This window comes from Vombatus ursinus, unplaced genomic scaffold (genome assembly GCF_900497805.2).
Source record: "Vombatus ursinus unplaced genomic scaffold, bare-nosed wombat genome assembly UNPS02014852.1, whole genome shotgun sequence".
Lineage (NCBI taxonomy): Eukaryota > Metazoa > Chordata > Mammalia > Diprotodontia > Vombatidae > Vombatus > Vombatus ursinus.
The window spans coordinates 6788460-6860548 of record NW_020954630.1 but is presented as its reverse complement, the minus strand read 5'-3'; the positions used below and the strand labels follow the sequence as shown (position 1 = coordinate 6860548).

The 72089-nt window shown below is 38.5% G+C and overlaps 1 protein-coding gene across 1 annotated transcript; it reads left to right on the top strand.

Moving 5' to 3' along the window:
- The first annotated feature begins 19875 nt into the window (after positions 1-19875).
- CNPY1 (canopy FGF signaling regulator 1) lies at positions 19876-69604 on the top strand. The gene is made up of 5 exons (XM_027840969.1): positions 19876-20005; positions 20095-20210; positions 63399-63602; positions 65405-65501; positions 69526-69604. Exons 1-5 carry the CDS (start codon positions 19876-19878, stop codon positions 69564-69566), a joined length of 588 nt encoding a protein of 195 aa, XP_027696770.1. The 3' UTR covers positions 69567-69604.
- Positions 69605-72089: the final 2485 nt, after the last annotated feature.

The window sequence follows — 72089 nt, the reverse complement described above, 5'->3', positions numbered from 1 at the left end:
TGCCAAGTACAGTGGTGCCTTGCCCCTGGCCTTTCTATCCTGACAGCTAAGCTCTCCATTGGAAGAAAGAGACTAACCTGCTTTCCCAAGTAATTAATTTAATTAAAACAGGTGTACAAAGAAATGAAAGAAAACATTATACTTTAATAAATCAGCTATTTCATATGAACAGAGTTAAAAGGGATCTTAGAGATCATCTAATCCAACTGCCTATTTATAAATTAGGAAACTGAGGCCCAGGCAATTGAAGCAATAAAAGTCACATAAGCAATAAGTTCCAGAATTTGAACACAAGTCCTTTGGCTCTAAATCCCATGCTCTTAGCACTATACAAAATTAATTTCATGAGTGTAGATGTCTTCATCATCAGTAAAGAATACTATATCAGACAAAATGTTTAAAACCCACTAGGTTCTATTCATTTTATTAGGCACTGTGGAGGCATGCACAAAACCATAAGCCATGGTTTGGGCCCACAAGAAGTTTACAAACAAGTTAAGGAGTATGGAATCTCACACTTTAGAAGTGTCTCTGAGGTATAAATGAATTCTGCCAGGGCTTAGTGAGGTCTAAGCAGTATCTATGGTATACACACACACACACACACACACACACACACACACATACACACAATATATGTATATATATATATATATACATACACACACACACACATATATATATTATATATATACATACACATATATACATGTAGTGGAAGGGAGGGGAGGCCTGGTTCTGTAATGTTTTTGTAGGACAGAGAAGTAGGTGGAGAATAAGAAGAAAATTTGGATTCTACTTTGTTTTGCAAGGAGAGCGAGTGAATTCTGGTAAAATTCAGCCAGAGACATAAAAAAGATATACAAACCTTGGTCAGGGTTGACTCAAAAGACCAGTCCTGAGGAAGGGGTTTAGAGAGGAGAAGGGAAACTAAAAAAGATGAAGGTCTTATTTCCTTTACCAGGTTTATGTTCAGGATGGTGAGAGGATTGGAGAAGATGGCAAGGCAGGATCAGTTAAGGGAACTGGGGATGTTGGGCAAATGGAAGAGAAAACTTGGGGAAAGGAAGACGTGACTGCTGTCTTTAAGCATCTGAAGAGCTATCTTGTGGAAGGGTCTTGTAGAGGAACAATGAGTGGTGATTATAGAAAGCTAGATTTAGGCTTGATGTAAGGATAAATTTCTTTACAATTAGAGCAGTCCAAAAGTGAAATGAGGGCCCTTAGGAGAAGAGGAAAGATATCTCTCTTTGGATGTCTTCAAGCAGAAGTGACATAATGGGGCATTGGGAGACTGTAAAATGTATTCTTGGTCAGGCACAGATTGAACACAATAGATTCTGAGGTTACTTCCATCTCTGAGGGTCTATGGTCCTGTGGGATTTGTACTGTGTATGTATGGACAAAATTAAAGATTGAGACTTTGGTAAGTTTTTCCTTTGTATTTTTAACCTTTGTATGATTCCCAGTAGTCCTCAGTAATAAAATACAAAGCAAGCATTCCCCACCCTTTATATAGTGTTCTTAAGGGATCAAGGAGGAGAATAAAGTTAAAAAAAGGAAACTAAAAACTTCTTCCCCAGAGGCAGAGCTGAGCCGTGAGGCACCCTAGTCCAGAGACGGTTGTGTCTTTGAGAAAACAGTAGGAGGAGCCAATGAGTTCTTCCTGGGGCTTGCTATTGGAAGAAAAATAGGGACATGGAGCTTGGTTGAGCTATGGTGCCAAAGGGAGATGAGACATATACACAGTATGATTATAAAATAGTGTGCTAGGTATTTAGGCAAACATACCAGAAATATGTTCAGTTCTTAGGCGCCACATTTTAGGAATCGGGAGAATGTCTAGGATGACCAGTAAGGTGAAAAGACTCAAGTCACTTGAGGTTAGTGGGGATGTTTAGCCTCGAGAAGACTCTTGAAGGTGATATCTTCAAACATTTGAAGGTTGTTGGGTCTTGGAGGAAGTTTGTTCTGCGTAGGAAGCAGAGAAGAATGCAATAGTAGAAATTATACAATGGAAAAAGCACTAGTCAAAGCACTTGGGTTCAGATCCTAAACTTTGACAAATCATTTCACTTTCCTGAGTCTCTGTTTCCTCAAATGTAAAATGAAGAGCTTTAGATGGGAAAATTTCAAAATCCCCTTCCATCTCAAAATCTATGATCCTATGATTTACATGAAAAAATGTTATTCCCATACTGCACCCAACTAATGTGGCCTTAATTCCTTCTCCCATCAGGGCTCTACATTAACTGGTCTCTTTATTGTTGTTTGTCCTTCTCTCTTGTAGAGGACCATGACATCAGGAAGGTCTAGTTATTTATTTATCTGTTTAGTCATTCATTCATTTATTTTTTGACCTGCTATATGCCAGGAACCGTGCTAAGTACTTAGATCCAGTGGTCTCTTTAATGACTTCCATCATCTGACAAAGGACCAGCTCTCATTTTCACAGAACTCAGGTTTTAAAATCACAGTTTAACAGAATGGAACAGGATTTGTAAACGTGGATTTATTGAGTGTTTTTTTCCATATTTTTTCTTCCTGGGTATCTGATTTCAGTAGGATTAATTATCCGTAGTCTAATCCAAAAGAGTTAGAACTGCAGCTGTGATTATTTCTAATCTAAACCTCCTCCCTACAAAGAAAGCCACACCCAGATGATCAGTCCAAATTAGCCACACTCAGGGACACAGAGTAAACCAGCTAAGTGACTTAGACAGGAGACAAGGCAGTGGGGAAGAGGATAAGAGTAGGGAAGCTTTGACTTGTCCCACATAATAAAAACTGGTTTCCATGCTACTCACCTTCTGACAGAGATGTGGTGGATGTCTGAGGCAAACCTATTTTGGACACAATGTGGGAATTTGTTTTGCTTGACTATATACATTTGTTACAAGAGTCTTGTTTTTCTTTTTTCCCTCAATTAAAGGAAAATGGAAAGAAGAGGAAATAATTTTTTGTTCACTGAAAATTTTTGATTTAATTTAAAATTGCTTTCATTTGGAAAGCCTTTGAAGTTTGCAAAATGCATTAAATACATTATCTCTTCTGATCCTCACAAGAGTCCTGTGAAGTGAGTACCATGGATATTTTTATCGCCATTTTATAGATGAAAAAATGCAGCTCAAAGAAGGCAAGTCACTTAACATAGTTACCTAGCTAGTGAAAATAGCAAATGCAAGGTTTGAACCAAGGTCTGACTCCAAGTCAAGTGTCTGCCCTTTTCACTCATTATATCACATTGTCTCAGTATTCTTTTCCCTATACCCCACTGTCTTCTACATCTGCCTGCAGTTCCAGAAGGAATTGAAGGATTCATAATATAGTGGAAAGAACCTCAAATTTGGAGACATAGGACCTGAGTTCAAATCCCGTCTTTTCCACATGGATGACCTTCAAAAAATCCTTTCAGTCTCCCCAAACTTCATTCTCTTGATCTGTAAAGGAGGATGGGCTTGATCTAATGACAATAATAGTTAGCATTTATGTAATGCATTATGTTCTGCAAAATGTTTGAATAATAGTAGTACTTACATAGTGCCTTAAGGTTTGCAAGTTCTTTACAAATATTATCTCATTGGATCCTTAAAACACCCCTGGAAGGAAGGTGCTGTTATTATTCCCATTTCGCAGATGAGGAAACAGTAGCAAGTAGAAGTTAATCAATTTGTCCAGGGTCACATAACAACTAAGTGAGGGAGGATTTGTACTGAGTTTCTTGAAATCCAGCATTCTATATACTGCTCCATCCTGCTGCCTTTGTCTCATTTGACTCCTACAACAAATCTGTGAGGTAAATGCTATTATAATCCCCGTGTTAGAGATGAGGATCTGAGAATAAGGGAGATGAAGTCACTTGTCCAGGGTCATACAGCTGGAAAGTATCTCAAACAGAATTTGAATTCAGTTCTTCCCCACTGATTCTATGGTGTCACTTATCTACCTTAAAGGTGGTCTCTAAAGTGCCTTCCAGCGCTAGAGCCTATGATCCAAAATACCTCCTGGATCAACTTATTGCTGCAGTTATTGGCGGAGGAGTCCCTTCCCTTTCAGTGCCTGCCTGTGTGAGGCAGGGCCACTGGTCACCAGAGATCACATAAACTCCTGCTCTTGGCTTTAGATCAATGAGCACTTCCTGTCGTAACCTTGGGTTACTTTTATTGGATTCCTTTCTGGCCCCCACCCCCACTGTCCTTTTGCTTGGCTCATTATTTGGAAATGGGGCAAAGGTGGGGTAGTTCTATGGGGTGGTTCTATTTGGACTGACCACTGTGTTAGTGAATTGTAAACATGCTTTTGCACAACTGAAAAATAATCATTTAGGCAAGTGAATCTCTTTATAAGTTGTGTCTAGTGTTGATCTGCTACTTTGGAAAGATGCCTACAGCATTATAACCATTGCATTCTTTTTTTTCCTCTTCAATATGTCCCAGATTGTTCAATGGAGCAGATTTTTATCTCACTCCACCTCCCTTGCTTTCCCCTCCACCCCCATTGGATTTGTAGAGGGCACTTCTGTGGGGTCTCATTGTTAGCAGACCTTCAAGCATTTGTGGCAGCCATCAGCATAATGGACTACACACACTATTGATTTAATGACAAGTATCACTTCTAGGAATTGATCTAATGTTTTCATTACACTAAAAATGCTTTAACAAGTTCATTCTGAATTAGGCAATGGTAAAGATCTGTTCAGTTCCTGAGCATCTTCTCAATAGGAGAGTCTTTCAGAAACACAAGTGGCTCCATGATTCCTCAGTACCCCGGCTGGTTGTGTTGTAGCCTCTCTTCCTGAAGGTGAACAGACTAGGGTTTGAATCTCTGTTCCCAGGCCTCTTGATTCATCCATGCAAAAGGCATGTTTATTTGTGGATAAAGAGAATCACTCCTTAGAATGAGGTGACTATGGTAAGGGGTATTACAAGGGGTTGCAAATAGGGGACTGAAAGGATCGTAGTTCCCTCAACCAAATTAGGGAAGTTTGAAAGAGGGGTGGGTGAGTTTTGGGGAAAAGAAAAAGAGCAAATAAAGCAACTCCTTAGTATTTATATATAAAATCATCGTTTCTGGTATTAGTTGGTAGAGTTTTCAAACACAGTTCCCAACACTGATAAAATCAGAGATCCTTTCAGTATTTACATCTACTTACTGTTTGAGCTGGGGGAAACTTAACCTCTCAGTGCCTCAGGCACAATCTAGTCTCTAGAACTAGAAGTTATAGACAGGTTGCATATCCCATTCTCTGTCGCTGAAGGAAATTTCCATACTAGCAAAATCACAAATTCTGGAAACATTAGTGTATTGCTCTGAGTGTGGGTATTTTATTCCCCAATTGGATTCCCCTCGAGGAAAGGGACCTTGAATTTTATACCTCTTTCTCCACTGTATATGGTGACCCGCTCTTGTCAACCAGACTGAGCCAGCCTCTAACCTGTGGATGGCTTGACAGCTGAAAGGAGCAGGCTAGAGACAGGAGAGTGAGAAATCAAACAGAAGTTTAATTTCAAAGTGAGGGAAATGGCTTGCAAGCAAGGAGGCAAATTAGACACATGTGCCAGCTCCATACCCCTAGTGGGGAGACCGGTTTTATTGTGGTCAAATCTCAATACTTATACTAGTGGCTACTCAGCAAACTGTAACCCTGACAATGAAGAGTAACAGCAACACTGAGACAAGTTTGATTCAGACAGGACTTTGTGACTGGAACATGGCTGGATATAGCAGGTGCTTGTCCAAGCTCAGGGAGCACTTGGTGCTGGTTAAAGCAGTACGACTGCTATTATACCAAGCTCAGGGAACAGCTTGCTTGCTGGGCCTTAGCTCTGGATAACAGGGTGTCTCCTAATAATTGACACTCCACATAGGGATAGGGACCAGACCTGTGGTTTCATGGATATATGAACTCTCTGGTAACTTCCTCAATCAGGGCAGATTGGCACCTTATCTACAACTTATAGTCCTGGAGAGTTGCATAGAGCACTGAGATATTAATGACTTGCACCCAGTCACAAAGCCATGTGTATATTAGAGGTGAGACTTGAACCCAGGTCTTCCTGGCTTTGAGAGTGGTTCTTTTTCTATTATGCCACACTTCCAGTCAACTTTCACATAGTATTCATTTAATTAATGTGAGGTCATAGATGGAGGAACTTCAAAGACCATGTTAGTCCAAATTCCACATTTTAAAGATAAGGTAACTAAGTCTTCAAAAGGTTAAGTGATTTGTCCAAAGTCACACAAGTAATTAGCAGCAGAAGTGGGATTTGAACCTAGCTCCTCTGACTCCAGAGCCAGTGCTTTTCCCACTGCACCAATTTAATCATTAATTTAGTGATAATTCTATGTTTTTCTAAGTAGAGTGTGGATTATGCTAAAGTGCAAGTCTTGGAAACTTATTTATATTGAAGTAATATCCACTGCAGATTAGAATCTATGTAAAAGAACAGAAACACTTTTTTTTCTAATGGATCCATAGAAATGATGGCATGTTGGGCATGTAGCATACAAGATTTTGGGGGGGGTAGTAAGAGGAGACAGGTGGGGGTAGCTGCCATGATACTTCTGAAACAATGGAGATGGTTCACGGAGTAAAAAGTTCAAGGATTCTTATTGTGCAAGATGGTAAAAACAACTGGTTGTTTTCATGATTTTAGATAAATGCATTGATCAAGTAGACCAGGGATTCCCAACCTATTTTGATTACAACATCCCTTGACTTTCAGTAGACCTTCCCATACCCCCATTCAATATGAAAGGAGATAAATTATAGAGATTACTCTGCCTATACACACAAGAAATTAAATAATGAGATTAATTTTATTATCAAGTATTCCCTATAACTCCTCTATAAACTTCCTGTACTCCCTGCACACACCCTAGGTTGAAACCCTCTGAAATAGACTATGTAGACATAGCCCTTGAATCTTCGCTCCCTCCCCTTTCCTTCTTAATTCCTCCCAACCCACAGAGTTAGTTAAATGGATCCATTTTTTGAGATCAGCTGAAATGAAAGGTCACTAGAAGGATAAACTTCTTTGGTGCCTCAGGAGTTAGGTTGCATGGCAGAGTTTCCAGAAATTCCAGCTGGCAGTAGTAACTTAGCCAAAGCAATTGTCCACAGACTCAAAAAGGTATCAGAAATAGAAGGAAATGACAGGGGAATGTGTCACTGTATGGTGCCAGGGCATATTAGAATGCATGGATTTTGTTTGGGAGTCAATGCTTACACAAAGTGGAGCAGAATGGTCATTAGGGATTGGATAGTTCTCTTCCCTCTTTGTTCTTCCACAAGTGCCCTCTCTCTGCAGATGAAATCAAATGCTGTTCCTTGTAAGAGTAGTTTATGTCACTACTCTTGAAATGCTGGTTTCCTAATGAGCCAACAATAAGTGTTTCACCTCCCGCTGGAATCTGATTAGCTGACTAAATACTTAGGGTTCCACTCAGGCATCCAATGCCATAAGAGCCAGAGGCCTCCCCTCAGGCAGAGGGAGATGATTTTAGTTGGAACAGACTTTAGTATCTTTTGACACTTTATTGGAAAATCATTTTCTTCCCAGAAGGGTGTATGAATCTGCTACACTAGATGGGATTCCCTTCTGAAAGGCAACAAGGGATCCTTGATAGTAATTGTGTTAGACTATAAATGAGGCACCCAGAATCTCCATATAGCAGATGAGGTCATACTCAGATTGTTTTTTTAATCTGATAGTTTTTAATCTGATAGCAAAAACCCTTATGTGTTTTGCTTTTGGGTTTCCATAATCAGTATTTTCATGGGGACTCAGTGAGTCCTTTGTGAGTCACTATGAAACAGTATAAGGCAGGGGTTCTTAACCTTTTTTGTTGTGACCCCTTTGGCAGTTTGACAGTACTTACGGATCTCTTCTAAGAATAATGTTTTTAAATGCAAAAAATAAAATACAAAATATTACAAAAAAACCAATTATATTGAAATACAGTTATCAGAAATATATTTTTAAAAGAAGAAACTAGTTTATAGACTCAGGTTAAGAACTTCTTGTATGAGGTAATCTATCTTGAAAAAAATAAGATCCAATCTTTGCTAATACTCTGAAAATACTTCTTACTATGCATGGGACATTTGCCCTAATACCTGGACGTATATATGAATCCTTCAATTTTCAATTTTATTCCACATATGCTATGAACATACAATTAAAAATTTGAATTTCCTGTATCTTTAGGTGTATAACTTTCAATTCTAGATGGCAAGCATCTAGGGGCCAAGAACCAGCTCTAAATGGCCTATTCTAGTGATTTGTATATGTAAGTATCTAATAAATATATTTTTGTTAAAGAAAATGTTTTTTTGATGTTGTACTGACGGTAATAATCAAGAGGTTGAGCCTGCCTTTCTGCGCAGAGCCAGAGGGCACTGTCCAGCTGCTGAAACTATGCACACTAAATGGGGCAGAGGACAAAGAGTGAATTAATGGATTTAGAGCTGGAAAGGACAGTAGAGATCATAGATCATAGAATCATAGCTTTAGATTTAGAAAGAAATTTAAAGGTAACCTAGAGATCATCTTGTCCACATCCTTCATTTTAGAAAGGAGGGAACTGAGGCCCAGAGAGGTTAATTGATTTTTCCCACTGACACACAAGTAGAAGATCCAAGATTCAAACTTACATCCTTATGGCTCTAAATCTGGTACTTTTCTTGCTACACTTTGATGATATGTACAGCTGGGTGTGGATACCCACCACGAGTAGAAACTGGTTTATAACCACAGCTAGAAAAGCTACTGAAGAGCAGAAAGCAACACTGGTTATATTGATTCTACACTCAAACCTGATTTATTGGGAAGATTCTCAGCTGCGTAACCTGTAAGCAAACTTCTGTTAGAGCCCAGGTCAGTGGAAGTCCTTACCATGCCTTCTTTGGTAGCTAGCTACAGACACTATGAGTATGTCTTTTGAGAAGTAGTGGTTGAAATCTTCTTTTTTCAAGATGTAAAAGAAGATTCCCTCCTCCTCATGAGGAAGGGAAGAAAAAAAGGGGGGCTTAGGAATGTTGTCAGAGTCCAGAAATACAAAGATACAAAAAAAGAGATTGATAATGAAACCCAAATTTGTTCTCACCTCTGCCCTGGCTCTTGCCTGAGCTTTATTGCTCTGGGGATGTTTCTTGTGTTTCCCATTAGAGGATAAGACAAAGAAAGAGTCACATCAATATAGGAGTCTCCTAATATGTTAATCTATTGAATGAGTCATCTTCTCTTCTTATGATTAAAAAATGTTAACACCTAGGAAGCTCAGAATAATAAGAGTTGACAATTAAACAAAATGAGGACTACCTGAACAAAGTATAAACTTAAATAAAATAGAATGTTTGATTCAATGGTTCCTCTAGAGCAAGGGTTATTAACTTGAAGGCTCCCTAAGGGGTCCGCAGATAAGTCTTAAGGAGTCTGTGAACTTGGATGGGAAAAAATTTATTCCTTATTTTCACTGACTTCTAACTGGAATTTGGCATTTCTTTCACTTATTTAAAAATGTTATTCTGATAAAGGATCTGTAGGCTTCTCCAGACTTCTAAAAGGGTCCATTACATAAAAAAGTTAAGAACCCTTGATCAAGGGTTCATAGCATAGTAAATATTTAATAAATGATTGCCTAATTGTATGAATAAAGAGGTTTGGGTTAATTGAGTTTTTTATGAACTCAGTTAACTGGAAAAAAATTGAGGTAATGAGTTCTATTTTAGTTGAGTTTGTGATGCCCACAGAACATCTACTTCAAAATGTCTAACACCTTGTTGTCCTTCCTTTTATTTACAATTGACAAACTGTTTTGTGGGAGCATATTTTGCATGGGTTTCTTTTGGGATCTTCATTCCAATGTGCTTGTTATGTCAAAGGAAAATGGATAAATTTTGATCCATTGGTTAATGTTAACCCTACGAACACCAATTATCATTGCAAAACTCTAAACATAAAAGGCATGGGAAATTAGGTTGAATATATATACTGACCCCAGAACATTCTCTGGAATTGGCTTTCATAAATAAATCTCTGACATCAACTTGTCTTATTGTCTCTATCTCCTAAAAAAAGGGTAGAGAAAGGCTCGGTTCTTCTTAGAAAAAGAGGTAGTTTTCAGCTTTTTGAAGGTTTTTTACATTCTGACTCTTAACCTACCTTTCCAGACTTATTTCACTAGTACCTTTCATGCACTCTATGCTCTAGGCAAATATACTGGTTCCTGTGAGCTATTTCTCCAACATCATTTCATCTACCATCTCTGTATCTTTGTACAGGCTGTCTGCCAAGCTTGGAATGCCTTCCCTCCTTACCTCTGCCTCTTTTCCTCCTGATTTTCTCCAAAGTTCAGCTCAGCTTCACCTTCCTATTTAATGCCTTCCTTCATCCACCCATTAGTGCTCTCACTCTCCTCAATTTTTCTTGTATTTACTCTTCTGAGTTTGTATGTTGTATCCAGCTAGTGGGATATAAGCTCCTAGAAGGCAGCAGCTCTTTCTTTTCTTTGTTTTTTGTCTTTATGTTCATAGGATTATGGTATCATAGGGCCATAGACTACATGGTGGAAGGATCACAGCAGCCATCAATAGTCTAATCCTCTCTTTTTACAAATGAGGAAATTGAGGCCCAGGGGTATAAGTGACTTGTCCAAGATCACAAAAATATTAAGTGTTAAAGGGGATATGAACCCAATTCCTTTGACTTCAGTGTCATTGCTCTTTCTACTGAACCATATCCCTTGCAAGTAGCATTTTCAATTTGAGTAGAACTCAATTAGTTCTAGTTAATTAAGATTTTGCTATTGTGTGGGTCTCTTTTCTTAATTTAAACTTCTCAAACTTACTTTTAATGTATCACTCATATTGTCTTCATCACATTTAGTATGTTTTTAGACATTTTGAAAGGAGGTTTTTTTTACCTTCACTGTGACTTTGTGTATGTTTAAAAATAATTTGGGTTAAAATTCAGTGGGTGGTGACTCATCTTGGACTCAGCTGTGTTCTTTGCACTGTGAAGGCAGAAAAAGTTAATAGAGTTAGACCATTTCTAGAAGAGTCTGGGCTATTGCCAGGTATCTCTCATGCATGAAGTTAAAAAAACAAAATATTTCAAAGGCTCCATTTGCTCCCATTCCAATTGGAAACCAATCTGTTGAGTTCTCCATCTCTTGAGCAGTTTCCATTCCTAGATTCCCCCATACCCAATGCATCTGGCAACATTTGGGTAGTGGCCAATGGTACATCATGGTCACAGAACACTCAGCTGTTAGAACAGTAAGAGGTGAGTCACTCTCAGTAGTGTTCCAACCCAAGCAAAATCAGACACACATAAGGCTACCGTAGCTCATGTTTCAGAAGGAGCTATCCCTAAAGTATGGCCCAAACACTGCTATGGTAGGATGTCCCTACCATAAGGGACACTCTCATGTCACTCTGCTAGCACTGCACTGAGTGAATGGCTCAGAAAAGCAGTGAGAGACAGTGAGAAGTAGGGTAGGAAAAAGAGACAAGGCCCATATAGCTACAGTTACAGAGCAATTTTGCCCAAAGGCAAAACAAATGAGGCATCTTCTCCCTTTTTTATATCATACTTCCCTTCCCAGCTCGGGCACATTCTTCTCTTTGGTAAGCGGTTCTCTTTTTCTTTGTCAGGTGACCATAATGGCTCATTTTTAAGCCCATTTCATCCATATACATTTCCCCCCTAATAAATGGCCTACAATTACATTACTTTTATTTCTTCTCTTTTTCTTTTTTTGCTTCACCTCCAAGCCTAATATTTTTCCATCCTGCTTCTATAACTTTCCTTAGTTAGCGAACTTTGTCAAGTAAATAAACCTCTACAAGGTACCAAAAGTCCTAGAAATAATAACAGCTGGCATTTAAATGGCTTTTTAAAATTTGCAAAGTGTTTTTATATATGTTGTCTCATTTGAGCCTCCCAATAAACATATGGAATAGGTGTTACAGGCATTATTATTCCCATTTTATGGATGGGGAGACTGAGGCTCAGAGGCTCAGATTTGTCCATGGTCACACGGACAGTAAATGGGATTTGAATTGGGATTTGAACCCAGGTCTCTCTGATTCCAGGGCAGAGACTCTCTTCATATTATATTATACTGTATTGCATTGTATTAAATTATGTTATACTGCCTCACCACTTAATAATAAGTTGGTCCTTCAATATAGCTTAATGACAAGGAGATGGTGTTCACTCTGCTTTAGTGTCTAACTTGGAAGGAAATAGCTTAGATACAGGGAGGATCTGACTCAACAGTGAAATGAAATCTCTGAAAAAATGTCCTTCTAAGTGTACATTTTTCTCAATAAAGATTTTTAATCTGTGATCAACTAGTTTCAATACAATAGAGGATGTCAGATTAACATAAAAATGCAGCTGTTATGTTACTGTGTTATTATGTTACTACAATGTGTTACTATTGCTATTGTACCATTTGTAAATTAATGGGATTACTCAATTAGTTTTTCTTAAGTGTCAAATTCTGGTAGATACTCTGAACTGTAATTAAAATGTATTGAGATTAGACTATTCTAGTGTGGACCTAACATCTTTGGCCTTTGACCTCAAATAGCTGAAAATTATGTCTAGCAGCTTCCCCTACCTCAATTCGAGTCAGCAATTCAATGAGTATTTATTAAATACCTACTGTGTGCAAAACACTCCTGAGGGAAATAGAAGGTTTGGATATGACATAGTTCCTTTCCTTATGGAGCCTAAAGTCAAGTAAAGTGAGAAGACACAGAGATAACTATTAGACAACTAGAACACTTATAGCTAGAATACAATATATTATCTAGAACAGGAGTTCTTAACCTGGAGTCTATGATCTTATATTTTAATATTTTGATAACTGTATTTCAATGTAATTGATTTCCTTTGTAATCCATGTATTTTATTTTTATTAATTTTAAAACCTTATTTTTAGAAGGGGCCCACAGGCTTCACCAGACTGCCATAGGAGCCTATAAAAAAAATGAAAGAAAAAAAGAACCTTCAGTTTAGAGAGACAATTTGTCATAGTGGATAGAACTCTGGGTCTGAATCTGACTTCACACACCTGTTCTGTGACTTTTGGCTGATCACTTAATTTCTTGGCACCCGGGTTTTCTCATCTGTAGAATGAGGTAGGGTAATAACAGCACCTATGTAACAGGGCTGTTATGTAGATGGAATGAGATAATGTATGGAAAGTACTTTGCAAACTTTAAAATGTTTCATAAATACCAAGTCATCATTATCATCATCATCATCATCATCATCATCATCACATGCTAAGTGCACCAGAGACACAAGAGATGGTGCTTTGTGAGGTCTGAAAAAGGGAGGATCATTACCAACGTGAAGAGATCAAGGAAGGAGGTAGTATTTGAGTTGGACTTTAAGGAGTGGCTAGGAATTCAACAGCTGAAGACACAGAGAGAGGATGTTATAGGAATAGAGAAAAATTGATCAAAAAGGCACAGCGTTGTGAAAGCACTTATTTGAGGGACAAAACTTAACCCAGGTTGTAGCATAGAATACAAGGAGGGGAGTGATATGAGACAATGCAGTAATGATGGGGTGGTCTCATCAGTTGCCAAGTCCAGTTATTTCTACCTTCTCAACATCTCTTGCATTTGCACAGGTAAGTAGGTGGTAAGTGTACACAGCACCAACCCTGGAGTCAGAAAGACCTGAGTTTCAATCTGACCTCAGACACTAGCTGCATGATCCTGGTCTAAAAGAGGCTAATGATAATTTCCCAAACTTGTAGCCTGGGCAATCTATTTCTAAAAGAGTACTGAACTGAACCAGAAAGCACACAAAGCAAGTGTAAGGTTCGGGGGGAGGGAGTGGTTTGACTGATGGTAGCCAGGAAGAGACAGCTCCAATCTAGAGACAAACACATGGCAGATATTGTCATTATTGACCGTGGAGGCAGTGGCAGCAGAGAAGTGGCTTCTGGTTGGAGCCTAAGCATTGAAGACAGAATTTTTGTGCTTGACAGCTGTAGAGGCAGGGCTGCAGCCTGTGATAGCTGAAAAGGTATAGCTTCAGTAGGTGACAACTGAAGAAGTAAGGAGCTATCCAGGATGTTCCAGCAATAACCCAAAGTGACTAACCTCCAGTGTCCTCAGAGCATGAATATCTTCCTCTTCTAGAGGACATTTTCTTTTTTCCCCACTAGAGAGGCATATGTAGGGAAAATGTTTTGTTTTATTTGTTTGTTTGTTTGATTGTTTCTAGGATCATAGATTTAGTGCTGGAAAGGACCTTCTGGGTCATCAGGTTCAACCCCCCCCCCATTTTATTTATTTTTTTTACATTTATATTAAGCATATATTCACATTAGTCATGATGTATAGAAGAATTAGAACTCATGGGAGGAACCATGAGAAAGAAGAAATAAAACAAAACAACAAAAGAAAAGGAGAGCAAATAGTATGCTTCCCATCTGCATTCCAACTCCATGGTTCTTTTTCTGGATATGAATAGCATTTTCCATCATGAGACTTTTGGAGATGTCTTAGATCCTTGCATTGCTGAGAAGGGCTAAGTCTATCAAAGTTAGTCATTGCACAACATGGCTGTTACTGTGTACAATGTTCTCCTGGTTCTGCTTACTTCACTCAGCATCAGTCCATACAAGTCTTTCCAGGTTTTTCTGAAGTCCGCTTGCTCATCATTTCTTACGGCACAATAGTATTCCATTACATTCATACACCACAACTTGTTCAGCCATTCCCCAACTGACGGGCATCTCCTTAATTTCCAGTTCTTTGCCACCACAAAAAGAGCTGCTATAAATATTTTTGTACATGTGGGTCCTTTTGCCATTTGTATGATTTTTTGGGGGATACAGCCCTAGAAGTGCTATTGCTGAGTCAAAGGGTATGCACATTTTTATAGCCCTTTGGGCATAGTTCCAAATTGTTCTCCAGAATGGTTGGATCAGTTCACAACTCCACCAACAATGCATTAGTGTTCCAATTTTCCCACATCTTCTCCAGCATTTCTCATTTTCCTGTTTTGTCATGTTGGCCAATCTGATAGGTGTGATGCGGTACCTTGGAGTTGTTTTGATTTGCATTTCTCTAATCAATAGTGATTTAGAGCATTTTTTCATATTACTATAGATGGTTTTAATTTCTTCCTCTGAAAACTGCCTGTTCATATCCTTTGACCATTTATCAATTGCAACCCCCTCATTTTACAGAAAAAGAACCTGAAATAATTGGCCCAAGGCCGTAATTGTTGCTCATCCTTCATTCTCTAAGAGGACCAATGACATCATGAGAGTGATGTCTTGACTTACGACTGATTTGCATTTGAGTGAGGCAGAGCTTTACAAAGTTGTTATCCTTGCTCTCTCCTCCATAGTCATCGGAGTCCAGTGTCAAGGCAAAGATCAAAATGGCGGGCGATGGCCCAGGATGAAATGAGTGACCTTTGCCTTTCTAAATTAGGGTCTTTCCCAGGTCTCAGTTTGCCTGAGGCCATGCCCGTTCAATGATTAAGCGCTAGGTAGGCAGGTAGGCAGTGGCTAAACTGGGATTTGAACTTGGGTCCTGACTCCAAAACTCATAATCTTTTCACTGTATCATACCACTTTATTATTTTTCCCTTTTAGTTATGCTTTAGGCATAGGAACTAGACCTGTAATTTAATAGGTGTGGGAGACTCTCAGATGAAGAGACTCTCCCAGTCAAGATCTAACCCTGCTCTACAACTTTTAATAGTGGAGAGTTGCCTAGAGCACTGAAAGGTTAAACGACTTGCCCCAGCTCACATAGGCAGCGTGTGGAAGAGATAGGACTTGTCCCCAGGTCTTCCTGGCTCCAAGGTCTCTATCCACTACATTATGCTGACTCTGCTGTGATTTAAGCACTTTGATGTCAGTCCATTTGATCTGCTTTTTCTCTGAAGGAGGATATACTAGATAGGAACTCAAACCATATATTGTTCCTTAACAATGAACCTCAGTGGTATGAACACCCGACTCCATCTCCCAGCTGCAAGCATTTTCACTGGTTGTCCCTCTGTGCCTGGAATGCTCTTCCTCCTTGTCTCTGCCTCCTCGCTTCCCTCAGTTCCTTTCCGAATAAAATTCTACCTTCCATAGGAAGCCTTTCCCAATCCCCCTTACTTTAAAGCTTTCTCTCTGTTGATTATTTCAAATTTATCCTGTAGATAGCTTGTTTGTACCTAGTTGAATATCTCTTGTTGGATATGTTATAAAGGGAATTCTCGGCCTAGATGATCTCTGAGGTCCCTTCTAACTTTTTTTACTGTGATTCTGTCATCACAGATGATTGAGAGCATATGGTAATCCAAAGCAGACCCAGTCCAATACCTTCAAGAGTTTGTCATTGGTTATTTTTCTGGGTGTATCTGTCTTATCTCTTCAACTAGACCATAAAGTCCTCAAGGGCGGAGGCCATGTCTTACTGCTTCTTGGTGCCCAGTGTCTGGGATAGTGCTTTTCACAGAGGAAGGGCTCAATAAATACTTGTTGATTGGTTGATTACATGCTAGCAAAGGACACTGTTGATGAGGGCATGCATGAAGCAGACACGACAGGCATCTCAATCGTCCATGCCTTTCTCATTCGACTTTTCTCTCACCCTGTTCCCACCCCAACCCCCACCTCACCCCCCCCCCAAAAAAGAGAGGAAAAAAAATGAATTATGAAAGGGCCCAACTGGGAGGAGGGGCCTGCCCTCTGGCAGCGAATGTGACCTGTCAATCTCTCACTACTGTTCCACTCTTGCCAGCTGGTCTAATAAACTCTAAACTCCAGTGATTTAAGTGAAGATTTCAGATTAACATTTAAATTAATGCTGGACTAGGAATCAGGAGAGCCAGGTCGCAGTTGTGACTCTGGAGCTAACTTGTTCTGTGACCTGGGGCAGAAATGTAAAATTATCCTCGCTTCTAACTCATAATGCCTCCCTCCCCTTCTCCATCCTCCAGGAGGCCAGGGATTTGCAGACCTGCTATACCCTAGGCCAACTAAGATCAATCCACCTTTCTGTTCCTGTTATCTCAGAGACTTAAAATCTGGCCGACCCCTGAAAAAGGGCCTGGTTGACCTTCACAAGCGAGGGTATTCTGGTTCATGTTTAACAACTAGATCTCTAGGGAGATTAATCTGAATTATTAACATTTTTCCCCATCACTTTCTTAAAGTCTAGGTAATCAAGTAAACAATAAACAAGCCCTTATTTCTGATGTCACCCAATTTTGAGGCGTAAATGCTCACAATGAAATTTTAATAATCAACTTTCAGGAACAGTTCCATCTGATTCTAGTATACTTCTCTAAGTGAAGAAGTTATTCAGTCATCAGGCCTTGTGATTGTTCCTGCAACTTGAGTCTCTAAAATAAGAGAGGGTGGTCAAAGGGAAAGGTGTCCACTCTGCTTTTCGCTTATTCTTTTCTTTAATGCTGCAGTGAACACAGAATTATACAGTCTTAGAACTAGGATGGACCTCAGTATAAATCTAGTCCAAGCCACACCTGAATGGAAATCCGTCTATACCATCAATGACAAAGGGTCACTCTTCAGCTTATGACTTGAACTCACTGTCAGTCAATCAGTAAGCATTCATTAAGTGGCTTTCTGTGCCAGGCACTGTTCTATGCGCTAGTTCCTGAGGCAGCTCCATCCACTTCTGGGCAATTTTCATTGTTCAGAAATTTTTCCTTCCCTAGAGAGAGCTAAAATTCATCTATTTGCAATTTTCACCTGTTGATCCTTGTTCTGCCCTCCCAGGACCATGTAGGATAAGTATATCATCAATGCCTTTATTTAAGCCATTCCTAAAAATGTGGAACAGAATAGGATGAAGGCCAGAGACCTGTGGAACTCCTCTAGAGACCTCCTTCTGTTGTAACTTCACTGAGATATTGGTTTAGCTCAGACCAAAAAAAAACCACCTGGGGAACCCATGGTTCCTCTGAAGCAGTTGTTGGCTGCCTTTGATCCACATCAATGGTGCTGTAGACACCTCTTTTAATTCAGTCCAGTACAATGAAATTCACCTCATATTGACTGAATACCTACAATGTAAAGGTATCATTAACAGGATAAAAAGATAGATCAATACTCTCAGAGAACTTGTAATCTAGCAAGAGGGATTAGATTGAGGGGACTAAAGGAAGGGGAGATAAACATTTACATCGTGCTTACTATGTGGCAGGAACTGTGCTAAGCGCTTTTTACAAATATTATCTCGTTTGCTCCTCACAACTCCTCAAGGCAGGTGCTAGTATTTTTTATGTTTTACAGCTAAGGAAATTGAGGCAAACAAGTTAAGTGACTTATCCAGGTCACACAGCTAGTAAATGTGAAATTTGAAACTAAATTTGAACTCAGGTCTTCCTGACTCCAAGTCCACCATTCTATCCATTGTGCTACCGGAAACCTCTGAAAAGACAAAGGAAGACAAAGACAATAAAATAACTACAGTAAAAGTCATTTTAAAAAGATACAAAATACACCATGGGAGATCAGAGGAAGGAGGATAACATTAGATTGTAGGGAATCACTGAAATACGTTTAGGGGAGATTGCATTTGTAATGGACCTCGAGGGATGGTCAGGATTTCAACAAAAATATTCTCAGTTAAATGAAGCAAGAGCAAAAATCCAACAACAGGAAAAGCTGCATAATCAGGAAATAATGAATTGTTCAGTTTGGCTTTCTTTTCTAGATCTACTCTTTCCTCTCTGTTTTCTACTCATCAATTAACAACAATTGCTTACATATAGTGCTTTACACATACACTATCTCATTTAATCCTCACTACAGCTCTGGAAGGCAGCCATTATTATTATTATTATTATTATTATCACCATTTTTACAGGTGGATAAACTGCAAACAGAGGTTAAATGACTCACCCAGGGTCACACAGCTAGTCAGTGTTTGAGGCAGGATTTTAACTTAGGCCTCATAAGCTATCCACTATGCTACACTGCCTATCACACTTCTATTCCCCCTTTCCCCATAGTCTCTGCCCATACCTCTGTATTAGTCTGCCAGTCCTAACTACCCATGGGTTTTGCTCAGCCCTGCTTGGTGGTAGGTAGTGGCATTCCGGAAGAATTTGCTGACTGCTGGCCTGGTCCAGTTCTATGATGCAGGAATCTCTCTGGAAGGACTCCTTCTATTACAAAGCTTATCTCGGTGCATTGGTGACAGCACTGGGGGTTCTAGTTCAAGAAATTAACTGTTTGGGAACAGTAGGGAGTAAACAAGTTAGGATATTTTTTAAAATAGGGCTAGAAAGCATGGACAGTCAGAGACTCATTGGCTGAATTTCCGGGGCTGTAGGACAGTCTCCTGAATAGGCCCTAATGGTACTTTCTGCCTCCACCCTTTAGAAGAAAGGCACTGGGGTGAATCTTAGTAAGGGTACAATCAAGGAACAAGAATGCTAAAGCTAAAGTGGCAAGCAATAAAGAAGTTATTACAGTACTTTTGGGTGGTACCAAATAACTGAAAATAAGGTCAGAGTCAAGATTTGTTTTAAAACCTCTTATGATGTTTTTGGCACATATCATATTTCCCCCAGTCATTAGTTTTTTTTTTTTGTTTTGTTTTGTTTTTTTCAGAAAGGATCTCCTTAGCCCCAGTGAAATTCAAAATAAGCAAGTCTTCAGTGGAGATGAGCTGACTCCTTCCACACCCCCTCATTAAAAAAATGGAAGTTTCTTAGACTTGTAGTCCTATACCTGACAGGGCTCCCCAGACAGACTCGGGGTGGGGGAGGGAACTCTTCAGACTCATCATCGTGTTTTGTGGGTGGACAAACAGAAGAGAAAAATAAAATCCTTTTTGGTCCCTGGGGACTACTAGAAATGCTGCAAACCTTAGCTCACCGACAGCTGAACAGTGCAGAAAATGGCTCTCCTTTCCCACCGTTTCTGGAAAGTCCATTTCCCACCCTATGCTACACTCCCTTCCCCGGTGTCAAGCCCCACAAATCGAGCGCTTCCACTTAGCTGTGCTTACCTTTTCCATCCATCCTGCTCTCACTCCCCTCCTCCGTAACTGGCTGTGTTTTCTGTCTTGTTTAGCTTGCAGGGCCTTGATGGATGAGGTAGAGTATGATGTTATGAAAGCACGTCAGAAGAAAGGTGTAAGGGTGAAGTCGTACCGCATAAGGCCTGATGGGACGCAGGAGAGGACCAAGGTAAGGGAGAAATTATATGACAGGACATAATTGCGGATATGGGCAATTACCAGTCATTTATCCAAACAGCGGTTGGTCTTAATCTTCTAACCTTTTTCTTGTTCAGGGTATCAGCCTCTAAATTGCTTCTGAGTCCTCAGGGACCTGAAGTAATTTTTAAGCTTGAAATTGAAGTATCTCTTTCTTGGTACCTAAATTTTGTGCCTCTGTCGCCTTGGCAGGCATTCTGGCACCATTATGCACCAGGATAAGAACAGGCCATCGTGATTCTCGGGCAAGGCCAGTAGGGGGCCAAGCAGGACTTGGCTAAGGGGTCCATGAAGTGAGAAAGGGGAGCTTCTTCGAGGCTCAGCTCTTCCTTCCATTTTCCCCTTGCCTTCTGTGGTGGAGGGCTCTGAGAGACGCGTTTAAAGTGCAGTGCCTTCCTAGGTGAGAACAAGGAAGAGAAAAATAAAGGCTTATCCAGAGCCCTTCTGACCTGCATCTGGTTTCGTATTGAATACGAGAGTTTCCTTCTGTTTTAGGCCTTCCCTTTATAGGAGGCAGTGCTGTTGGAAGGTGAAGGAAGGCCCTACATTAGAAATTAGGAGAAAGAAATGGGGCTCTCCAATGGGTTTTATGGCTACCTAGCTAAGGTTATATTTAAGTCAAGATAAAAAGATATTGCTTGGTTTTCTTTGAAAAAAAAAACTGCTTCTTGAGATGTAGCGTGTGTGTGTATGTTTTGAGGTATCAAAGACCTGTGTGATTTTGTCAATTTCAGGTATTCCCAGTGTGGAAAATCCTTCCACCACAGCAAAATTATATAACTCATCTATAATTTAAAGACTTAGAACTTTGCCTAGGCCACTGAGAGTTTAAACTTACTTGTCCATGGTCACAGAGCTAGAATGTCAATGCAGGACATCAGCCAGATCCACTTGACTCTAAGGCCAATTCTATTTTTACTATCCTTGGCTATAACACTCCCCATAGCCGAAAATAATTAATAGGTACCAATGAATAAATTGATGAGTTCAAGATCATCAAAGGCCATTTAAGTAGTATCAAGGAGAAAGCCCTGGGGCAGCTAGGTGGCATAGTGGATACAGCACCAGACCTGGAGTCAGGAGGATCTGAGTTCAAATCCAGCCTCAGACACTTGACACTTACTAGCTGTGTGACTCTGGGCAAGTCACTTAACCCCATCGCCTAGCAAAAAAAAAAAAGAAAGAAAGAAAAAGAAAGCCCTGGACTAGAATAGGATTGAGTCTTTCCACTCATTAGATCTGTGCCCTTTGACAATCTCTCTGGTCACCAATTTATTCATTTATAAAATCAAGGGATTGGACTAAATCAGAGTATACCAAACTGAAGACTGGGATCTACTAGTAAATCTGAAAATGCTCCCTGTATCATTCCCCAAGTTAGTTTCTGCCACATCCCCTTCTTGGAGGTTTGTAGTCTTGACCTAATATCTTCTCCTCATATCTCAACCATAAACTTACCAGCAGCAATTCTCACCTCCAGCACACATATACATATACACACCATGATCGCAAGGCTTCAGAAAAGAAAAAGGAGAACTTTGTATGGAATGGACTTTGAGGTCCCTTTAAGTTCTAAAATTCTTTGAGAATAAGCAGTAGTTTACATTTCCTTAGCACTCAGTTTCCAAAGAACATTCACGTCAGTAATTTAATTTGATACTCAAAGCAATGATACTTGAGTACCGCAGAGGTGTATTTCCATTTTACTAATAAAATTAAGGATAAGAAAGTACAAGTGACCTGCCCAAGGTCATAAAACTAGTAAATTACAGAAATGGGAACCACTTGTGTCTTCTGTGATCTTTTCACTCTTTCCACAATTTTGTCTCCATCAAGAAGCTATTTACTTAGGGTTTCTGGTAGCTGGTAACTCCTCCATAGTTACCTAAGCTAATTATACAACTTGCCCCCAGTTTATACCAAGGACACTTGGGTCTACTAGGTACTACATGGGATTGGCATGTTCCTAGCCCCATGAAAATCTCTGAACCACTAGCTCTTTGGATGTCCCTGATTGGCAACTGTCAGATCTTTCAACACCATTTCTCTTGTTCACTCAGTATGGTACTTTGTCCAGAGTTCACACTCAATAAATATTTGTTATCTTGTTATTCCAAGGGGCCCACTGAGATAATACCAACCAAACCTTCACTTTCTATATAGCACTTCCCATTTACAAAGTGTTTCACATACAGAAGTAAAGTGGAGTCAGAAGACCTAGGTTCTAGCTTTGCTATTTGCTAATCATATGAACTTGGGCAAGTAAGTAATTTATCTTTATTAAACCTTCAATTTACTCATATGTAAGAAGAGAGGGTTAGATGAGATGATCTTCAAGGTATCTTCTGATCCTAACATTCTATGATTCTTACAAGAACCTGTTCAGCAGGTAATATAAGTATTACTATATCCATTTCATAGATGAGTAAACTAAGGCTCAGTTCTGCCCAGGTGCATTTCTCCTTTAGATACAGAGAGCCCCTAGGAAATGAGATCAATTTTGGGCATTCCTTTAGTTTCTAATCCCTTTCAGAAGGGACATAAAAGGTCTTTCCAAGCATATTACAAATCAAGGTTAGCTCTAACCCAGGACTAATCTTTATTGAAGAACTGGTATGGGCTTGGTTGTGTCAGATTTAGTGCTTTGTAGCTAAGTATGTATCTAATTAGATGTATGTTGGCATACAGAACATACCAAAAAGTCTATTGGCTTTCCTGATTTCAGTGTAACTCAGATGATCATCTTAGTGCTCTCTGGGGTCCCTGTTATGTTACGCCACCTCAATAAACAAAATTGTTCAGAGCTACATGCAAGAAATTAGTGTGAAGGGGCCCCAGAAATAGGTATGCAGCATATGAAAGCGTAGGAGCATTTAAAGTGTGTGGCTGAGCCATCAATTAGCATCGGGACAGCCAGTGATTGCCTGGACTGTTTATGCAAATGGTGAGAGGGATGTGATCAAGAACACAGCTAGAAGGATTAGCTTTGGTAGAGAATAAGGCTACCTCTTCCTCTGAAATATGGAAAGGATCATAGGAACCTGGAAAGGACTTTAGAGATCAGCTAGCTAAAACTTCTCATTTTACAGGTGAGGAACTGATGCCCAGATATGTTGTGATTTGTCTAATGTTATAAAGGTAGTCAGTGGCAGTGTTAGGATTCAAACTCAAGTCTTCTGACCTCAGATACTGGGTACCATACTGCCTATCCAAGGAATAGTAAATGGATGATGGAACCTAAATTTTGGATCATAAGAGAAAGGACTTAAGATAGTTTACAGTTGCAAGGCTTTGATTATCTCTACTAAGTAGGAAGTGAGGTCATCAGCTTTAAGTGTCAGGGTGAGGATGAGACTGGGGGCTGAAGGGGAGAGACAAAGGTTTGGAAGAAAGGATGCAAGCATTTATTAAGCACCTACCATGTTCCAGGCACTGTGTTAAGGGCTCTACAAATATTATCTCCTTTGAACCTCATAACAACCCTGGGCGTTAAGAGCAGTAGCTGTGAGGAATAACATAGAGGCTCAGTGTGCTGAATAGCAAGATTGCCAAATATCGTTGAGGGCCCAGTTGAGCTTATACCATATGAGTTTTTAATGGGTAAACTCAGGACCTATTGCTTCAAAGTGAAACAAGGGCCATTATTTCTCAAAGAATGACTGAATCTTTCCATTAACAACAACTCAGTGTGGTAGAAAACACATTGGATTTGTGGTGACAACACCTGGGTTTGTGAATTCTGACTATACCAGTTACTTGTATAGCTAGAAAAGCAAATAGAGTGCTAAATTTGAATTCAGGAAGGTCTGAGTTCAAACCCAGCCTCAGACACTAGTAGCTACGTGACCCTAGGTAAGTCTTTGTCTGCCTCAATTTCCTCATCTGTAAAATGCAGATAATAATAGCACCTATGTTACATGACAGTTATAGGGATCAAATGAGGTAATATGTGGAAAGTGCTTTACAAATTTTATAGCAACATAGAATACTATTATTTTTATCCTGTTTCATATTCATATACAGTATATCTCTCCCACCATAATATGCAACACTAATAAAGCTAGCATTCTCCCTATACCTGGACACAACATAATGAGCTCCTGTGGTTTTCACTTTGGGCAGGTGTAGGGAAGGTGTGTGTTGAACAAAGGTTAGGGAAGGGGGGAAAGCATCAAGGAGGGAGAGAGCTGAAAGTGGCATTTAAAGTAAAATCAGCTTTTTACATTTTATTATCGTGCTATCAGTAACATAAGTCTTTCCTGATTCCCAGAGTATCTAGTGCAAACTTCTCATACTCTACCAAATCTATACCTTGTGTTTATTTTGGATGTACTTACTTTTGTACATGTCTGCCCCAAGTAGAATGTAAGCCCCTTGAGGGCATGGACTGTCTCATTTTTGTTTTTGTATCACCAGCGCCTAGCATTGTGTCTGTTGTATAGTAGGTGCTTAATAAATGCTTGTTGATTGATTAATAATTATTAAAATAATAGGGATGTATTGATGAATAGCAAGGACTGACACAAGAGGAGAAGGCTTTGATGACTAGAGGAAGGAGTAGGGAAACTAAGAGATGTGAAAGAGAAAACTTTACCAAAGTGAAAATGAGCTATTCTTCATCAAGAACAGATTATGCCAAATTAACTTTGTTTTCTTTCTTTGACAGGGTTGATTAATATACTAGTAAGTGGGAGGAATTCTGTGGCTATAATTCACCTCCATCTTAGAAAAACTTCTGATAAAATATATCATACTATTCTTGCAGAGAAAAATGGAGAGATATGAATTAGATGATAATGTAGTCAGATGACTTAAGAACTGGTTGGATGACTGAATTTAGATTGCAGTTGGCAATGTTTCAATGTGAAAATGTCAAGAGGTCTCCAGTGGAGTACCTTAGGGACCTGTGCTTGACCCTGTGCTCTTAAAATTTTTATCAGTGAGCTGGATGAAGGCATAGAGACTATGCTTATCAACTCTGCAGGAGACCCAAAGCTGGGAGGGATAGCTGAGACCCTGAATGACAGGATCTGAAAGGAACTTGATGGCTAGAGCACTGGGCTGAATCGAATAAAATGAAGCTCAATAGGATAGGGATAAAGTCTTGCACTTGGACGCAAAATTTGGCTTCACGGGTATAAGATGGGGGGAGCATGGATGGATAGCAGTTGTTACGAAGAAGATCTGGGGGTTTTAGTGGACTGAAGGCTTGATAGAAGCCAGCAGGATGATATGGCAGCCAAACAAGCAATGCAGTCTTGGGCTGTATTAAAGGGAATAGGGAGGCGATAGTACCACCATACTCTGCCCAATGTACATTGCAGTCCTCCTCTCCACTAATTCTTCCCCACTTACCCTGTATATATCACATACGTGCCTAGTTGTTTGCAACCCTTCCCCATTAGAATGTGAGCTCCTTAGGGGCAGGTACTCTATTTTTGTCCTTCTCTATATGCTCGGTTCTTAGCACAGTGCACGGCACGCAGTAATCACTTAATAAACGCTTGTTGGCTGATTGGCTGCCCATGCCAGATCTCAAGAATATTTATTCGGTTCTCAGCACCATGGCTTAAGAAAGACACTGATAAGCTACTGTGTCTGTGTGCCTAGGATCCATTTCATATGAGGATTAGTTGGAGGTACTAGGCAAGGTTGACCTGGAAAAGACTTGGGTCTGATATGATAGTTATCTTAAAGTATTTAAGGGATTGTCATGGGAAAGAGTGATTAGACAGATTTTTGGGGTTTTTGTTTTTTGCTTTTTTGGGGTTTTTTTGGCCATAGATGGCAGGACCAGGAGCAAAGGTTAGAATGTGTAATGAGGCCAGTTTAAGCTTTTGGTGGCAGGAAAAGCTTTCTAATAATTTGAGCTGGCCACAAGTGGAATGAGCTGCCTAGAGATATGGTAGATTCCTCCTCCTGAGAAGTCTTCAAAGAGCAGGTAGATAACCCATTGTTGAGCATTCTTTGTAAGGAAGCATTCTGTGCATGTATAGGTTGGACCAGATGGCCACTGAGCTTCCTCCTAACTCTCAAATTCTGTGATTTGGAACTAGAAGTGGCTTCAAGGCCATCTAGTCTTAACCCTAATTTTCTAAGTGGGGAAATCTGAGGCCCAGAGAGGTTGAGTGAAATTTGCCCGAGGTCACAGAGATACTAAATGGTAGAGCCAGGACTTAAATCCACGTTCTATGACTCCACGTTCATTGTTCTTTTCACTGAACAATTCCATTTTCCAAATTCAGGTAGTAATAACAATAATAATAATAATGATAATAATAACAAACAGCAAACATTTATATAGTGAGCAGCTAAGTGGCACAGTGGATAGAGTACTAGGCCTAGAGTCAGGAAGATTCATCTTCCTGAGTTCAAATCCAGCCTCAGACGCTTCCTTTCTGTGTGAACCTGGGCAAGTCACTTCATCCTGTTTGCCTCAGTTTCCTCATCTGTAAAATAAGCTGGAGAAAGAAATGGCAAGCCACACCAGGGTCTCTGCCAAGAAAACCCAAATGGGGTCACAAAGAGGTGGACAGGACTGAACAACAAACAAAACCCAGGCTCAGATCCTCACTCTGTCACTCTCCTTCCTCAGGCCAGCTTCAGTTTCCTCATGGAGGGGAGGGAAGTTGGACAAGGATGATTTAAAAAGTCCTTTCCAGATCTAAGTCAATGAGCCTGTGATTTGGTCTTTAAGAACTGTTGGCCTGTAAAGGGTGGCGATAACCAAGCTGCAGATACTCAGGTTCTTCTCCCCAGCCTGACCCCCAAACCAAACTCTGATTTATCTGAGGTCATGTGGGGTAGTGAATAAAATGCTGGATTTAGGGTTAGGAAGACTAAGCTCAAACCTCACCTCTGACACTTGATAGTGCTGTGATCATCAGCAAGGAATTTAAATTTTCTGAGTCTCAGTTTCCTTGTCTATAAAATAAGGATAACAACACCTGTGTCCAGTTATTTCGATCATGTCCAACTCTTTGCGGCCCCTTTTTGGGCTTTTCTTGACAAAGATACTGGTGTGGTTTGCCATTTCCTTCTCTAGTTCATTTTACAGGTAAGGAAACTGAGGCAAACAGGGTTAAGTGATTTGCCCAGGGTCACACTGCTAGGGCAGTGTCTGAGGCTGGATTTGAACCCAGAAAGATGAGTCTTCCTGACTTCAGGCCCAGTGCTCTATCCAGCTGCTCTGCAGGAGTTACCAATAGGGTTGTTATGAGGCATAAATCGGATCTTTGTAAGAGCTTTATTGACAGCAGTTACTACTTTATAAATGAGTGCAAAAATGTTCCAAAAGTCTTAATGCAGTGTTAAGCTATGAAAGCTTTGACCTATTTTGAGACTTTTGGGATGTCCTGTATGTTAAGTAATACAAATTTTGAATTACTATATCAATGTCAGTTATTATTATTGTTGTTGTTATTTTTATTTTTCTGTAAACTAGTGTATGCTTGGTTAGCAGAATAATTTCAAATTGTGTCATGGAATCAGAGGGCAGGAAGGCATCAGCTAGCCAATCTCCCTGCCTCCAGGTAGATCTGCTCTTAGTTATCTCTAAGAAATCAGCTCTTAACTTGTCCTAGTCTTTCAAAACTTCCACAACCTACTTTGAGAAACTGCTCTGGAATCTTATTCCTCTCAGTGAGAAAGCCGTCTTATGTCTAAACTAAAGCTCACTTGCTGTGATTCATGCACCTGGGTTTGACTGCCTGACCCACATTCTAACACCTCCAACTGGAGATTTGGGGGGTATGCCCAGCATGAGGTCAGGATGGCAAGCTTTAACTTACGTTCTTCCAGGCCATCCTGGAAGTGAGCCAAGCAGTTATTACTGATGTTCCTCACACACAAGCCCATCTTTCTTGGGCCGCATGGTAGGTAGGTGGTAGGTTGCTTGCCTTGATATTCGTTGGAAGAACAAAAGAACGTGGCAGTGAGCTTTGTTTGCTCACAACTAGAATTCTGACAAGCAGCTACAAATGGGTGTGCTCCATTTCCCAGTTGATAATGTTCTTGCCTCTACACGATCAGCCAAAGGTGAAATAGAGCACCCTTCCACAATTTTCTTTTATTTGGTTACTTTGTTCTTAGAGGAAAGGAAGAAAAAAAAAGCAACTCAAGTGACAAACCTGAAGGAAATCTGTTTTCACTGGAGGGGGAGTCAAGACAGAGGACAGAGCTGCCACTGTGTCCTCTGAATAGTCACCCATCTTGGGAGTAATGAACTACGGCCCCCAAAGGGGACATAGGTAGAAGCCTTGACCGAAATAAAGCCACTTTCCTTTTTACAATAAAACAAAAATAACTGCATTTAGACAGCACTTTGTATACATGATTTCATTTGGACCTCGCAACAATCCTTTTGAGATAGATGCTATAGGTATATATTATCCCCGTTTTAAAGATGAACACAGCGAAGGTCAGAGAAGTTACTTCAATTGCCAGTGGTGACATGAGTGTCAGACACAAGATTTGAGCCCATGTCTTCCTGACTTTTAAGTTCAGCGTTTTATCCAGTCCGTAGCACTGCCTTTTGTATACTTTTGTAGTTGTTCAGTCATTTCAATTGTGTCTGATTCTTTGTAACCCCCTTTGGGGTTTTCTTGGCAAAGATACTGGAGTAGTTTGTCATTTCCTTTTCCAGCTCATTTTACAGATGAGGAAACTGAGGCAAATAGATTTAAGTGACTTGCCCAGGGCAACACTGCTAATAAGTGTCTGAGACTGGACTTGAACTCATGATGAGTCTTCCTGGCACCAGGCCCATTGCTCTGTGCATTTAGGCGCCACCTAGCAGTCCTTTTGTACACTACGCTATTAACTATGTTTTATTTGTGCCTGTGCCGCTTATTAACTATGTGACCTTGAGCAAGTTGATTTGCTTCCCTGGTTCTCAGTTTCTTAATCTATAAAATGAGGGATTTGACCTTGCTGACTTCTGATGCTTGTTAAAGTTCTAAATCTGTGTATATATATAATCTGTATTTTAAATTTTAAATCTGTATTTCATATATATATATATAATATATACATATATACACACACACACATGTTTCTCTCACTAAAATATATGGTCTTTGAGAGCAAGAACTGCTGGGAGTTTCTATTTTTTACCTTTCTTTGTATCCTCAATGCTTAGCACAGTGCCTATAACATACATAGTAAGTGCTTAATATATACTTATTGACTCACTCTGTGTAGCTTTCTTTATAGTAATAATAATAGTTAGTATTTATATAGTGCTTTAAGGTGTGCAAAGTGCTTTACAAATATTTTCTCATTCAATCCTCATAATCCTGAGATGTAGGTGCTGCTATTATCCTCCATTTTGCAGATGAGGAAACTGAGACAAACAGAGTGTTAAGTGACTTGCCTAGGTTCACACAGCTAGTAAGTATCTGAAGTCACGTTTGAACTCAGGTCTCTCTGACTCCAGGTCCAGCGCTCTATCCGCTGTGCCACCTAGAAGCTTGCATTTGAGAATGTATGGATTTTGTCTGGACAGGTTAGCTGCGTTGGTTAGAAGAGTATATTGTTGAGGTTAAGATCATATATTCAAGTTCCCAGTTGGACCAGTTGACTTTACACAGAGGTGGGAAAAATAAAAAACACAAAAAAACCTCCATGCCACAACCATAGTCCCAAATATTTACTCCTGGTCCTCCTCATCATTTAAAATATTTCAACCCCCTCAGCTACCAAAGTGATTTCCCTAAAGCTTAGGCAGAACAATGTAGGCCTCCTACTCAATAAACTTTAACGACCAATTATTACTTTTGGGATCAAATAAAACCTTTTTAGTTCAGCATTTAAAGCTGCTCACAACCTGGGCTTTCCTTCCTCACTAGTCTTATACTTCACTGCCTTTCATGTATTGCAGTCCAGCCAGACTGGCCTATTTTCTTTTCCTCACACATGATGCACTATCTCCAGTCTCTGGGTCTGAAGGCCCAGATCTCCTTCCTTACAGAGGCCTTTTGGAATCTTTCATTTCATTCAACTCTCAGCACAGACACCACCTTCTATAAGACCTTTTTTCTGATCCTCCCAGCTCCCAGCTCTTTCCTCATCAAGGTTACCTTCCATCTATGCTGTATCGTGCATGTACCTAGTTAGATACATGTTGTCTCCCCGATTAGAATGTAAGCTCCTTGAGGGCAGGAGCTCTTTTTAAATTTTTTTTTCTTTGTATCGCCAGCACTTAGCACAATGCCTGGCACATAGTAATTACACAAGTAATTAATAAATACTTGTTGATTGGTTGATCATCTTTGTGTACCAAGATTTGTTTAATACAAAAATACCACAAAGACATACAGAGATCTTAAGATATTCTAGAATAATTATAAAAATTCATATTTGTATAGGGCTGGCTTACAGTTTCACAGTTGAAAAGAACCTCACAGGCCATCTATTTTAACCCATACTGAATAGAAATATACTCTCAATTACCCTTACAATTCAGTCAGTCAGTCAGTAAGCATTTATTAAGCCCCTACTATGTGCTAGGCCCTGAGGATTCAAAGAAAAAGTAGAGTCCCTGCCCTCAAGGAACTTACATCCTAATGAGGGAGACAACATGCAAATAACTATGTAGAAACAATCTACATACAAGAAAAGGTAGAAATAATCAATGGAAGGAAGGCACTAATATTGAGAGGCACTGAGAAAGGTATCCTATAGAAGGTGGCATTTTCCTGGGACTTGAAGGAAACCAGGGAAGCCAGGAGGCAGAGATGAGGAGGGAAAGCATTCCAGGCATGGCAGACAACCAGAGAAAATGCCTAGAGATGGAATATCTTTTTTGAAAAGCCACAAGGAGACCGGTGTCATTGGAGAGAAGAGCATGTGCTGGGAGGAGGATAACGGTGGTGGCATAAGGTATAAGAAGACTGGAAAGATGTGTAGTAGAGCTAGGTTATAAATGGCTCATTCAACCTCTGCTTGAATATCTCGAGGCACAGGGATACCCACAAGCTCCATTTTGGAGGAATCCCATTAGGAAATTCTCAAATCAAGTCAAAATCTGGTCCCCACAACTTCCCTCTTAGTGTTTCTAGTTCTGAGGCCTAACAAAAGAAGCCCCTCATCAACCTGAGAATCTTCAGAGACCTGAAGGCAGTTATCAGGTCCCCCTTCAGTCTTCTTTCCTTCAGAGCAATCATAACTTGTTCCTTCAACCAATGCTCATTCACCATTGTGCCTGGTCTTCTTGCTGTCCTATTCGTCTTTCTCTGGGCATGCACTATCCAGCTTACCAACGTCCTTTTTAAAACATTAGGCCCTGAACTGTATACAATACTCCAGATTTATTCCAACCAGGGCGGAATATGAGGAACCATCACTTTCCTCCTTCAAAAGACTATGATTTTATTAATGCAGGTCTAGATTATACTCATTTTATGGCTGCCAAGTCCTGCCATGGACTCAAAGAATTCAAGTTTTTAATCGATGTTGTTTTCAAGATAGCTTGGAATTCTTCAGTGTGGTTGATTTTATATCATTCTAATAGAAACAACGTAAATGGTTAGAAATTTGCATTATGGGTCATCAAAGGAACTATTGTTTTGCATAAACAATTCCTGGTGATGGTGAATTCCCAGGCGGACTTTCCTTTCCTCACTCTTATTATCATTAATATTCCCTTCAGCCTGGGTTTTTTGGTGTTTTGCTGCTCTATGAATGGTGTTAGTTTTTTTTTTTTTACATCAAATTATATTCACTTAACAGCAACATTTTGCTTGATGTTATTTTATGATATGCAGGGCGCTTGTTCTTTGTGACTTTCAAAGATTTATCTTTTCAATAAAGTCAAGAATATGGAGGTTCTTTGGAGGCACACTCATTGAAGTAGAAGGTTCAGAGGGATGTCGTCAAGTAGCGTCTGGGTTGCTGGTGACAGGACTGAAGCTATGCCTGCTGATTGCATTAGATAAGAATGTTCCCACCTGACATTTCCTCTGTGTTGTTACAAAGAGATGTCTGTTCAGCAAAATGTAGTTCCCATTTTGGTGCTGAAGTTCCTTTGTTGTTGTTGTTAACAAATTGGATTAATGGTGATTTATGAAAAAATGCAGTTAGCTAGCCTCATATTGGCCCAGCAAGACTTAGCTACAAAAGAGACCACCATTTGGGACCAAATATCGTTTCAACTTTGGTTTAGATCATTTTTTGTTTTTTTTTTTTAACTGTAACTGTGATTCCAGTGGTAAAATTGTTAAGAAAAAATATATATACATGTACATATACATATAATATTATATCACATATGCACAATATATTATATAGAATGTATACCTCTTATATAATGTGTTATATAATGCATAATATAGTATACATTCTACATAATATATTGTATATTATATTATACATAATATATGTATTAGATGCATATTAATATATGTATATTCTCTCAACCCTCTAAAAATCTCAAGAACCAACCCTCTTGAAAGATATTGATGAAGCCAACAACTGTTGAAATCAGAAAACCATGTCGAGGAGTGGAAGACTGGATCTCAGGTGCCATGATCTACTTGCTTTACATACCATTCCTTTGAATTCTATGACTTTCTTCAGTGTGATGTAATGGAAGAACTTTAGACACAGAGGCAGAAGACTTGTGGCTTCAGTTCCAAGTTCTTAGGCGAGTCTCTTACTTTCTTTGTGTCTTCATCTTTAAAATGGGAACAATAATGTTTACTACCAACCTCGTAGAGCAGCTCTGAGAAAAGCATGACCTAAACACGAGGTCTTACTATTGTGGAGATAAATTACAAATTTCACCTTTTGTCAAATACCTGAAAGGTGTTGAGTACTCCAGAAAACAGGCTCAGATCTACATGGGTTTCCACTTAGTGGTGGAGTCAGGAGTCAAAACCCAGTGTGCTGAGTCTTAATCTGGATACTGGGCTCTCTCTACTATCCCACTGCTGCCTTCTCTATGATGAAGGAGGGAGGGGTACATTATTTCTCTCTAGGTCTCAGTTTTCTCATCTGGAAGTCAGAAGGTTATAGAAGCCCTGAGCCCAGAAGACTCTAATTACACTTATGGGAAAGGAAAGATTCTGAGGTTCTAAGGACTTAGGGGAGTCCACAGTGGGGGATCAGGGACATCCAGAGCCAGCACAGGGGGGGCTGGAAGACAAGTATAGTCTTCTTTATCATTTGAGTTTGGGTTGGCCTGTCTGCCACCTTGGTGTAATAACTCCCCAAGCAGTTCCTTCTTTTGTGTGAGCCAAATCTCACTGATTTGGATTGTGGCTGGATTGCTCTGCTTTGCTGAGGCCAGCAGAGGGACCTTTTCCTCTGGGCTGTCCTTAAATTCACATCCCAGAAGCCTCAACCAAGAGTTAAACAAACTGGAGTTGGGGAGAACTAAGATTGAAGCCCCCACTCCCAATCCTGGAGATTAAAAATGAATATCAACTCCAGGTGACGTGGCAAGGAGTGGAGTGAGCAAAATTAAAAGGGAGGAGAATCTTTTAAAATCATCTTGGGAGGTGTTGAAGCAATGATGAAAAAAATCAAAGCTCTGAAAAGTTTGTTCCTTTAAATGGGGGCCTGAATGAATGACTTTGCCACCAAGAGAAGGTAATTATAAACTGAATTTTTATCCATCAAATAACAAAATTTCTCTAGTCCCAAAGGTGTTACTTATTAGAACAAAGGTCTCCTGATTTGCATTATACATACCATAGGAGGCAGAGTGCAGTTTTTAAACCAGATCTATCAACTCCCTTTTGCCCCTCCATACATTTCAAACAAGTCAGGGACGATCATGGAAGGCTAGTATTTGGGCTGAGACTAAAGGGAATCAATAGATCCTATCGGTAAATGCTCTATTCTTCTTTGCATCACCACTGCACTGATTACCCACCTTTGGGAGCTGTCCATCTCCTTTTCTTCTTTGTTTAATTTTATAAACCTCTCCCACCCCTGAAAAATGTCATTGGGCATTTATTTATTTAATTACTGATGAATGAATGTGAAAGGTCACTACCTCTCAATGATATAGTGGCTGTCAGCTTTTGAATTTGGGAAGACCTGGGGGTCAAGTCCCACTTCTCTGACACATTTCAAATGATCAAATGAGGTATATGGAAAGCACTTAGCACAGTGCTTGGCACATAGTAAGTGCTATAGAAATGCAAACTGTTGTTATTGTTATTGCTATTATTATTATTATTTATTGACTGTGTGAACCTATGCAAATTACTTGACTTCTTAGTGTCCCAGACAAGTCTCTAAGACTATAAATGGCAGAATAGGTGCTGAGTTGTAGATAGAAATTTTCCCCCCTAGGAGTTTCCTATATTAATGAAACCACATACATACGCAAATGAAAGTAAATTAAAATAAATTTTGCTGTAAGGATCTTTTGAAAATAATACAAATAAGCCTCTCTCAACCTGCAGTACACTCTGCATATACCTTTTAAATAATTGAAATCATTCTAGGATTGAAATTCATTATAGTAAAGCAACTGTTTCTCCACAAAGAACATCTATGCATGCATATATACATATAAACACACACAGGCTATCCTAAAAGTCTTAGTGAAGTTTTAAACTTTAATAATTTTCAAAGTATAAATACTACAAACTTATAAGAACATCATTTGAAAGTTTGATTATTTAAATTTCTTTTATATTTATTTAGTTTTATGAACTTTGACTATTAAATTTTAAATTTTAACAAGACAGGGGACCCTGGTATTATGTACTGTTTGTGTGACAGTTTCTGGATGACATTTTCTCCATCCAGTATATCAGCAGATGAGGTCCTCTTGCTTAAAGACCTCAGTCCTAGCCATCAGATTTTTTTCTCATAGGGTTAGGTCAAAATTGTCACATACACACCAAAACCTCCTTCTTTAGATGATCTTATGGCTAGCATTGCAAATGTAATCCTTTCAAACACTGAGCAGCAGCTAACTTGAAAGGATTTTTTACTGATTTTGAAAATTGGGGCAGCTAGGTGGCACAATGGATACAGCACAGGCCCTGGAGTCAGGAGGACCTCAGTTCAAATCCAGTCTCAGACCAGAGACATGACCCTGGGCAAGTCACTTAACCCCAATTGCCTTGCAAAAAAAACCCTAATTTTGAAAATTGACTAGAGTGTTGTATATCACAAGATGGTAGTTATATCAGATTTTGATAAAAATATATGAATATCTTTAAAATGCAAATAATTGACCTTTCAAATGTTATTTTTTAAAGTTTGTAGCGTTTATGATTCTGAAGTTATTAAAGCATGAAAGTGCGCTAAGACTTTTGGGATACCTTGTATATGTATTCTGTATGTGTGAATATGTATAATAAGCTTCTACATGACTATTCTATCTAACACACTGCTTTTTTCTATCTCAAGGGTATAGATTTAAAGCTGAGAAAGAGAAGCAGGAGGTGACTAATAAATATTTAATGTATATCTAATCTCCCATGCTTCAAGGATGAACTAAACTTAGCTGCTTCTGAATGCTGAGAGGCAGTGGCATAATAGGTCTGGTGTTGAAAGAACTGGATTCAAGTTTTAGGCCTGATATTTTAAAACTATAACTGTGTGACCATGGGCAAGTCATTTCAACCTAACATTCCTCCATTCCTCACCCAATAAAGGGGGATAATCGTATTTGCATTACCTATCCCACTGTGTTGTTCCTGAGGAAAACCCTTGGTAAATTTTTTAAGTGCAATCTAAATGTGAACTATAATCATAGGTCAAAGTTATATACTCAAGGCAGAGTCAAGATGGTAGAGTGAGAGCTTAGCAATTTTGCCACAGCCTTCCCAAAATCTCTTCCACAATAACCTAAAAAAACACACTAAACCAAATTCTGGGTGGGAAAGCCAAGAAAAAGGTCACAGTGAGACAATTTTCTATCCCAGGGCAACTTAAGAAGATAGACAAAGAGGTTTGTGGACACCAGAATGAGAGGTGACCAGGAGCATAGCAGCAGAAATGGCACTGTGCTATGGTGATCACAGCAATATCAGGAAGCAGCCCAGTGCCTGGGGACACCAAGGGGACTGAACACCTGGGCAGAAAGTGATATCAAAAGAACCATGTACTAGAAGTAGGAGTAGGAACAGATGCCTTCTGATAGCTTTGTTGCCCATTACCTAGTTCCAGGTTACAGTTCCAAGGCAGAGAAGAATGGTCCAGGTCTCAAGGGAGCAGGGGCCCCCTACCTGTGTAAGGAGCAGAGAACAGACCAGGAGATCAGTAAACATACATCTCCCCAGATCATACCACATTAGAAGTACCAAAAACTTACAGGCTCCCCAACAGCATTGCAAAAAGAGTAGAAGAATACAAAAGACAGAAGCTCAGGCCAAGCATCCTCTCCAGAAGTGAGCAGAGCCCAATTCATTTTCTCAACCTATTTCTTGACTTTAACATAAAGTAGAAAGTCAAGAAATATGCTGGGAAAATGAGTTAACAACAAAAAAGAACCCAACTGTAAAAAAGTACTATGGTGACAGAGAAGCTCAAGACACACTCAGAAGCAGCCAATGACATGAAAACATCTACAAACAAAGCCTCAAAGAACAATGCAGATTGGACACAAGCCCAACAAGAATTCCTAGAAAAACTACATAAAGAGATAAAAAGAGCAAAAAAATTAATCGTATAAGAATAGTAGAGAAAAAATTAGGAAAAGAAATAAGAGCTATGCAAGAAAATTATGAAAAGAGAATTAACAGCTTGGTAAAAGAGGCACAAAAAATATTGAACAAAATAATAACTTAAAAACCAGAATTGACCAAATGATCAAAGAGATATAAAACCTCACTGAAGAAAATAACTCTTTAAAAATTAGAATTAGGGGGCAGCTAGGTGGCACAGTGGATAGAGCAGCGGTTCTCCTGATGTCAGGAGGACCTGAGTTCAAAATCGGTCTCAGACCAAACACTTGACACTTACTAGCTGTGTGACCCTGGACAAGTCACTTAACCCCAACTTCCTAAAAAGAAAAAAAAATTAGAATTGGCCAACTGGAGGCTAATACTTCTATGAGACATCAAGAAACAATAAAACACAGTCAAAAGACTGAAAAAAAATTAAAAGAAAATGTGAAATACATCATAGGAAAAATAAGTGACCCAGAAAGTAGATAAGGAGAGATAATTGAAGATGATGGACTGCCTGAAAGCTATGAACAAAGTCATATATGGGTGTGTGTGTATGTGTGTGTGTATACACATATATCCGTATATATGTATATACACATACGCATATATACATATGTATGTGTATGTATGTATATGTATATATGTGTGTGTATACACATATATCCGTATATATGTGTATACACATATATCCATATATATGTGTATACACATACGCATATATACATATGTATGTGTGTGTATGTATATGTATATGTATATGTATATATATAGATGTGTGTGTGTGCATTGTCTCCCCTAAAAGAATATGAACTTCTTGAGGGCAGAAACTGTTTCATCTTCATCTTTGTGTCCCTAGTCCTTAGCACAGTGTCTGGCACATGGCAGGTATTTAATTCATGCCTATTGATCATTTGAAAGGTATGATGAAAAAAGTACTGAGTTCAAAAATCTGAACACTTGCATTTGACTTCTAACTATCACTTTACTAGTTGTGTGAATTTTAGACAAATAACTTTACCTTCCTGACCCCCCAGTTTCAATCTGTAAAATGAGGGGGCTGTATTAGATTATCTCTATGCCTTCTTCCAAAAATTTTGTGATTCAGAAGTCAGCAGCATATACATTTATACATTCTTTGAACTGTTTCTACACATTACTATTTAAGAGAATTCTTGGGGTAGAGATACTGTGACCATATATCTGTGAATAAACAACCTTGCTTGTATATATTAATGATTACATAGATAAAAGATTCATTGAAAGAGATCATTTTGATCCATAACCCTCTAATTAGGGATAGAGTCTAGATCCATGATTTTTATTGGTGTAAGGAATTCTTCTTCCAATGCAGGTCAGCACCTTCTCTGCAACTTAGAATCTTAGAGGGTTTCCTAGAGCACCAAGAAGTTAAGTGACTTGCCCAGGGTCACACAATCACTATGTGTCAGAGGTGAGACTTGAACCCAAGCTTTCTCCAAGGCCAGTTCTTTAACCATTCTTCTACACTACCTTTCAACCCTGATTATTAATATTATATGAGGAATAAAATGGGAAAATGAATGCTGGCCACCGTCATAGAGGATTCCAGTGTAGAGTCCATATTAAAGGGGGATTCCCTAGGGAAGATAAGTTCTTGCAGATGACGTTGTGCTTAGTACATCAAGCCCACTAACATTACAGAGATAAATGACACCCAAATCCATTCCAAAAAGTTCAATCTAATTATCTGTTCAGGAAAAACCAGGTGGATAATGAATGCCTATTGCTTAGACTATGAAATACAGTTGGATGGACAACCTAGAGGGATTGTCCATCAGTACCTGTATCTTAGATAGGCACTGCAGGCAGTGTCTGAGCCCAGAATTTAATAGGAGGAGGCAAGTGGACCAGAGTGCTTTGGGGAAATCCACTCTCAAGTTTCTCCTCCCGCACTCCCCCAAAAAGCTACCATTCCTATCACCGTTATTCTTCCATGACTATAAATCATATGGTGCCATGGACTGAACCAAAGCCTTCCAGACCTCCCTCTCTGTCCTGCCCTTCTACGGAAGGAGTGTAGAACTATGCACTGAGGCTGAGTTGTCTTGATAGGTGGCTAAAAATTGGATTTGAACTCAGGTCTTCCTGACTCCAGGCCCTGAACTCTATTCACTGAACCACCTAGCTACCACAGAGTTAAACAATGTCCTTCGGCCACTGTATTTTATTTGTTTGTTTGTTTTTTTGACTAGGCAATGGGGTTAAGTGACTTGCCCAGGGTCACACAGCTAGTGAGTGTTATGTGTCCGAGGCTGGATTTGAACTCGGGTCCTCCTGACTCCAGGGCTGGTGCTCTATCCACTACGCCACTTAGCTGCCCCCAGCCACTATATTTTAGAAGTGGGACTTGAACCCAGTTCTTCCTGGTTCTAAGGCTGATCCCCCCCCAAAAAAAAGCCCGAAGGAAACTGACATCTATTATTATGAACAGGGCCTTGAGCTGAAGGCCTCTTCTTTTTTGGAAGCCTTCTATTAGAATTTGAGTTCCATTTGCACCTTGGACTTTAGATATAGGATGAGTTGTAATATTTAGGACTTAGAAGAGAGATGAAATTAACTGCTCCACCCACACACTCTGGGATGAATGCTCATGTTTTTTTCAGACAGCCTATATAGAAGGTTGTCAGTGAATCAATCATCGCCTTCACCTCCAGGGCAACGAGAAAATGAAACAGCCCTTTCCCCTATTCATTGGTAGGTAGCGAGTTCGACTTGTCAAGGTTTTTACCTGGGACTGCATTTTACTGCTTGCCTTTCAGACTGTCACCCTTTCAGCATGACACTTTTCCTGGGATTTCCTATTTGCCGTCTGCCTGCTTTGATTGTGTGAGGCTGATAGCAGCAAGAGCTCCCAGAGGGACAGCAGAGCAGCTCATAGGAAACAGAGATACAAATAAGGAATTATCCCATCTCTGAATTCAGGAGGTGTCACATTCAGCACACCTCCAGCTGACAACAGAAATGTCCAGATCTGAGACCAGAGTGGGAGGAGAAGGGACTGAAATAATTTAGAGAAGCTTAGAGACATTCAGGGACAAGATATTGAAGATCTAAGAACACATCAGAACAAAATGGTTGCCATCTATGTGTTGGGCAAATCTGATAGCTTAAGGCCTGCTTTACCTTGGTAAAAACAAAACAAGAAAGAAACTTTTCTGTTGTATTGAGGCCTTCCAATATGAGATAGTCTGACTCTTCCCAATTCTCACCAAATGCATTTTAGATTCACTTAGCCTACAGAAGAAATCAAATCCATAAGGATTATTTGTCTCTAAAACATAATACCTTCAGAGCATCATAAACAGAACTGTGACATAAGCCAGATCTTATGGATTATTTTTTTAAAAAAGGTTTAATTGATACCTTTAATTTTTTTCATTACAGCCCTTTCTGAATACTTGGCTATCTGGATGTAGATAGTGGATTTTCAGGATTGTAGCTATCTCTACCCCCTCCCAACCGCAAAATTGAATCCTTCCTTGTAACAAAGGAAAGTAGCTAGGTGGCAGCTAGGTGGTGCAGTGGATAGAGCACCAGCCCTGGAATCAGAGGACCTGAGTTCAAATCCGGCCTCAGACCAAACACTTGACACTTACTAGCTGTGTGACCCTGGGCAAGTCACTTAACCCCAATTGCCTAAAAAAAAAAAAATAGGTAAAAACAACTGCTGATTGATGACTCTGTCTGGCAGTGTTGGGAGGGGGAAGGGAAGGAAATAGCACCTACTATGTGCCTGGCACTGTACTAAGAGCATTAATAATAGCTAACATTTATATAGTGCTTACTATGTGCCAGGCACTTTACAATTATTATCTTATTTGATCTTCACGACAACCCTAGGAGGTAGATATTATTATTAACCTTGTTTTACAGGTGAGGAAACTGAGGCAAATTGAGGTTAAATGACTTGCTCAGGGTCACACCAGCTAGTTAGTAGGTCTTCTTTGCTCCAGGCCCAGAGCTCTATCCATTTTGTCACCTAGCTGCCAATGTAGGCAACATTCTTCTCTACCAAGAAACACTCACTGATTTTTTATTTTATTTTGTTATTTAGAATACAACCCTGGGGGCAGTTTAATGGTTTCCATACAGCTGCTCAGATGCAGAAAACAGGGAGTCAAAGAATTGCTTATCTTGAGCTGGAGGGGATGTTGGAGGCCATGTCTAACCCCATCACTTTGGTTGTCCTCCTTTGTACACAAAGAGGACCTAAATGACATCATTATGCCAGGGTCAAGGTACAGTGTGTCCAGCTGTGGCTAATTAGACCAGTAAGAGCTCTGAAGGCTCTATTACAAATCAGGCACAAATAGTCCATAAGAACTTTTGGAGTGGAGATATCTCTACATTTGCGCATCTCATGTTTCTTTTGAGCCACTGAAATTCATTTTAGAGACAAGGAAAGAGAACTTGAGAGACTTGCCCAAAAACCCACAGGTAGCAAGCTTCAGAGGTGAGAGGAGAATTTCATCTGCCATGGACTGAACTTGGATTTTTTAAAAAGCTAAATATTTTATTTGAAAGATGGACAAGAGTAATTGCCTCCAGATTTGGGGTTGAGGCAGTATTTTTGAGAATCATACAAATCCTTCTGAATAGAATAGCAAGTTCATGAGCTTTCTATAACGAGACTGTTTATGACAATACCTCATAGCATCATAGGATGTCAGCACTGGAATGGACTGTGGAGATCATCAAATTTCATTTGACAGATGAGAAAACGGAGGCCTAGCGCAATCAAGGTCACACTATTGCAAATGGGATGATTGGGGCCTCATTTTCCAAAAGTCCTTCACCCTCTTCTTCTGGAGATGTAGTGGAGGAACCATACAAGCAGTTTTCTATTGATAATTCTTGCTTTTCTTTGGGAGCTGAGAACATCTAGTTGGGGAGGGGAGAGAAAGAATTAACTTCTTTTTGTCATCTCTGCTTTCTGTTACTATCTGCTTGTCTCTGGTGAACCAACATGTCGGTAAAAGGAATGGTTGTTAAGTTTAGACAAACTGAGGCATCTGAAAGTATTTTACTCCCATGTAAGGGTCCACTTCAGGGTTTTATTTCAAGCTTCAGATCTCAAAGAGTTGAACCCTAAATGAAAAGTGGCCTTATTCTATACTGGACAGGAAGGAAAATATATTTCATTCCTCCAAGCACACTTCTCTCCCCTGCCATTTTTAACTTGAATTTTTAAACTCCATTTCTCTCTGGCTGGAATAAATTGAAAAGTAATTCCCAGCCTTACTTGCCTTTGCTGTGGTCACTGAAGTCACCCAGAGTTCTCTTAGTTGAATATTCTTTTTCTTCTTCTTTCTTTCTTTTTTTTTTCTACTTGCAGATGTTAATATGTTATGGGAGAGGAAAAGTTCCCTGAAAGTGAAAGGGCCAAGGCTTCAGGAGAAGACAAGTAAACCCCAACTGTTCAAGGACATATTATTTAGGGATTTAGAAGTTGGGTCCCCCAAGCAAACCTAAAAGTTGTATGAATTTTTGCCTCAACCAAATGTTGTTGTGGGTGGGAGCTCGAACTGAGGGATTTTAGAACTTAGGTTAAAAAGGACATATTGTCCTGCCCATTGCTTAAGTCAGATAAAAATAATTAGGCTCTTTGGGCCTTTTCCTGCCCCTCTTCTTGAACTTTCGAAAAATATGAGAAGGAAAGTGGCCTTTCTAGCTACATTGGAATTGTCTCAGCCTTTACAGGCTGGAGACTTCCATTTTTATGAAAATGTAGGATTATGGCAACTTTCCTGTTATTTGTTAAGGGGTCACCAGCTTTGATTAGTCAGACCATCTCCCCAGTAGTCAGGTCTCAGACTGCCATGGCATTTCAGGGACCTGGGGTAGTACCATGAAAGCCTAATTTACTTCACCTTCTGTTTAAGAAATTATTTACCAAGGGCTGTACAAGGACACCCGGTGAGCCATGAGGCCATTCCAGGTGGTCCTCTGGGTGGTATCAAAACTCTAATACCTGAGTATATATGCCTCCTCTTCTAGCAGTAATTACTAGTTTGTTTATCTGGGCCCTATCCTCTTTGTCCCATCTTCTCATACTTTATATAACAACATGATCTGGCAATATTAGACTACTTACTGTTCTTCACACACAATACTGTATCTCTCATCTCTATGTCTCCGCACCGACTGTCTCCCAACCCTGGCATGCCTTCCTTTCTCATCTCCCCCTCTTAAAATTCCCACTTTCTTTAAGACTCAGCTCAGATGCCACTTTCTGTAGGAAGCCTTTCCCAGGTCACCCTCTCCTACCCCCAGCTGCTAGAGCTTTCTCCTCTAACGTTTCCTCCCATCTACTCTGCACCTTGGATGTACCAGTTTGCTTACACATCACCTTCTCCCTTAAAATCTAACCTCCTGAGAGTCTCTGCTTGTTTTTGCCTCTCTTAGTATCCCTAGCACTTAGCATATTAGCTGGCAACTAGTAAGTGCTTAATAAATGCTTGTTAATTAATTGATTGATTGAATCTCTTGTAAATAACTTTAAAACATGACATTCTAGCATTGGTGTTTTGAACCCCTCAATTTTGATTTGGTTGGACCTATAGTTAATCAGATCTATTCCTTCCTTCTCCAACTGATTAGCAGCTCCTTGAGGGTAGGAACAATGCCTTAGGCTTCTTTGTCCCTTACTCCTCACTCCCAGCACCTAGCATGGTGCTTTGCACATAGAAGAGTATGATAAGTATTTGTTGAATGGATGTCATACCAGTTAGCATGTTGAAGTGGAAGGACTACTGCTTCTGACCTTAGAGGATGATCTCGTGGATAAGTCAAATCAACTAGGATTTATTAAACACCATGGGACAGGCACTGGGCTAAGTGCCTGGGATACAAAGAGGGGCAAAAAACAGTTCCTGCCCTCATGGAGCTCACAGTCTAACCAGGGAGATAACAGACAAACATAATAAGACATAACACAAGATAAACAGGAAATAATCAACAGAAGGAAGCCAGTAGCATTATAGAGGATCAGGAAAACCTTCTTGTAGACAGCAGAATTTTGTGGGATTTTAGCTGAGACTTGAAAGAAGCCAAGGGAAGCTAAGAGATAAAGATGAGGAAAGAAAGTGTTCCAAGCATGGGAGACAGCCAGTGAAAATGCAGAGAAGTGAAAGATGGAGTGTTGTATTCAAGGAACAGAAAGGAAGATGGTATCAGTAGGATAACTAAGTATGTGGAGGGAAGTGAGGCGTAAAAAGACTCAATTCACAGGTGGAGAAACTGAAGAATAACAGGGTAATGGGCAGGCCCCAGATCATTGAACTGCAGAGTAGACAAGTCCCTCTGATTCCGCATCCAGGACTCTATTCCTAAGACTTTTATTTTAATGTTCTAAAATTAATGAATGCTTTCATTCATTGAAGTATTTTAATGTGAATGATTGAGCTACATACTTTAAGAAAACAAATTGAAGTAGACCACATTCCTAAATAGTACTCAGAAGAGTTCAAGAAGCTTCAGATAGAGCTGCCATTAGGGTATTTTATAAAGAATACCCAAAGTGAAAAAAAAAAAAGAATACCCAAAGTGTCACAGGGCACAGGTTTGTTATTCGTATCAGTCCACTCAAAGTACTTGAGTAGTAAAATATGTGTGAGAATAACTGAAATTTACATGCAAGTAAACGCAGATTTCAAAAAACACGATATATGAGAAATTAAATTTACAAAAAATAGATTAGGGTTGATTACTCTCATGACAAAAGAGTTCTATACTGGATTCTTTTAAATTACGAATTTCTTATATTTTTAAACCTCAAATTGACTAGTAAGAATTAGGTTTACCTACAGTTTTTTAGACGCATATCAACTGCATAAAAGTGTCTAAAATTTAAATTGCCACTGGTCCCAGAAGGTTTACACTCTCCCCATCTCCATTAAAGGGCCCCTCTTAGCTCTGGACTTAGGCTCACACAGAACACAAGTTTAATCCTGGGGGAAACAGACCACCTAAAAGAAAGTTCATGTTCTTGTTTATGTATTCTTTGGCTCTTTACACCTCTACCCCCGAGCTTAAAGAAAAAAACTGCTAAAGTTTGGCTCATATCTAGGGGCTCATATTTGGGGCTCATCTGCCCCAAACGGCAGAATAGGAAAATACAATGTAAATCAAGTATGGGACAACTATTTATTTCCTCTATACAAAAGAAATATTTAACATACACAAACTTGCATTAACAGAAAACTTAAATAAGAAACAGTAATTTATAACAACTGTTACATTTTCACTATACACTGTCCAAACAATTCCCTCCAGGTTCATAATAGGTTCGAGGTTAGACTCATCCTTCTCCTGCTGTTGGCTGCCTTCAACAAGTGGATGTAATAAATATAGGGCAGTGTCTTCCCCGGTGCAACTAACATCAAATAAAGATCTCCCAACCTATCAAACCCACAAAGCTGCCTTTATGTTGAGATCACTGCTCAGTTCACTACAGTCAGGAAGCAATACAAAGCAGAAAATGAAGCCAGAGACTTAGACTCATGCCTACCTGTTCATGTGGGACCAGTTTTCTTACTGCTGGGGTGGAGATGGACACCCAGCCCTGTCCCTCATCCCTCCTGAGAAACATCAGAGTTACATGATTCCATCTGGGGAGTCTAAGGGACAGAGAGAATGTGTGTGGGGAGAGAGAGAGACAGAGACGGGGAGAGAGAGAGACAGAGACAGAGAGAGACAGAGAGAGAGTTCCACAGTATCACTCCTTTTTAAAGGTCTACTCAGGGGCTCTTTGTGCTCAGTACCCAATAATGGAATTGATTTGCCACCTCAGCACTGAGCCTCACATATCCCCAGAGGCCCCAGAAGTTTCCAGGGAAGCTCTAGTGCATGCTTCCTGTAATGACCTATAGTATTATTATTACATATGTTCTATAGTATGCAGTCCATTAATAACTGAAGTTGTCTAGTATGAATTATAACTTTCTCTGGATGAATGGGTTTTTTTTTTCTCAGCAATGGCCAACATAATAAGATATCCATGTGAAAAAACTACGTTAAATTCGTGGTTACTACCGGACCCAACCCTTCTAAGATAATTAGTAGCAAGAAATTATACAACTCTAACAATGTGTAAGTGGTTTGGTCTTACTGACCAGTTCATGTGTATTAATCAGGTATTATTTGTGCATGTGTGTCAAAAATTTCTGGAACCCTGAGTCCCACAGTCAGAAAAGTTGAACTGCTAGATTCCCAATGTTCTAATGACATGAGACAACCTGTGGTAAGCATTAGAAGCATCTGTTAAATAGCTCTGTCATCAAATTGACTGTTTTATTCCTACTTGGCTAGTGATCCTTTGGGAAGGCAACTAGCATATAAATCATAAATCAAGAGGAAATATCATTATGGGAAAAGTCCCAGGAATAGACAAGAGACGGCATTTCCAGTTCCATAAAACTTTCTGCAGCTCATTTTTGACTTCAGTAGGCTAGAGTATGTGACATAAACTGATGAAGATGGATGGGACATCTCAAGAGGTTATGTCCACTTAATTGTACCCCAAAGAAGGAGCCTATGCTTTTCTTTTCAAAGGAAAATATATGAACTCTCAGAGAAAACCATAAAGAAGTTTCAGAAGAGTCAGCAACAGGCTGATAACTAACAAGAATAGTTTGGCAAAAAGCTGCCAGTTTTTCATCTTCCAAGTTATCTTCCACTACCAAGATAAAGGCCTCATCAATCTTAATGCCTCTTAAGAAATGCCTTCAAAGAATCCCTTTATAAAGACACTGTCAAAGAATTCTTTACAAGTTAATGATGTGCTTAAGGTGCTACTTAGAAGAATCAAAAATAGACAGAAACTTTCCCTAGCTCATGTTTATATAGACATAAATTTATATATGTTTGTAAAATATATTTCTTATAACAGCCCCAAGAGGAAGGGAATGCAAGTATTAATGTTCCATTTTTACAGATAAGGAAACCAAGTCTCAGAGAGCTGAAATGACTTCTTGAAGTCAAATCCTGACTTGGCTATATGTGTGACCTTGAACAAGTCACTTAATTTCTCTGGGCCTCAGTTTCTTCATTTGTAAAATGAGGCATAAAGGACCAGAGGACCTTTAAGGTCACTTTCAACTCTTTTTTAAATTTGGTTTGTTTATTTATTTTTTTGGTGAGGCAATTGGGGTTAAGTGACTTGACCAGAGTCACACAGCTAGTGAGTGTTACGTGTCTGAGGCCAGATTTGAGCTCAGGTCCTCCTGACTCCAGGGCCTCATGCTCTACCCACTGCACCACCTAGCTTGCCCCTCACTTTCAACTATGATTTTATGATCTTCTGATTCCAAGATCAACGGTCTTTCCCCTATACCATACTACCTTTATGGTTCTACCATATTGTCCTTGAAGAGCTGTGTGTCTACTCAAGCAGCTCAAGGATTGCTACTCTTGATAATGTAAGTCAATAAGCATCAAACCTCAAATAACTGGGAATTGTTTCTGCATTCCAACTATTGAAAGAAGGCAGATCTCAACAAAACAAGCTCATATCAAGGATTAGTCCCCCCAAAAAGAAAGAGACAACAAAGAAACAGCTTCCAGTGTATATCTTGGGGTCAGAGTCAGCCTAACCTCCTATATTTCCTAATCTCCATCCACACTTCCAGACGATGGACATTGATACACAAAATAGTGGAGTTTCTCAGAGCTCTCAATCATCACAGAAAAATACCCTCAAAACTTTGTCAATGCTCACCCCTTCCTTCTATTGGTTAGCTTCAATTGATCCTGTATATACTTTGCACATAGTTGTTTCCATGTCATCTCCCCCCTCCTTGAGAGCAGGGACTGGTGTTTTACTTTCTTTGAATCCCCAGAACTTATCCCAGGGCCTGGGACATAGTAGGTACATAATAAATTCTACCTGACAACTTCATTAGACTGTACATACTATATAAGAAAATAGAATGATATGTTTTAGAAAGATTTTTAACAGTGTTTGAAAGAAAAAAGTTTAAGCCTCTGTTAAGAGAACATGTAATTCATCAAGGGTTTTGCTTTCAGCTTTGTGACCTTGTGAAGGTCACTTGCAGTAATGAAACATTTGATCACTGACAGAAATGGAACCAGAATTTTTGTACACACTGCCAAGATAAGTGACTTGCCCTCATGTGTCAGAGGCAGGATTTGAACCCAAGTCAAGCTGCCACTCTGAAATCAGCTCTCTATCTACTATGTCACACTAGGTCTAACATCACAGGAGCAAATATTTAGATCTGGAAGAGACCTTAGAGGTGAGGTGATCCAATCTTCTTTTTCAGATAAGGAAACTGAGGTCCAGAGAGATTAAGTGATTTCCCTGTGGTCACATATGTATTAAGTTGTCAGGTCCTTTGATAGTAGACCTAGGGCTCTTTCTTCTTCTCCACAGGGAGCATGGGCCTCAATGAAACACTGAGGTAGGGTTTCCAGGGTATCGGGGGCCAGTATTAGAGCACTAGGTATCTAGAGGTGAGAATATATCAGTAGTTAAAAAAAGTGTGCTGAAAGGGGAGATGGGGAATGCAAAAGATGACCTAGATCTGCTTAGTTTTTGCCCATGATGTGCCCTGGCAACTTTAGTAGGGGATTCCCCCACTCTATACAAATTCATCTGTGTCATCTTTAGAAAGTCATGAAGTCAAATGTTCACGTCACATTTCTGATGCTTAACTCCCTTCTAAGTCAATTCCCCAGCATGGTCCTCAGCCGCAGAGAACTGGGTTAAATGGCCTTCAAGCTCCCATGTAGCTCTCTAACTATGATCCTGTATATATTTATTTACCGATTCGTTCATTCATTTATTATTTATGCTTATTTATTTTGGAGGCAGTAGGCTTGTCCAGGGCCATACAGCCAGTAAGTGTCTGAGGTAGTATTTGAACTCAGGTCCTCCTGACTCTAGAGCTGGTGCTCTATCTACTACATCACCTAGCTGCCCTGATCCTATGTTTATTGAAGAGAACCATTACATTAAATCCGTGATATAGCAAGCTCTCATTTATCCATGGGATTTGGGGAATGGAAAAAGGAGGAAAGGAAGAACAAGAGAGGGAAAGAAAATTTTTCAAAGATAAACTCCAAGCTTTATTTTAGCCAATAATGATAATAACTGAAATTGATTAGTTTTGACATCTAAAATTTGAGCCTCACAATGTTTCTGCAAGGTAGATGCTTTAGGCATTATTTCTCCCATTTTATCCATAAAGGAGTTGTTCCTTTGCTCTTTCCTAGACCTAATCACAGAAAAGGGACCAGATAATTGAGTGTTTAGTTAACTATAAAAATGTGGCAAGACCGGGTAATCCCCTTATGAGAAACGACTAAGTCTCTTGAGTGAATTCAGAAAAGAAGCAACTATGATAGGATGAAGAATGATGGGCCATGCCTCTAAGTGACTCTATTTCTCAGCTACCCACATAACCTTTAAAAGTCAGTTTACTGAGTGTTGGGGATTCAAAGGGGGATCCATCTCCTAATGGAGGAATAGAAGACACACATAGCTGAAAAAAGGAAAGCTATAAGAATCCATGTGAAGTGAAAGGATAGGAGGAGGCCCTGGCCACAAAGAAGGAGCCAGGCATCTTGGGCCAACTGGGCATAAAGTGCCTTGAGACAGAAGCTGTGTTACTGAAGCTTCCCCTCTTGCCAGCTAGGTGATGCTATGGATAGAATGCTGGGCTTGGAGTCACAAAGACCTGTGTTCACATCCAGCCTTAAGCAGTTATTAGCTGATCTGAGTTCAATTCCAGTCTTAGGCACTTACTAGCTGTGTGACCCTGGGCAAGTCACTTGCCCTCTGTTTATCTCAGTATAGTCATCTGTAAAGTGGGGATAATAATGGCGTCTACATTCCAGGACTGTGGTGAGAATCACATGAGATAACAATTGTAAAGTGAGTAAGCACTAAGTGTTAGTTATCGTCATCATCATCATCGTTATCATTAATGTGGGTCTGTAACCTCTCTGGACCTCAGCATTCTCCATTGTATGATAATCAGATTGGAGTGGTTTTCTTTATTTTCTTTTCTTTTTCCTGGGTCCAGGTTCCACTACAATAGTCCGTACATGACATCTGTGGTCAAGGTACCATATTCACATCCAAAATCTTGTAGCCCATTTTCCTTTGAAATGTTACATTGTGAAGGTTTGACTTTCAATTGAGACGGAAGCCTGAAGTTATTCTTAGCCCATACTAAAACTGCTACAGGAAAAGTAAACCTTCTCTAAACAAACATTCAGAAATTAAACATACCTCCTAAAAAAAGTTATCTGAAGAGTAATTTAACCCAAGGAGAAGGGACAAAATCTTTTGATAAACAAACAGAACTAATTCAACACAGGCCTATCACCCAAGAGAGAGATACAGGTGCCAAAGGGCATGTTTTTGCCATGGTCTGAGAAAGAAGCCTTGGGTAGAATTTTTTTAACAGATTGAATCCTTGAACAGAATTAAACAGACTTTAATAATTGATTTTTGCTTCACACCTAGATCCTGAATATTGTTTTTATAAATGATGAAAGAGTGAAAATGCTAAGGAAAAAAAAGGCCTATTCAAGGTTTTCCAACAGTGTTATGAAACAAAATCATAAATCATATAATTGTAGAATTATAGAGCTGGAAGGAATCATAGGGAACTTGTCTACCCTTTTCATTTTACCAATGAAAGCAATAAAATGAAATGAGGATAGGAGAGAGAATCAGGAGCCAAGTTCAAACCCAGGCAACTAACTAACTCAGTGACTTAACTAAGCAAGTCATTGCACCCTGTGGGCCTTATTTTCTTCATGTTTAAAACAAGAAGGTTGAATGTGATAAGAGAATCAGAATTTCAGAGCTGCAGGAGTCCTTTAGAGACAATCTAGTTCAACCACTTTTATTTTATAGATGAGAAAATTAAGATGCAACAAGGTGAACTGATTTGCCTGGGTTCATAAGATAATTAGTAAAAGATCCAGGACCAGAATTTAGGTCTCTGGATTCCCTCTTTCCACTATATCTTCTAAGTTAGTGGCTATACGGCGTATCACTTTGATTTGCATCGCATTTAATACTTTTCAAAGCATCTTAAAAATAAAAATATATTATCTCAATTCTTACAATCCTGATATTAGTATCAAGGCTAGTATTTTGTATGGGGACAGTAATAGCACCTACCTCCCCAGGTTGCTGTGAGGATTAAATGAGATAATATTTGTAAGCACTTAGCACAGTGCCTGGCACAGAGCAGGAGCTATATAAATGTAAGCTATGATTAATTATTATTATTACATTGAAAACTTGTCAAAAGTTGCCCATTTGGGCTTTGTACAAGCAGGGTAGGGTTGGGGGGACAGGGAAAAGGAGAAGTACTGATTTTTTAAAATTCCCATACATGGTAACATATTCTTTGGGAAGTGGTGGCACACTCGTTACTATTATTCCAATTTTAGAAATGAGGAAAGTGAGACACAAAGAATTTATGATTTGCCCAAGGTCACATTGTAAGAAGACAATCTAGGACCAAAATTCGGGCCTCCTGATTTTCAGTGTACTTCTCCTGATACCATGATTAGATGATGATCAGTCATTTTTCAGTTGTGTCTGACTCTTCATGACCCCATTTGGGGTCTTCTTGGCAAAGATACTAAAGTGGTTTGCCATTTCCTTTTGCAGCTGGTTTTACAGATGAGGCAACTAAGGCAAACAGGGTTACGTGACTTGCCCAGGATAACACAACTAGTATGAGTCTGAGACTGGATTTGAACTCAAGAAGATAAGTCTTCCTGACTCCAGACTTGGCACACTGTGCCACCTAGCTGCCCCAAAGATATCATATTATGAAGCAAAATGTTCTTTCTAGATTTATTTTTTTCATCTATTTATTTATTTTGCTTTTTGGTGAGGCAATTAGGGTTAAGTGACTTACCTAGGGTCACACATCTAGTAAGTATCAAATGTCTGAGGCCAGATATGAACTTGGGTCCTCCTGACTCCAAGGCTGGAGCTCTACCCACTGCACCACCTAGCTACCCCTAGGTTTATTTTTTAAAATGAGAATATTAATATACACATGGAGAAGTTCTCCTAAAATTATCACACACTTTCAATGCAGTAAACACTTAATAAGTACTGCAAGTGTGCCAAGGCCCTATGACTCCTCATAGGGGTTATACTTTTCGTTGGACTCTGATGTGAAATCCTGGATCTGTTCAATTCCTATATATTTGTAAAAATTGAAAAAATATTTTCACTGATTTATGATGAATCATGGTCACCAATGGCTTGAATGAATAAATCATTTATTAATCAATTACTATGTGTAAAACACTGTGCTAAGCATTAGGGACACAAATAGAAAAAAAGCAAGACAGAATGAATAAAGCAGATCATTTAATTTATCACAAACATGACTTGCCTTGATAACAGACATGTTAGTCAAAGTGTAATTCATGAATTTGGTCATTATTCTTCCTTGCTTCCATGGCTATTATTAATAGTTGGCTTCGACTTTAGCCATGATATATGGTATAGAGATTTAGAGATATGGATATCTATCTATATCTAAATCTGTCTGTATTTATAGATCTAGATCGACGTTTCCTGGACAGCCCCACTATCCAAAGGGGAAAATGTAGAACGTTAGTATTAAACGAGTCCTTCTGGCTTCTTAGAAAATCAAAGAAAATGGACACAAATCAAAGCATATGTCCTCCTTGCTTGGACTACCCAATGCATTTTCAAAAATCAAAATTAAGATTATGGCCCATATGTATTTATATTTATATAGCCCTAGACACATGACGAACTAACAAGAAATTAAGTCTGTTCTCTATATTGTGTATTCTATATGGCCAGTTCTCTGCTGCTGATTATCTCTGGGCCCAGTGAGCTCCTAATTTGGTAAAGGTTCCTGAACTAGAAAATCCTGAGTCGAGAGGAGATGAATACCTTATAATATCAACTCCCAGAGTAAGCTAGATTGGTCTCAGAGTAAGTTAGATTTGGGGGACCAAGGAAAATCTTTCCCTTTCCACCTTCCCTGTTACTGTAGAGAATAACACCATCCACATAGGAGTCATCCTGAACTCCTCACTATCTTTCACACACACACACACACACACACATACACCCATATCCAATCTGTTGCCAAGGCCTGTCAATTTTACCTTTGCAGCAACTCTCAGATATGCCCCCACTCTTTCCTCTGGCACCACCACTCCAGTTCAGGCTCTCATCACCTCACGCCAGTATTATTGCAATAGGCTGCTGGTGGGTTTGCCTGCTTCGAGTCTCTCCCCACTCCAATCCATTCTCCATTTAGACAATAAAGTGACAATAAAGGTCTGACTATGTCATCCCCCTCCCCCAACCTACTCAATAAACTGCAGTAGATCCCTATTGCCTCCAGGAACAAATACAAAATCTTGTTTGGATTCAGAGCCCTTCATAACCTCGCCTCTCCTACATTTCTGGTCCTCTCACCCCTTACTTCCCTCCACATACTCTGATCCAGTGACACTGGCCTCCTGGCTGTTCGATGAACAAGACCCTTCATTTCTCAGCTCCCAGCATTCTCTCCGGCTGTCACGCCATGCGCGGAATGCTCTCCCTCCTCCACTCTGCTTATTAGTTTCCCTGGCTTCCTTTAAGTCCCAACTAAAATCCCATCTTCTATAGGAAGCCTTTCCCAACTCTCTTAATTGTAGGGCCTTCCCTCTCTTGGTTATTTCCTATTTATCCTGTATCTAGCTCGTTTGTATATATTTGTTTGCATGCCGTCTCTCCCATTAGGTCGCAAGCTCCTTGAGGATGGGGGACTGGTTTTTGCTTCTTTTTGTATCCCCAGCTCTTAGCAAACTGTCAGTAAATGTTTATTTAATAAATGATTGACTTCAGCAATTAGGGAACGCGGGCCCAGAGAGATCATAGAATCACATGAGCACAGACTTCGAGCTGGACGGATCCTTAGAGCCCATAGGGTCCATCTCCTTCATCGTTCAGATGAAGAAACTTATTCACAGGAATGTTCCGTGACTTGCCCAAGGCCACGTGGCTGTGAAGTGACAGAGCTGGGATTGAACCCGAGGCGCTCCGCTGCCAAATCTGGCATTCTCTCCACAATGCTGAGCTGCTTTCTAGTCTCCATTTTCTTATTAACCAGTTGCATGATCTTAATGCCTATTCCTTCAACTTCTTCAGATAGAGAATATAGGTCTGAGGTTGAATCCTACCTCGGACACTAGCCCTGTCACTTCCCTCTTTCAATCTCAGTTTCCTTATCTGTAAAATGGGGATAAGGATAGAGGCTACTTCACAGGACTGCTGTGAGGATGAAATGAGAGAATTTAAGTTTTACAAACCTCAAAGTGGGCAGTACTGCCCCCTGGGGGGTGCTGGGTGCAATTGGGGGGCATTGAATAAAAAGAAAGGGATGGTGGAAGCATAAGGAAAGAAGAGAAGAAAAATTTGAAAAACCATTTGTACATGTTCCATCTGTTGTGTAACTGAGTTAAAGTCTCAGTGATTACATTATTTTCCAAATAACACACAAAATGCAAGCTATAACCAATCAATGGTCAAGTCCACCAACAGGTCTTAACAAGCAAGTGTTGGCAGGTGAGCATGTTGTGCATTGTCAGGAAGTACAGCATGCATTGGCAGGAATATATGCATGTAATGACTTGTTTACAATATGATACTATATAGTTACATGATGCAATATTACATCATCAAAATTTCAATGCAGGAAACCCCCCCAAATTTACAGTAAATTATTAAATTTAAGGTGTGTCATTTTAAAAAATTGTATATTTTTTTAAATGACAAAAATTAAAAAAAAAAAAGTTAAAGGATTAAAGAAAGTAGATTTCCAGGGAGGCACTGAGTAATTTTTTTTCCTAAAGGGGGCGGTAAGCCAAATAAGTTTGGGAACCTCTGTGCTGCATAAATGCTAGCTATTGCTATTACATAGGGATAATAAATATCTTCCCTATCGATTTAATAGGTGATCATTTGACACTTGAATGGAAAAATCTGACCTGGGCATGTTCTTAGCCTCCTGTTCTAGAACCCTACATTCTTAACCTGCCCAATTCTGTCACACAAAACTTAACTTTTATTGTTAAGGTGCATGAGGTGGAAAGAGAAGATAATGAAACCAATTTTTTAATGACAGTACCAGAATTCCACAGCTTGGTTACAAGCCACAAAAGAATCAATCTTTTCAAAAAGTGGGGGGAGGTATCACCCAGCTTGCTCAGCCATCTTATTCCAAATTTGACTCTAGAAGGCTTTTGGATCTTTGAAAAACAAAGACAAAAAGCACCTGCAAAGGCTGAAGGTTTGTCCTTACTGAAGATGTTCAAAGCAATGTACCATCAGCTCCCTTGGAACTAACTTGGGCCTTAGAAAGGATGAGAATGAGTGGAATGTCACCCCACTTCCTTTCTGGAGGCCCCTAAGTCCTCCTATTATCATTAAGTGATCTTGCCTTAAAAGACTTCCTTTGTTGTTAGTGTTCAATCATTTCAGTCATGTCTGGCCCTTTGTGACACCAATTGGGGTCTTCTTAGCAAAGATACTGGAGTGGTTTGCCATTTCCTTTTCCAACTCCTTTTATAGATGAGGAAACTGAAGCAAACAGGATTAAGTGACTTGACCAGGGTCACACAACTAATAAGTGTCTGTGGCTGGATTCAGACTTATGAAGATGATTCATTCTAACTCCAGGCCCAGTGCTCTATGCGCTGCAGTGCCACCTAGCAGCCCAAAGGACTACCTTGGCATAGTGAAATGGTTTCATTTCACTTCCTTTTTTTTTCTCTATCTAAAATAAAATGCAAACTTTACAAGGGAGGTAAAAAGACACTGGACTAGGAATGAGAAGCCCTGGGTTTGAGCCTTGGCTTTGTCATTTGCTGGCTGTGTGACCCTGGTGACCTAAAGAGTGGCCTTAACCTCGCTATCTCATTTTCTTCAACAGGAAAATAAGGCTAATCATATTTTCATTAATAATCACAATCCACAACTACATAACTCCTTAAAGGCTGCAAAACACTTGCCCTACAGCAATCCTGTAAAGGTAGAGAGTGCAAGTATTTCCCCCCCAATTTTTTGATGGGGAAACTGAGGCACACAGTAATGACTTGCACAGACTCACATAAATAGTAGTGACAGAGTTAAGACTTCAAGGTCTGACCACCTCCCAAGTTTGTTGTGTGGGTTAAATAAGATATACCCATTTTTAAATGTAAGGTGATATATATATACATACATATATATAAACATATCTTAAAGCCATATTTCAATATCAGGCAATGCATTATTATCTCATCTTTTTTTTCCAAGTACTGACACAAATACTCCTGAGGCTGTTTGTTCCTCTCATCACCACCCTACCTTGAGCCCCTGCCAAATTTAATGAGAACTTTTCTGGTTCCTTAGAGCTAAGCAATGAGAACTTTTCTGCTAAGCAGTATTTTACAGGTCATGTGCCAGTGAGTTCTAGTTAAGCATTAGAACAACTTCAAAATAAATGCCCCTTTGAGCTCTTTGGTTTGGGGGACTGAAAACTCCACTTATGGTTTTCTAGTAAGTGAAGAAGAGGGTTTATGGCTTAGTAAATAGAGTGCTGACTTCAAATGAGGAAGCCTCTTGGGCTCTGGTACTTACTAACTGGCAAGTCCCTTCACTTGTGTGGGCCTCAGTTTCCTCTGTGGTTGTGAGTTTCATATGGGATAATCTTATCAAGGGCTTTGCAGAAGTTCTCTTTGTGTCCTTCTATTTCAGCTTTAGTTAGTACCCTCTTAGGTGACCATTGATGGTGACGTCCAACATTGTGGAGGTCTATGCACAATAAGGATCTTAGACAGCAGAATGCTAACAAGGGTTCCTTCAGATGTGGCCCTAGTAACCTGGGGAGGTAGTGAATACTATGCAACTATGTCAGCAATCTTCCTTCTTTCTTTACCTTTCTTTATTTTTCCAAGCCAGAAACCTGAAGCCAACAATGAACTGTTTTCCTAGTGGTTCCTGGGAGAAAGACAGCAAGTTGTGGGATGGAGTGGTCCGAGGGCAGAGATGGTGTGTGATATTTGCACCTTGCTTAGCTGGTATTGAGACCAGACTGGAAAGGGGTACAACCTAGGGCGCCTGCCCCTCCACATTATTTCTCGTGAATAAAGAATGGGTAAGGTTGAGCAGAATGTCAGGAAACCTTTCATCCCTCCTCCTTTCAGCTGTCTCTAGCCTCACCCTCAAGCCATACAAAGTTTTCTGACTTGCTTGTCAGCTATGTGGCCAGCTGACTCACACACATAATGTGCATGTAGGTCTGACAGGACCTGGAGTGTGTGTGTGTGTATGATTCCACATCTGTGGTGATGGAACAACATTTTCTCATCTGATCTTCCAATGGACTAGTCCATCTTCTTCCCAACCCCCTAATGTTTTCACAGAGACTCTTCCTGGTTGCCATATGTACAGATGACAGTGCTGGGGAATGCCAGGGAAGTCTCCAAGAATGTAACTTTTCACTCTTTCTATTTGGGAAGGTGGTCTGCAAGGATGGTTGTCTCAGCATCATATTCTGATAACCACCAGTTAGTTCCTGGTCACTCCATGGACCAGAGGGTGGGGAAGATACACCAATTCTCTCTGAACCACAAATTGTGAAACATGCTCAAAGATGAAGCCATGCATACCATTTGTTTCCTGTTCTATTCAAACCAAATGAAAAAATAAAGCTGCACCCATCATTGACTAGCATATATCATAACTCTTACCAGGTGTGCCTAGGAGTGGCTAAATTTTTTATCTGACGTGGAAAAATGGAAGAGATTCTTTTAGTATTAACTATACTTCTAAGATCATTTGTAATATATATCTGTGCATATGTATAAATACATATGTGTACATGTGTAAATATGTGTGTATGTATGTATATTGTTAATTGAGGCCCACACCCTTTCTGGCCCTTTTTCCTTTATTGATTGCACAATGATTTTACTTTAAAAAAAAAAACTCACTGGTATTCTAATCTGGTGCTCTGGTGCATGTCAGGTATGGGCAAAAGCTCAAGAAGATTTCACGTAGGGGCAGTTAGGTGGCGCAGTAAATAGAGCACTGGCCCTGGAGTCAGGAGGACCTGAGTTCAAATCTAGCGTCAGACACTTGATACTTACTAGCTGTGTGACCCTGGGGAAGTCACTTAACCCCATTGCCTAGCCAAAAAAAAAAAAGTTTCATGTAAATGGACCCAAAGTCCAAGACAATAGTAGTTCTTAGACTGGGGATGAACAGTGTCTTTCCCAAGGATAGAACTGATTTATTTGATTTTACTTGAATTCTCTGTTATGCAACTACAGGTTTTGCTGTTTGTTTCTTTTTTAAACAAGACTAACTGAAGGTTTTTAAAAATACAAAACTCAATTTTGTAACTTATAACAGGGGACAGGTAATGTTCTTTTAAAAAAATTTTCTGGAAGCTGGCAGTTGTTAAATGTTCCCCATTTTCTAATAATCTCTAAAGTGATTTATAATAATCCGTTAGATTATTTTGCTCAATATACGGTTTGTCACTATTAAGCAAAGTAAGAGCTAAAGGATGACAAATATGACTGAGATTTAGTTATTAAATTTGCAGGGGGTGGGTGGCTAAATTTTCAAAAGTAATGTTGGTCTTGTTTTGGTAGTCTGAACAGCCCAGGCATGTACTGAACTAATTTATTGGTATCCCATTGCCACTCAGCAACAGAAGTGGGAAATGCTTAGGAAGCACTTGATTTGAGATGAATTTCTAGAAACGAATCATTGTACAGTTGCCCAAGTCCTATTGGGTTTGGGATGGGTGATATTTATAAACTTGACCTGATATTTGTGTTGAGTCACTTCACCAAAATCAGAAATCCTGCCCCAAAATTTCATTTGTGAAAAAAACTCATTTTCCTTCATCTATGATGAAAAGATGCAATTCTGCTCTATCTGGTACACTGTTTGGCTTTGCTCTCTAAACATATGCTGCCTAAAACCTCTTTTATTGATTAAGTCCAGATGGACTGCAATTTCTCTGTTCCCCAGTAAACTGAAATTTTACAAACCTTCATTATTCCTCATTGAAATTCACTCCTTTAGAAGATTTCTAATTATATTGCCTAATAAAACTAAACCTTAGATGCTATTTGCATATTATATGAAGAAATCTCATACAACAAACTCATAGCAGACTCAATTAACATAATAGCTAATTATATATCTCATCAGCCTTGTGAGAGTTTCAGAATTCATGTTTCTTCTGCTGTAGCCTAGAGCAAAGGAGGGCTTTGAATTTTTCCTTCTAAATATTGACTTCTAACTAATATCAGAAATGATTTCAATGTTTTTAAGGATGAAAAGCTAGTGTTTAAACTGCATGCAACATTTTCTTCAATGCAATTAAAATTTCTACATTGACTAACTCTTGGCAATAGTATCAGATCAGTTCTGTGTAGCCAAATAGTGCAAACAGCAGCCCATTATCCCAAAGATGAAAATGTGGAAGTCTAAAAATGAGTTGAAATCTATTTCAGCTTAGCAGATTGGGCCTGGAATAGACAGGTCTCCCACAATGACAGTTCCCACCTATTATTGTGCCCTGGAACATAATTGTATTCCTGGTGATGCTTGTGATAGCTATCAACCAAGAAATTTACTACAAGATTAACAGAGACATAGTAATGAACAAACATGGGAAGCATCCTGTAATTGCCTGTTATTAAAGTGTTGTCATAGTGGTCTGTAATAAATTCACTGGTTGTAGTTTTCTGCAGGCTAAAAGTATAGATGAAAGTTGACAAGACTTCTCTCAATTGTAAAGTTGGGATCAAGGGATGCTTCTCATTTTGATTACCACTTGACCTGGACAGGCTCAGCAGAATGACTGTAAATAGATATAAAATTATATTTTTTAAACCACAAATTATATTTTACATACATGAACACTAAGCAAGAGTTGGAGATTTCACTTGAAAAGTTAGAATACTTAAGATTAAGGTTCATCTTGGGTATACTATGATTGCAATGAATGTTAGACCAGAGCCCAATTTTGGATTTAGATCATGTAATACATAGGTGCCTACATAAAAGCAACAGCAGATAAGAAAATGTTGTGCTGGGTAAAATGGCTTTCTCCCATTACAATGATGGCTGCCTTCTTCATTCATATTTTAATTAGGTTAGTGTCTCAGAGAAGGTCTTTTAAGGGTGGAGGCCCACGTCCCCCGTAACATTACAATAGGAGTTGCTTTATTGACAAGTACTATTCAAAATCTTCACAGTATAGAAAGAAAGACTTAGTCTTATTCCACTTGTCCAATACTTATTACTCTCTTAGTATCAAAACACTTTTCAATAAAAAAAAAAGAGGCTCAATTATTCAGTGAATATTGTTTAAATTTACTCAGGACAGTTCAGGAAAATACAATTCTTTGAACTCCATCATAAAAGTTCCCCTAAGTATATCTCCTCAGGGCTGAAAGACATGGACTATGGGCGTCATTACCTATATTTCCAAACTCGATGCTATTGACAATATGAAGTGAAATTATTTATGCAATTGATCAAACCAAAGGAAGTTATCTGGTGTTTTTTTTTTTCTTTCTTAGTTTCATTGAACAGTGAATAATTATGTAACTTCTCTTAAGGAAAAATTGGGCAGGAAGACCTTTGTGAATCATTTCTATGACGTTCTGTTGCACCAGCTGAATACACGGACAGTTTGCTGCTTTAAGAATTCTCCCATTAAGCTACAGTTAATATATCATAGTGGAACCTGTTAAAGATAATGTATTTTTTAAAAAAAGCCGTGAAATATCCTATTTTATTTAAAGATCCAGGTATCATGTTTGAAAACTAAGGAAAATGGATAAGTTATATGGGGGGTGAGGGGAGGTGTCCTTTGATAAATAATTGTGCACATACAGCAGATAAACAGAACTCTTTTAAAAACAAATTAGACTGACTTCCATGTATACTGTTGGAATGTGTGCTTTTCCACAAATTTTTAAAACCTTCCAGGTTCATCAGTTTAATAACCAAATAGGTATTTAAGTTAGTTTGTTTGGGAGGGGGAAATACTACTTCTGTTCAGCAAAAAAAATGTTTATAGTGGTTAGCAATGTTCTACTCTGATTTGATGTCTAAGTTTCTAGGAGATCTCTTTCAAAAGTCTTATACTTGTCTGCCATGTGATGTCATCCTATATATTTTCCCAAAGTTACTGCGTTGGCTTCTCTGATTGGATGTGAGGAGGAGAGGGGGAGAAAAGAGGGAGAGGAAGACAGAGGAGAAAAAAGGGGGGGTGGAGAGAGAGAAGGCGTGAGATTTTTTGAAAAGCATTTGGATTTAAAAAGGGATGGGATCTGCCTTCAGAACTTAAAAATAAAATACTGTCTTGCTGACAACCAGACAGTGAATGCTTAAGTATACTTAAAATATATCCACCAGGAAAATCCTTCTGTTGATGGGCTCCCTTTGTCAGCTAATTCAACTATTCAGCTCTGCATTTATAGCTTCTTCCTAATGATAAACATACCATGTTTTGATCCTTAGCTATTGTAATATGATTATTTAAACTATATTTCTACTTTGCCTATAAATTCTATTTTATTTGTAAATTTATGCATAATTTTTATCTTAATATGTTTTGTGCATAATAGGCCCTTAATATACCATTTATTGATGCCAAAGTGAAATTAACATACATAACATTTTACCTGTTGTGTGTACATTTTTTCCCCAAAGATAAAACTAAAGCATCCCTCGTGGTTGGAGTATCTATTTTAAAACCACTTACTTTAACTACTTGTATTATACACTGGTACTTATTTTCTTCACCCCAAACAATTCACATGAGTTTTTAGAATGTTTAATATTCCAGAGAATAAACCAAGTTTTCTGACAGATTCTTATTTTTAAAACTAAATATCAACAAGATTTAATGCATAAACCCACAATATGCTTCTAAACCAAAAAACCAAACCTCATGCTCCAAAACTTGAGGGAACTGCAAGTTCTCCGTATATGTGCTCGAAGAATGTAAGGGGAACAGAGGATAGTTCATCAGCAATGTTTGGCTTTTTGCATTCTTTTCCCGAGTTTCACTTTTTATTTTTAAAGGGTAGATTCCATATTGAGAATGGAGTTGGATGGGGGTTAGAGTGTGAATCATAATAGAATCTAGTTTTTAAAAAACACACACACACAAGCACACCACAAACAAAAACTTGGCTTCAATTTTAATTCTTGAGCTTTTATTTATCTGGTTTGTGGCCAGATGGTGGTGAAGCAAGGAAACCTTTGTGTAAATGGGGAGCACATGTGAAAGTGCTTCTGTAATGTAATCATTGAGACCGGAAGGGTTCATACTGTGTCTGAAAAGAGACAATAGAGACTGGATATATCAACATTGCAGAAATCGAGTTCATTTGTGATTCAGCCCCTTTCACTATGGTTGTCATGAAAACTTCCTACTTTGATCAGCAGAGGGTGGAGAGAGGAAAAAAAAAGTCTTCTAAAGGCCGAAGGATGTGGCACTGTTGTTTACTGTGCACTTGGCTTCAGTTCACGCCCCCTTCCGGAAGGAGCAACAGGGACCAGAGCATCGTGCACCTTGACCTGTCTAGACTGGAGAGAAGTTTTTTTGTCCCGGTTACCAAGGGCGAGGGGTGCTCTTTGACCCTTAGAGCACTAGCTGTTGAGACCCTCACTAAGTATGTAGGTAGTGTCTAAATGTTTCTACTGAATTCTTGCTGAATTCTGAAGGGAAAGGAACGGACAAAGAGATGGACCAGCTGTTCTAAAATAAAGCTGAAATAGTAGAACCTTGGAGAAGTTAAATTGCGTAAGCCATTATTTTTCTTTTCTTTCTCCCCCTCCCTCCCCAACCGCAACCCCAACCCCTCTTGCAAAACCTCCTGGGAAGGATTAAACAGCTGCATCAGAACTGATGAACAGCTAGCTAGCTGCAAGGCAGGACCGAGGGAGAGCTCAGACTATAGGTCTTCTTAGAGTTCTTCTTGGAACTCTGCTTAAGCTAAAACAGCAAAGAATTTGTAACAAGAAAACTCTTGTCATCATAGAGAAACAAAATATCAGTTAGAATTTGTGGGCTTAGTTTTGTAATCTTCTCGTTGTGTGCTATGTACATATAATATACATAAATAGGTATGAATATACATATAAATATATATAATGTTTTTTAAATTGAATGTAGAGAATTCTGTGAGATTTCAAATGTGTGCAGGGTTTTTTTTTTCTTTTTTTTTAAGCAAAATGCGTAAGCAAGAGCTAACCTTGTAAATTATGTATGTAATTTTTGTGAGTAGTTAAGTAGACTTAGAGATTAATGCATGGTTGTGTGCGGAGTTTATGTATGTCAGTTTCCTCATGCAATCTGACTTCCAAAGGTCTCTTGAGTAATATTAAAATTAAGAAATCCTTCCCCCGCCTTTTTTTTAAATGATAGATTCCCTTAGCCCAGTCAGAGGCATTCTTAACAGAAGTTTTGGAGACCGTATGTGAGAGAATGAATGACTACAAACTTGAAGACAATTCAGAAAACGGTGAAAGGAAGTTCAAGAGATTTGCTCCAAGGAAAGGGGACAAAATATACAAAGAATTTAAACGATTCTATTTTTATTCGGATGCTTACAGACCTTTGAAATTTGCGGTAAGCGATCCTCTTAAAAGTCCAGATTGGGCTTTCCATGGAAATAGTGCTGGTTCATGCTTTTTACTGATGAATCTCAAGACACTTCGCAGCGTGGTAGGGTAGTGAGCTTCTAATAGCACTGAGCAGAAATGCCAGAGATTGAGCCACTCATTGACTTAATTTGTCATTCTACTGCCTTTTCAAAGTAATATAGTAATTCAATTTGAAGCATGCTTTATGAGAAACCCAAGGGGAATTTCAGGTCGTATGCTAACTAAAAGTATTATTCACAAATTAAGTAGTTTGGACTTTGCTTTCCCCAAAACTGAAAGTACTCAAAATTGTTTGATTCATTTGGAGGAATGATTCCAGGCACTGGTTGTTGCCAAGACAGTCTCCTTACATGTTTTCACATAAGAAATCAGGGCCTATTCTTTCTCAGTTAAAATCGAAATTAATACTAATGTCATTTTCAAATATTTCTAGCCAAATTATGAGTGGAGGAGTATGGGGTGTCATTAATTTTACCGAAGGCCTTTCAGAATGAAGAGAAATTTCTACTGAATTAATTCAAATATTCTGGCATAGAATTCAGTTAAACAAAGGTCTAAGTACTATAGTTGGCTGTATGCCAATTTCTTCTTCCAATAATGTTTATTTTATGAGAATGCCACCCTTTCTGGTTTGCAAAAATGTGCCTTGCAAAATATGTATTAATATGTTTCTCTGGCCTTAACACTGTTGAAACAAAGTGATGGAGAAGTCAAGACTGAAATGTTTATTTGGTTCTCTCATTGGCAAAATTCTCAGATTTGCTGAAACCCTGAAATGAAGGCCTTACGGGTACCCTTGACTTAATTTTAATTAAAAAGTAAAGGTAATACTTCAGTGCTAAAAGTACTCTGGGAATATGAATAGAAATGAATGGTTTTATGTTTTACCTTATAAAATAAACTTATTTATAATTAGTTTTTAAATCATTTCCCCAAAATGCCATTATTTCTTGGTTTTTCGAACAGTAAAAAGGAAATTTTGAGTAAGATTATAGCAAACTTTAGTGAAGCACATTCCTGGTTCCTGGAAGTGGAGACCAAAAGAAAAAAAATGTGCTTCTGGACTTCAGAGATATGCTGCAGTTAGACTGCAGGCTAGTCAAATACATGAAGCAAGTGTGAGCCCCATCTCTCCCTGTTATGAAATGTCAGGCTTCTCCCCACTTCCCCAGTGGCAAATTTACAGTTAGTTTTTTTAAAAAACAGGGTGGAAAGAAACTTCCATAAGTAACTATCAAGCAGGGTATTCACAGTGAAATTGACGATGTGTTTGTTTGGATTGGTAAGGGATTATAATTGTCTTCACATTATAGAAAACCACAAAGTGGATTACTATGTTAAATTTGAAGAAGCATTTTGACCAAAAAGCTACTTTTTTAAAGCATGGTGAGTTTTATAAAGAAAAATTATAATTATAAATGGCTAGTTTCAGCTCCCTTAATGAGCTATCAATTTAAAGATGAGAAACAAAATTAAATAATAAGAAATAAACTCCCTTCCCTCTCTCTCTCCAAACCCTATAGTTATACCATCATAGGAATGTGTAATTAACATTCTTGAAAGTGTGCTAACCCAATTGATCTACTAGACAGAAAAGGGTAGCACCAAAAAAAGGAGAGGAAGAAGAGTATCCTGATAATATGGGTTTATAGCCTTGTCTAATGAAAATTTTACCAAGTCTTTTCTAACAAGGAGCTTTGTATGTATGTGTGTGTATACATATATGTATATAATGTGTGTACACGTGTTTTTATTATATTTTTACAGTGTGAAACTATAATAGAAAAATATGAAGATGAAATATTCTCACTTGTCGCCCAGGAGGCAAACCATCTAGCTGACAAGTTGTGCAGTGAAAAATCAGGTACTGTGTCTGATGTAACATGCTTTCTTTCTCTCTCTCTCTCTCTCTCTCTCTCTCTCTCTCTCTCTCTCTCTCTCACCATTTCAGGTTGTTGTTGTTTTCTTCAAACTTAGTCTACTACTTTGGTGCAACTTTTTGATTTTGGACCTCTTTTGTAATTAAATCAGGAATGCCACCATGTGAATTTAAAAAAAAACAAACAAAACAAAACCCAAACCCACGAAGGCTGTTAAGGTATCTCAACATGGTTGCTTATTTCACTTATTTTTTAGCCACATATTTGTTTTCACCAGGATCTTAACACTCAAAATATCACCTAGCACCTTCTCTTTTAGTGTTAGCCAAAAATCTCAGGCATGATTTTTTCCCCCTTTCTTTTTAGAAACTGGTTTCCATTCAGGAAAAGAGAATCTCTCTGTGCTTGTCTCCCAGTTGTCGAAGATTTATGACGTTAGTGCTAGCCAGTTGCTGCATCAGTAATGAGATGTAACCCAAAACTATTAAGAACTTTGAAAGTTTTTTGTTGTTGTTTATTTGCCAGTGAGAGCCTTTTTGTGTGTGTGTCTTTTTTTTATTTTAAGGAAATCTGCTTCAAAACATTTTTGCTTGAACAAAAAAAAGTTCCTGAAACACATACCTGAAACAGTTCTTGAAACATATATTAATCTGAAAGCAGAAAAAAATCCCAAATATCTAATTTGCTATATAGAAAGTTGATACCCATATCTGTTCTATGGATTTTATAATATGTAAATTGTGTATATATATATATATATATATATATGTAAAATGACAGTACATAATTTTTATTCCTTTCTATACTTTAATAAGAATAGAGTCTAACTTGGACCTTCTTTTTTTGGAAAGTTTTTTTTTATTAATTACAATGATAGAATATGCACAAAGCCATTAATGATTTTAAATCAATGGCTGCAATAGTAGTATGCCCCACTGGAAGTTCAAAATACCATTTAACAGATTGTTCATGCTAAAATCTGATGAACCTGAAGCAAAAGAGCTAAAAAGTTGTAAACAGATGGTTCATTTATATAACTTTCCTCCAATATTGGTTACAAATATCTGTCTACTAAAGCATAAAACCTTATGATCTAAAATTACAGTAAAATAGACTAGAAGTCTCAACTTGGTGGATATTTCAGGATTTCCCTCCCCTCCCCCCATGCAAATAGCTTGGTTGTTTTCTTTTAGAATCCAGTTGGGAGTGGGGGTTGAGGGGAGGGGAGTGATGAAGCCAGAACTATTTGGCAATTTGGAATTTTTGTGACTACTTTGAGATAAGTTATGTAGTGACAGCAGAAATTAGCATCAATAACTTTGTGCCACAATCTTTGCTAATGATGGATGGCTTTTTTTTTTTTAAAGAAAAGTTTTCCAAAGAGTTCAAAGACCTACTTATCCAGGAATGAACAAAATATTCATGAATGATCTGTGGCACACTTGTTTGCCTGTATTCTTCTGCTTATTACAGTATTTGTATTTTACATAACTTCATAATATAAATATTCTGCTATATCTACACCTTATCTCATGATATAGAAGGGATTGGGAAAGTTTCATGAAATGCTTAGAGTGACCATCTAACAAGAAGGAATGGAGGAGAAAGTACCTCTTTGAAGTTACTTTTGTTGGGTTTAAAAATGTTTCATCTTTTCCCTTTCACATCATGTATGTACACATATGTGTAAATATATATAGTCATAGATACAACTGAAAGAATTAAATGCAACTAAGAAAGTAACATTTTGATCAGTAAACTTCTGAAATCATTGCTATTTTAGAAGATTCAAATAAAAGGTATTCAGATAGACTATCCTTAATAGCATTTGATAAATAGTTAAGTTTACTCCAATCAGCATTTGCCGTGCCAAACATAGCTATGACTATGTAGAAGTATGAGTGCTAGTAAAGACACTGAAAGTTAACCAATCAAAATGCAAGATAGCATACTAGTGCTATACCTGCCAATATGCTTCTGGGTTTTTCTAGGTATGTTTCTGTATGAATATGAGTCATCTTGATAAAAATAAAGGCAGAATAAATTATAAATTACACCTACGTAGAGATCATAATGCTCAAATAAAAGCCCCTCCACCTTTTAAAGTGATTGAAGGTTAATCATCTATGGTGTGCTGTCAGTGATATTTTTTAAAATCCAAAAATTATTTTTTGGGGGAAGAAGGGTGAATACCTAAAAAGCATAATAAAAACAAAACACAACAATGATGGGCATAGCAGAAAATAATAGCTAATAGACTGTCTTCAGCATTTCTGACTGATTTCAAAAATGGTCCTAGAACATAGGAAAGGTGTCCTCCTTTGAAAAAATCTAACTGCATTCAAATTATTACTTAAAGATCTATACACCTTAATTTATCTGATAGATAATACTATTATAGCAATACTCTATTTTTTACAAATACATCCCATCAACTTCTTTTGTCATTATTGTATATTCTTAATGGTACAGTTTCCAAATTATGGCTATTTTCCAAATAGGTCATTATGTAAACATGTGTTTCCACATGCACAAAGGCATACTTTTATGTGTATGAAACTGAATCAATCATCAAATATCTACTTTGAACACCTACTATGTGTTTAGAGCACTGTCCTAGGAGCTATTAAAATGTACATCTGTTAGTCTTTTGAAGATTAATTATAGAAACAAAAGAATGCTATTTTTAAAAAAATTTTACATTAAAATTGATAAAGTAGTGACTTTGCATATCTGTAGATTTTGAATTTTGACCTTCATATAGAAGAGTCTTGGGAAAGTGTCTCATTTCACCTGACTTTTGATAAACATAAACACCTGTCAGCAAAGATAAGGCTCATATGAAGCTATTACAATTATATCTCCTATTAATAAGGAGAAAAGAGGAAATGAACCTTATGTCAACTTTGGGTCAGGAGTAGCATTTCTAGGAGGTGTATATAATAATTTTGCCATTGTTTTCAAATGTTGTTAAGGGCTTGTGCTTAGATCTGAATTTGTTGTTGCTATCCTTCCAATCAACAGGAAAAGATATTCAATACAATTTGATCTTGGGCATGAGATAGAAGATCAGGGGGTTGTTTCTCATTAGACAAATTTTTCCTAGTTAAAGCTGAAGAATGAACTTACTGAGTTTGCTTCACAAAATTATTGGGTGGGCACAAAACCCTATGCTCTTTGAATAGATATTTTGCGGGTCAGAAGTCAATAATTTGCAGGGTAGGTAACCCTAAAACATAGTCAAGGTGAAAGATTCTCCTAATAATTTCTGATTGATCTAAAAAGGATAAAAAGTTATCATTTAAAGCAGGCTGAGGTAGGAAACAAACCCTAGTTCATAAATCTGAAAGGCTTATGTACACTGAGTTGTCAGTATACATTGTAAATATACATGTATGTATGTATGTATATATATATATTTATATATATACATATATATAAAACACTCTTAAAACATATACTTCTAATAATTTATCCTATATCTTTAAAACCTCAAGTATAAAAGAATTAAAAACACCATCACTTTCCCCCCAAAAAAGGCTAAATGACCAGGTAGATTTTTTTTTCATTAATCAATTGAAAAGACAGAACACAGAATGCATATTCCAAGATGTATATTAAAGTATTTAAATAAAAATACACTTTGGTATTCACTCCCTTCAACCTCCAACTGGTTTTGCCTTTAATATCTAGCATAGGAAAGAACTCACTTCAGCATGCAAAGGCTGGGTTTAAACTATTTAAACCTAAAACACAGACCTAGAATTGTTGGTCAGGAACAGTCTAAACATCATTGGCACCAACAGAGTTGAAATGAAGAATGGATGTGGTACCTAGGTGTCCATCCCATCTTGATCACTGCTTCTTTGATGAAATGATAAACATGGTACCTTTTAGTGTGGCAAGTGGTAAACCTATGTCAGGGAAGATTTTGCTTAACCGTGCTTCCAAAATTATGTCTAGCTAACTGAACTTGACAGTAATGTAATTTAACTTTTCTTTTTCCAGATATTTGTGATGCTTCTCCTACTAGTCACACTGAGCTTTAAGATGACCGAGCTACTAGTTATAAAGAGAGTAAGGTGATAATCTTTCCCCTCCCCCAAAAGTCAATGCCTATGTCTCTGTCCTTCATGCCTTTCATCACCACGATCAGTACTCATGCCTCTGCCTTAAGTGTGTGCTAAGTTCTTTGATGGTTAAAATTGAGCAAAAAGATTTTAAATGAAAAACATAGTGATGGACTCATTCCTCTGAATAGTTTCTGAAGGTAAAGTTATAGAGTCCATCCATGTCAATTCTCTTGCTTTTGATAATGTGAGACTTGGTAGAAAAATACAGTTTTCTTGGAGGGTTGTGGGAGGAAGATTTCCTATAAACACAAATAAGAATTTAATAAATGTTAGCAAATTATGCACTCTGAATAGGTGCCTTTTGGTTAGAGAATTTTACTCAAACAGCTGATTGGAAATGTAAAGTCAAGCAATAATTACTGGCAAGTAGTTTCTTAGCCTTTCTAGCTCAGGGTTAATATTGTCTACCCTGATTTTCATAAGGGATAGATTTCAGTAACATAATTACCTTAAGCTTGTAAACTTAAAAAAAAAAGGATAGAAAAAAAGAAAAAAAGGATAGAACAAATCTGAAGTTCATCATTTTTGTTTAGAATCATAATGGGATGTGGTTTTTACTGTAAGTTTTAAAGTATCAAAATCTAAATTCAGATGACCTAAAAAGTTTATTTCTTGCTAATTACAGAATATACTCTTAAAAGATCCCATCAATAGAGATGCTTTGTTTTACTGATGACTATCTTGCTTAGGTAAAATTGTTATTATTAGCATACAGTGAAAATTATTTGTGAAACTAATTGTCCAGTAGTTATTATTATTATTATTATCATTATTGGAAAGGGAGGAACAAGACTTTGTTAGAGTAGAAGATATAACTTTCAACCATAATTAGCACGGTGCCTTCAATTAAGTGCAACAAATATTTATTACTCCTTGCACATAGTAAATGCTTAATAAGTGCTTCTTGAATGAATAATAAAAATCTAATTATTGGACTGTTATCTATTTCTATGTAATTTCTATCCAATGGAATTCTACTTTATTCAACATCTGCACATCTTCTTCTCTCATTGTAAAAGAGAAATGCTCATTGATGTCACTGAGAATGACTATAGACTATGCCCAATAGGGCAGAGGGTAAAACTATTTGTCTGTATAAAAAGAAACTTCACATATAACAAACTTATGTAGAAAAAACACATTTCTTTGGTCATGTAATTGGGTCACAGGCAAAAAAACTTTTCAAGTTTAGGAAAATGCATAAAGAGTTTTCATTTGTTTTCATTATTTTTTTTGTGTGTAGACACTGTGCCCCCAAACAGGCTTGTCAGTCTTAATATGGTTTTAGTTTTTAAAATAGAGAGATGCAAGTCTTATTTCAAAGTATTGGCATATTTCTTCACAAATCATAATAAGTGAGTATACTATAATTTGTCTAAACTCCTATACCTAGACTACAGTAGATATAAAATAAAAACAGGATTAATAAATAATTATCACCTTTTTCAGTAAGCAGACTAAACTGTAACTTGTCTTTTGTATCATCTTAAATCTACATAGAAACATGTCCATTTAAAATTTAATTAGCATCTGAAGTGTTGTCATCAGCATTGTCCTGACTTGAATTTTTTTAGTGAATGCTCTGGATAGGAATACAAACTTGTAAAACAGTTTACCAATGAATTACCTGGTAATTATCTGGAAAGATGGTACAAATAAAAGAGTACTTACTTACTAGCTTTATATTAAAATAACATTTTTAACAAATGGTTTCCAGTCCACTCCGAAATTTCTATTAAAAATATTAACCTGTTCCAAATCACAAACAAGTTTCCAGAATATTTTTCCCACCCTGATTGATAAACTCTAACAATTCTTCAACCAGAATTTTTTCAAGCTGGAAAATTCTAAATTTTGTCCATGTGTTCACCAGATGGAAGCAGGTTTCCCCTAGACTAACTAATGTCCTCCTTATACTGATGCTACTGCTTCTGTTTTGAATGGAGATGATAGATGTATTTTACTACATAGCTACTATATACTGCCTTGTTAAGGTTTTTTTTTCCTACTTGCACATTATTCATGAATTTCTCAGTGAAAGTGGTTCAATATCTTGCAAGGGTTTTGGCATCTTTGTGTCTCGAGTAATTGGTATTGCTTATTTCCTTTGTATAAAAATTTTGAAGATCATTTTGGGTAATTTGCAAGATTTTTTTTTAAGTTTTGTTTAACTCATTGAAAAAATGCTTAAATCGTTCATTAAAAAAAAGTTGTGCCATACAAAAACCAATGTGTTTCTTATGAATCCAAGTTTCACTCTTCTTGGCCACTATGACATCTCTAGACTTTTGCTAATAAATCATAATAGAGAATTGTAGAAGACCATCTTAATTGCCCTTGTAACTACTTTTCCATTTCTTAATGGATACATACTCACCAAAAACTGGGTTCTCAAGGTGGGAGGAAAGCCGAACAAAACAAATGAGAAAATAATCCAAT

Bases quoted from the DNA above. Each gene is read 5' to 3' on its own strand.
- CNPY1 (XM_027840969.1), top strand. From the start codon at position 19,876: ATGCTGCAAACCTTAGCTCACCGACAGCTGAACAGTGCAGAAAATGGC. The intron at 20,006-20,094 runs GCGCTTCCACTT...TGTCTTGTTTAG, and splicing joins TGTCAAGCCCCACAAATCGA to CTTGCAGGGCCTTGATGGAT. The intron at 20,211-63,398 runs GTAAGGGAGAAA...TTTAAATGATAG, and splicing joins GGACGCAGGAGAGGACCAAG to ATTCCCTTAGCCCAGTCAGA.